Below are 72,089 nucleotides of genomic sequence, written 5' to 3' on the forward strand. Positions count from 1 at the left end.
TTTTCCACTGCCATGGTATAATGCAACCATTTATCTATTTCATTTGATAAACATACAACATCATATTTGTGTTCTAATTATTCTATGCATTTTGTAGTATCTGTGGCACATATATGATCTACTTCTACAGCCCCACAGTGAGGAGCCATTTCCTTGGCAAGAAGCAGTTGCTGAGCAATACCGCAGCAACAGAGTAGAGTATGAGGGGATCGTCCGGATATGGACTGAGGAGTATGCAAAGTGTGTATGAGGGTGTCCAAATCTCTTAAACTATCTTGGCTAAGAGAAAGGAGAATCGGAAGGCAATGTGAGCTCCAAATGTGGTTCTCATTCCAATTCCAAATTTCCTTTCTTTAGTCAAAATAGTTAAGGAGCTTTGGACCTTTAATTCCCCCCCTTTTGTAATATATAACGTAGAGCTTTGTGCTCCTAAACTGACCCTTTTATAATGCTCCTTCCACTTGGTAATGAGGGTTATGATGCTGTCACCACAAGGGACTCTGTTTGTGCTGAATATGAAGGGTGTTCAAATCTCCTAAGCTGTCTTGGCTAAGTGAAAGGAGAATTGAAAGGCAACACTCATCCCCCCTTTTGTAATATAACGTAGAGTTTTGCTATTCAGTTTGTATGTATGTGCAAGTAGACTAAACTGACCCTTTTACAATGCTCCTTCCACTTGGGTTGTACTCGTGGTACTCTAAACTTGGTAATGAGGTTTATGATGCTGTCAAAACAAGGGACTCTGTTTGTGCTGAATGCATCATAAACCTATCACCATGTTTAATGTTGTTGTTACGATATCAAACCGAGTGGAAAGGAACATAGTAAGAGTATGGCCAATTGACATATATAACCCTTTATGTAGAGCTTGTTATTTAGTTCGTATGTATATGTATATTCTACTTAATCAAAATATATCTTATCATTTGCAAGCCATATCAGTACATGCAATTAGCCTTAATTTACCCTTTAATACATGCTTCATACATGCTTCATAAACGAATTGCATTCAGAATCCTTACTTATCATTTCAAATAAAAATGAGCCAGTTGAGTTCATAAATTTTTTAGCTTTAAGAGTATGCCTAACATGCTATAACAAGTAGACAACTTATTCATGTAGACATGTATATTCAAGTGAACATGCTATAAAATATAGACAACTTATTCGTGCATGATTAATAAGCTACAATTCACAATCGTACACATACTCAATCACTTCTAGCAGTATAAACATGTTTCATACACATACACATACTCAATCACTTCTAGCAGTATAACTCATAGGTGTAAGAGTAGTGTCAATCTCAATGAACATTCAAAGCTTTAGAGTATGCCTAATCAGCCACATGCTTAATAATCATTCATACAATGTTCCTCTAATACTTGATACATGATTAATAAGCTACAATTCCAAATGAACAATCGTACACATACTCATTAGGCACCTCAAACATAAGCATCAACAGAACATCAAACATGAACATGTTTCATACACATACACATACTCAATCACTTTTAGTAGTATAACTCATAGGTGTAAGAGTAGTGTCAATCTCAATAAACATTCAAAGCTTTAGAGTATGCCTAATCAGCCACATGTTTAATGATCATTCATACAATGTTCCTCTAATACTTGATGCATGATTAATAAGCTACAATTCTAAATGAACAATCGTACACATACTCATTAGGCACCTCAAACATAAGCATCAACAGAACATCAAACATAAACATGTGTCATACACATACACATACTCAATCACTTCTAGCAGTATAACTCATAGGTGTAAGAGTAGTGCCAATCTCAATGAACATTCAAAGCCTAGAATATGCCTAATCAGCCACATGCTTAATGATCATTCATACAATGTTCCTCTAATACTTAATGCATGATTAATAAGCTACAATTCCAAATGAACAATCGTACACATACTCATTAGGCACCTCAAACATAAGCATCAACAGAACATCAAACATAAACATGTTTCATACACATACACAAACTCAATCACTTCTAGCAGTATAACTCATAGGTGTAAGAGTAGTGCCAATCTCAATGAACATTCAAAGCTTTAGAGTATGCCTAATCAGCTACATGCTTAATGATCATTCATACATAAAGTCTATGAGTCTTAGCTTCGTAAACAGTTATATCTAACCAATCAGTTCATACCAATCATTTCATCATCACCCAAAACATCATACATATATGTAATCGTTCAGTTCAAACCCACATAACAATATATATACTAAATCAGGCTAGTTTCCTAAATCAATGAGTTCTAGGTTACAAAATAGTACATCAAACATACACAATCACTTCTAAAAGCATGACCAATCAGTTCAAACCAACATAACATTAATATATATTCAGTAAGTTAAAGAAATCTTCCCATATGCTAAAGGCATGAACCGATTGACAATCTCTTCAGTCAGCTGTCCCATATACTGAAGCATTCTTACTATCCCTGCAAATAGTGTTCAAATAAAAAGGAAACAGATGAGTTCATACCATCTACTATATCAGGCACTGTCTTGCCCTAGATTAAAAAAGATAAAGACCCAAGCTTTGAATCAGTGAATCTAAATACAATAAAATCATTGTAGCTAAGCGAGAGATCTAAACCTTTCAATGATAGGTCTGAAAATCACAAGATCCTTATACCAGCTGCTGAAATCGACATACACAAAAGTAAATCAAATGAGGAAAAGATAAGAGTAAGGAACAATGATACATCTAGGAACGAAGAAAATATGACTTACCAGTACCGTGTTTCCAGCTCACCTAGTGATTGCATGTTCAAATTAACCATGGAGATAGAGAGGGATGAGAAGGATGAGAAGGATGAAGCTTGCGTAACCTAAAACTGGGGTTTGGGATTGAGAGAGGGTTTATGTATCATCTGAAATTTCAGTCAAATGATATAGAGCGCCTAAAATTTGGTATGGCCGCATAAGTGAAATTTCATTTGCCGCTTTTTTGTTTTCGGCATACAATGACATTCATTTATTAGAAGTGTCATCTGTTGAGCGCATCAAATTTAACGAAAACGCGCATTTTCTTTGGATGACAGGATTCTGTAATCGTAATGTCATCTGAGAATCGAGCGTATTTTTTATTTCGCCTTAAGATGACATACAGTTAAAATAGTGTCACGAAAAATATTCAGACGACACGAAAACAAATGTCTGTCATGTATCTTGTGTCATGTGAAAGGGAAAATGGCATAGTGGTTGTTTGTGATGTTGTGTGTGGATTAGATTCTCATTGTGTGTTATTTGATAATGATGTTGTGAATGAGAATGGGGATTTATGTGTGGATGAAGAGGAAGGAGTGTTGGTAGGTGAGGATATTGGGAAAAACAATGTAGCAAGTGATGCTCCTCAAGTGTTTGATGAAATGCCTCTTAAGCATAGCTACATATGTATGCTTAAAGACATTGAGGATATTTGCCTTGAAAAGGGGGAGAGTGACTTTGGGCTTATTAATCTCTTTAAGGAGCATGATGAAATTAATTTATATGTGAAGATTGATGGCTATGGAGATGGGAGAGATGTTGGTGGTTCAACTATAGTTGGGTATAACATGTCGTTTGGGTCGGGTAGCTATTCAAATGGTTTAGCCGGCTTGAACTATAGGGAGAAGTGGAAGGAAATAATAGGTCATGGGAAAAGATGGATCGTGGATAAAGATGGAAATGAAATTGAATACAACCATGAAGAAGAGATTGATGAAGAGGAGAACCAATCCGAGAATGAGCTAGTAAGACATGAGGAGTGTGATTATTATGAAGGCGAATTCGAGGATGAGGTTGAAGAGAGAGAGCACGTTTCTCAAGATGAAATATGTGAGGATGGTGAACTTTGTCATAGTGCATATGAGTTTGATTATGATGAAGATGGTAGAGTTTACCATGGGGAGGATGAACGTCGAAGCATTGAGTGGAACCAGTATGGTGCCGCTTATGAGGAAGACGAAGATGGGGTCTACTATGATGAGAGTGAGCATCGGTGTGTTGAGTGGAATCGACACGGGGCTCCTTATGAAGATAATGAAGGTAGATTCTATTGTGATGATGAATTGGGGAATGTTGGGTGGAACCGAAATGAAGATGCTTATGATGATGAAGAAAATCGGTTCCAAGATGATGATGAGTCGTGAAGTGTTGAGTGGAGCCAAGATGAAGACACTTATGAAGTTGATGATGATGGCAATGAGCATAATGTGTATTTGGTGATGAGGGTGCTAATGCCTAGTGAGGAGGAGCATAGCCAACATCGTCGATTATTTAGAACTTGATGCTTAGTTCTTCGGAAGAAGTGTGATATGGTGATCGACGAAGGAAGCCAGGTGAATATCATTAGTCGGTCTACCATGAGCAAGTTTGGGTTGGTTCCCGAGCCACATCCTAGGCCTTACCGCCTTGGTTGGGTCAATGAGGTGGAAAAGCTTCAAATTACTCATTGGTGTAAAGTTCCTTTCACTATTGGAGCTTATGGGGATGAAGATATGTGTGTTGTAGAGATGGGTGCTTGTGATGTGCTACTTGGTAGACCATGGCAATTTCATTGTGATGCTTCACATGCAGGAAGAAGAAACACCTACACCATACGCAAAGGCGGATCCGATATGTCCTTACACCTTTGAAGAGTTCTCCTAGTAAGAAAACAGAGACCACTTTGGAAGATTGTCCAACTCGGGAGTTGAGTGTGAATGGGTGCATTGGTGGAACGTGTGAGACATTGAATCATCTTAACTTGGATTCTATGGATGAGTTAGCTAGCCACTCTCCTAATGAAGTTAAATCCAAAGAGGATAATGAGGTTGAGAAGGGGGGTAGCGAAGTTGGAAGTGAGGGAGTTCAGCCGATATCCGAGGGTGACAAGTACGCGTTTTCCAACGAGCCACCTAAAGGGCTTTTTAAAGGGCTTCCACCTTTGAGGAAGCTACCACAAGACATAGCTTGGGATCTGGGAGATAGTCCACCTAGCTCTACATATGGTGAATTGAGCTCTAGAGAGGAGGATGAAGGTTACTCTTTGATGCCTCTTGATAGAACCGAGACGCCTAGCACATGCAATATGAAAAGGAATCAAGTCACTCACTTGGTAAAAGATGAACTTATTCTTTTGTGTTTTGTTGAAATATATGTGTTGGAATCTTAGTTGTGTATATTGAGAACCTTCCCTATGATGAGCCCATGAGAGGTGGTCTTGTTGTGAGAAGTGTGAGCTTTATATTGAGGGAGAACCTTCCCTATGATGGGACCATGAGGGGTGATCTTGTTGTGGGGTTTGGTGATTATTTATTGAAGGGGAATGGCTTCCCGTGGAATATAGAGAAGATGGAAGGAAGTCAAGACTTGGTAAATTCGGAATTCACTATTGTGTGCCTTATTGACATGTATGTGTGTGAGTATATGTTGTGCTTGTTGAGGAAGCATCAACCTTATGAGGAGTCAATGAGGAGCGATCTTGTGATGAAGAGAGTGGGGATAGCCGCCCGAGAGATGTTGAGAAGATAGACGAAATTCAAGACTTGGGGAATAATGGCCACATTAGTAAAGTGTCAAATCTTGAAGTTCCGGGTTTGTTAATCCAAGGTGAGGGAGGAGGTACTCTAAGTGTGCTTGAGTTCACTATGAAGTGGGTTGACAAATTTCACCGGGATATTCCGTTTGATGTGGGCCATGGGCATGGAGAGATTGAGCATGATAGCCGAGTTAGTGGAATGAGTAATAGCAAAGTCCGGGCTTATTCAATTCAAAGTCATGTTTGGGTTATGAAGAGTACTTGAGGAATCACTTCAATTTGGGTTGATATAGGGCGCCGGGACATCTCATTTGAGGTTGGCTATGAGCGAGTGGAGGTTGAGCCTAGCATCCGGGTTGATGGCGTGAGGTATCTAGAGGTCTGGGCATATTTGACTCAAGGCCATGTAAGAATTATGAAGAATGCTTATGGGATTGGGCCTAGTTGGGTTGATACGTGTCGTTGGGACATTCCATTCAAGGTAGGCCAAGAGTAGAAGAAGAGTGTGCTGATTCCTCAAGTTCGTGATTTGGAGATCAAGAGGATCCATGGGTGGTTCGTTCAATGAAATGAGGGGCGTTGGAAGACCATCCAAGCATTTATTGAGAAGTTGTTTGCCAAGCTTTGCCAAGACATACCATTCAATGTGGGTAGAGCATTCGATATTTGTGGAGATTGGGAGATGAGTACCACGGAAGATGAGGTCCGGGGTGAGGCACTTGTTGAGATACGGGGAGAAGCTCGCGAGGAGAAGGTGAGTCTCTGGTAATATGTGGAGTGGACTTCTTGAATTCATCTCGAACAACATCTTGGTTCGATTTGAGGGCTTGGTTCCGCTCAAAACGAACACGTCTCATCAATGTGTGGCAAGCAACTTGGGGTCAAGTTCTTTTTAAGAGAGAGTGTATGATGCGGGGCATCTCTCCCTAGGATCGGGTCCGGACGATAGACGATGGAAGTCGAAAGAAGAACCAAGCACGAGCAACAAGCGAGTAAGGAGGCCAAAACAGTGCCACACAACAGCTCAGGCACGCTCCGCGTAGTTTATAGCATGCTCCGCGTACTTCAAGGTTTGATCCGGAGAAAAGTCTAGGAGATCATCTATGTGGGGCTTGTATTAGGCACACTCCACGTAGAGGGAAAACACGCTCCGCGTGAAAGAAGAAATGATCCGGAGAAAGTTCAGAGACCAATCCATGCGGGGGCATATAATTAGGCACGCTCCACGTACCTTCATTTTAAGGAACTTGCTCCTTACTCCAGCTTCCTCCTTAATTACAATCCTGTCACTCCTTATTTACAACCCATGCCACTCGCTATTTACCATCCATGCCACCCCTTTATATTTAACCCATTTTACCCTTATCTTATTATTTTTAAGTAGTTATGTTCTTTACCCTTTATTGTAATTTGGCAATTAGGTTTTAGATGATATAAATTCATCTCTTTGTCATTGTAATAGTAACTTTTTATCAATCAAATATTAATCTTCTTCAAGAAGCTTGTTAAGGTTTTCACGTTCAACAATGGGGATTTCATATTCCTATGGATTTTAGTCCATAAAACTCGGGATTCACTCATTCTAGTTTAGCTAGAGAAGAAATATATTTGTAAGTTTATGATTAAAACTTTTAGACAAAACCGATCTGTATCAGGGGGCAAATGATATATTAAGCCTTAAACAAAACATGGGTAATTTGTCAATAAAATTATATTGATGTTGTGTTGAAAATGAATAAATGATATTTCCGTCTCCAGTTCTCAAAATTTTTATGATGGTATACTAAAATTATATTGATGTTGTGTTGAAAATATAAGGTTTAATTGAAATAATAAACTATTTATTTTATTTTTCTTCTTCACACCAATATGTCACACACATATGCATCCCATTTTTTATTTGTTGGCTCACACTCTTATTCTTCACTTGCACACAGTACAATCACAAGTACCCAATTTATAGGATGGAAAGTTAAAACAAATCAAGATATTATGATCAATTATTACAATGACATTTTTTTATGTGTGGTCTTGAATTATTTGTATCTAGAAGCTTCAATAAAAAAATTTCAGTAATGTTTATTATTGTTTAATACTCCTATTTATCACCGATTTTTAATATTTTATGCTTGCTAGCCCAAAGTTTTTTTTTTTGATGAAAATTGGGACAATGCTTCCAGGCAGAGACATCCCAATTATATTGGCACCCCCCTGACCAGGTCACAGAACCCGAGATATTATTAATAAAAGAAAATTACCAAGAGAGAAGAATTAATGGAAACGAACTGAGCTAAGTTACAAAAATCGTCAAAAATGAAAGAATTGCAAAAAGTTGGGGCCGAGGTCCACCACCGAATGCCAGTGGCCGTAACCGCGTGTCTTGCCAGAGCATCCGCTGAACGGTTTCCTTCCATATATACATGAGTGACAATTATATCCATCTGAGATCATTGCCGAATGCATTTTAGCCACGCCCGCTTGAGAACCCAAGGGACATCCTTCACAAGTTGCTGCAACAGCTGTACAACCGACAACGAGTCCCATTCTACCCAAATTTTCGTCCAGCCTCTCCCAAGCATTGTCAATAGCAAAAATAACTGCTGACATTTCTGCTAAAAATGCATGTTTTTCCCCAACCGGAAATGTGAAACAGCCTTTGACGAAACCCCGTGAGTTTCTGAAAATTCCTCCTGCACCTGCTCGACAGTGTTGTTTAATGATGACCCGTCAGTGTTAACTTTTAACCAGTTTGCCGGCGGCAGAATCCAGCGAACCATTGTTATGCGAGGTTCTGGTGACATTATGGGCGTGACACGGAACTTCTCCAGAATGGCGGCGTCTCTAGCGTTGCAACAGAAACCCTTGCGCAAGCTGTTCGATTCCCTAGTTAGCGAACCGAGCTTCGCGAATGTGATTTGGATTGAAGGTAGCTCAGCCTGAAATGTTGCCATATTCCTACAACGCCATATCAGCCAAATGCATTGTAAGACGTCGTCTTCCACATTGTCTGAAGCTGCTAGTCATCCCAAATTACTTTCTAAAATCTTCAAACTTTTTACACTATCAGTTTGATGGTTAATGATATCAAAATAGAACCACATTCCTCTTTTTGCAATAAAATAACACGCTCTTATTCAAAATTCAATTTTATAAATTTATGTTTTCAATATTCTAATTCAACTGAATATCTACTACACCAATCCAGTTTTTTATATCTCCCACTCAATTGATTTTGGTTAACTCTAACCTCTAACCCTATTAACTTGGACTAAAGTGAGAGACAACATTATTTTCTTTCATGCAAAGCTTTTAATTGAAACAATTCAAGATCTATATAATGAATAGTGGTCCCAAACATTAATGAGAAATTTTACTGTGGTCCGAAACAATAACTAAAAATTCTATGCAAAATAATTAATGTTGATGCTTCAATATCTGAAGAAAGTTTCCTATATAATTGCATAATATGGAGTGGTGGAGACAGCTCTGGGCTTGGAGGGGCTCTGGCCCCCTGAGCGTCGGCTCCACCCTTGAGTAAAATATGTTTGGTACTTGGTAGTTCCTCTAATTTTAGTCTATTAAGGCATGTTTTTGGCATCATTTCAATATTTTAGGACAGTTGGGTTGGTTAAAATGCATGTAGGGATGCAACTGGGGCGGGGAATACCCATACCCGTCGGGGCCCCACCTCGACGGGGCGGGGATTCCCCGCCCCGTTTTTTGGCAGGGACGGGGACGGGGACCAATATGGTCCCCGTAGGCGGGTACGGGGCGGGGCGGGCCCGGGAAATGGTATCCCCGCCCCGCGGGGATCCCCGTACCCGTAATGCCCCGACGGGGATTCCCCGTTTAATCCCCGTTTATATATAAATAAACTGAAAAATATACACGGTTTTTCTTCCAGCATCTTCCCGCCTGCAAAATTCGACTCACTTCAAGTTATAAATAAAATTAGAAGCTTTATGTATTATATAGAAGAGGAAAAGGGCTGTAGTTACCTTTCAAATTATTGAATTCATGTCTTAGGAAGTGTTTCTTCATGGCTCTCTGCATTATGCATGTTTTGTTGTAAGACGTTGTTCAAATCCTTTTCAACCTCATTTTCTGGTTTATTTATATATTTGATTTTATTTCGCAATATGACTATATTATTATCACTACACCATAGATGGTCTGTTGCAACACCGAACAAGTGTTGGCTAAAGTCGTTATAGTGTTGCTAACATGTTTAGGCAACATGATTTTCCAAAAAAAGGTGTTGCTTTTTCGCTTGTTGCCAAAGAGGTGTTTAGCAACAGGTTGTCACATTTTTAGCAACATCAGTACAAGTGTTGCTACTCGTATCTTTGGCAACACATTCCTACCTAATGGCAACTGAAATGAAAGTGTTGCCTAAACGATATAATAGGTAACACAATTATCGAATAAAATTATAAGCAACACTTTTCAAACTTTCTTGCAATAGATTTTTATGCAACATTATTTTTTAGATGCAACCCTTTTTATGTGGTATTGCAATACTTTTAAATTTAACATTTTTTGTTTTAAGCAACTCTTTCATTTACAATTTGCAACATTTTTTAATTTAACACTTTTTAATTTAACATTTTTTTTGTTTCAAGCAACTATTTCATATTATGTTCATAGCAACACTTTTTTTTTTATAAATTTAACAGTTTTTATGTAACACCTTAATATATGCAATATAATATTTAACACGTGCAACACTAAAAAAAAAATCTAGTTTAAATAATAGCAGAACAAATCCTTAATTGCAATTATAAATCCATAATAGGTCAATATGTTGACAATAGAATTTAAAATTCTCAAATGATCCAAAACAAATAATAAAAAGAGTATAATAAAGTCACAATGTAACCTATTCTTCAAACTAGACATTCTCATTTTCATTTGAAATGCCACCACATATTTCCTCAATATCAATGTTGAGATTGAGATTAACTTCTACCAATTTGTTTATGATCAATGTCAAGCCCTTCCTCACTTTTTGATGCACTTCTTGTTTCATTTTCTCCTCCATTGCTCCCTCAATTTGAATCACTTTCTCCTCCGTTGGTGCTTCAATTTGAATCACTTTCTCCTCCATTTCTCCTTGCATTTGTTTCCTAACAATTTACCACATTCTGATAAGTAGCATGCAACATTGCATCAAGATCATCTCCAAAACCCATACTTGTTTCACAATCCATCCCATCAATATTGTTTTTTAAATTTGGACATAAAACACCATAAATCCATTCGACATACATTGGAGAATGACCATTGCAAATGAGATGATCGTAGATAACATTTTGACAATGCCATTGACGATTATGACATTTTTTACAAGGGCACCGCACTTCGTTCCCTAGGGCAAAATTGGCAAATGAATTTCCTAGAAAAGCATTCACCCCATTGAGATATTCATCACTGTACTTTGGCAGTTTTAACCACATCTTATCTTGATCATTCATGACTGCATCATTGATCCAATAATACAAGCAAAAATCATAAATTAAAGAGGGGTGAAATTCTAACATAGAAATGAAAGATTCTTCTTCGTTAGTGTGACAAAATGAAAAACAGATCCACATGAATTCTAATAGAAAATAATCTCATTACTGTAAGCATGAAAAATGTGATAGTTAACTCTTGATGTATAATAGAAAGTACTTTCTCATTATAATAGAAAGTACTCTTAGAAACCAAAACCTTATGTTTCGGGTCAGGCTTCTCTAATCTAAAAAAAAATGGAAACTTGCTTACTTTTATAGATTATCTCCTTAAAGCATATTTCTTGATAAAACATGGAGTTGGAGTACATTATAAAGGATAGAATTAGAATAATGATAGTGGTAAGCTCAAAAATATCTGATTTTGCAACTTTAACAAACAAGTAAAGTACATTATAACAGTGCAGGATTTCAATGGAATATTGTGTGGTGTTCATACTTAAACTAATAAAGAATGGGATAAGGTACCAAAATAGGTTTAAGGTTTTTGGGGAAGTACCAATTTAGGCTCAACGTTCAAAATAGCACCAATATAGGCTTAACGTTTACAACATAATATCAATTTAGGCTTAACGTTTACAATATAGCATCAATTTAGGCCTCACGTGCAAAATAGCACCAATATATGCTTAACGTTTACAAAATAATACGAATTTAAGCTTAACGTTTTACAAAATATATACAATTTAAGCTAAACGTAATAATTAAATTAATCATATTATATTCTTTCCCTATTAACTTTATATGTTATCTTTTTATTTAGTTTTATATTCTTATTTATTATAATACAATTATTTAATTGTGACGTTTAGCTTAAATTGTATATATTTTGTAAAACGTTAAGCTTAAATTCGTATTATTTTGTAAACGTTAAGCCTATATTGGTGCTATTTTGTACGTGAGGTTAAGCCTAAATTGATATTATGTTGTAAACGTTAAGCCTATATTGGTGCTATTTTGAACGTTGAGCCTAAATTGGTACTTCCCCAAAAACCTTAGGCCTATTTTGGTACCTTATCCCATAAAGAATTAAACACCTTTTTCATCCTAATTGGGAGCCAAATGACATCGCAAATCGCGGTATACTCCATGATTGTGAATAAAGGTGGGGAACAAGTGGTTTCAGACTTGTAGAGTTGCTGCTCTTAATTCAACAGATTAAACTATTAATAAACTGGAATTCTGATATTTCATATGCATCAAAATTTAAAAGATGAAGGGGGCTTTTTTCATTAAGGCTAAAATTAGCTTACCTTAATGGTAAAATTATATAATTTAAGGCACATGAAAATAATATGCAGTTTATTAAAAATATGAAATTCCTAACAAACAAGAACAAAAACGACAAGGGAATAAAGTTAATGAAGCTATATAGACACGAATGGTTCAGACCTTGTAAGCTGCTACTCGAGCTTTCCGGGATCCTCATTTCGCTGTTCGGTTGCCTAAACCAAATAAACAATTGATTAGTAATGCTATAAAGACAGGAATGGTTAAGACATGTGGCTCAATTGATTAGTTCTAAATTTCAATTTTTTCATAGTTAGTCCCTGCACTTTTTCATTAGGCATTTCACTTCTTCCACCTGCTGCATACTGCAAAGTTTCCACGGATTTGTTTCATCCTCATCAGTCTTAATTGCTGCTTTATCTAGGAATCTGTAATGAATTAAACCGAAACCGTCAGAATCAGGTACTAACATATATAAATAGTAACATGAAATTTTTTACCTGAACTGATCTGTGTAAGGAAGTTTGGCATTGATAGAGTTAAGAGGAATGTGATTGAAAAGGGTGAGCAGGGGTTGATCCACGGGTTTCAACCGCCTTTTTTTGATAGCAACAGCTATAACCTGTGCTACACTAGTCATTGGACTGCCAGTGGCTTTCACTTTGACATATATTTTGGAACCCATGAAGAAAACTAAGCAAGCAATGAACATTAAGATTGCTGGAATTGCTAAACCAATAGCCCAGCTAACATTGGATTGAACATAGATAATAAGTGTCAAAGATATCATCTGAGCAAATGTGAAAGTGAAGAAGTACCAATTGAAAAAGTTGTTTATACCCCTCTTTCCAGATTCTGTTGTTGGGTTAAATTGGTCAGTACCAAATGCTAGATTACATGGGCGAACTCCACCAGCTCCTATTATCATTAGCCCAAATGCTGCCATTAGAAATGCAAGTTGACCTGGTGTTGGCCCTTGGCAAATTGGGCTGTCTTTTGCACAATGGGGAGGGTGCAGCTTAGAGATTGCTGCTGTTAAGTCAATTGCAAGCAATCCCTTCACAAAAATTACACCATCAAGTTAGATGACAGCAATATCTAGTATGATATGGATAAAGTCCGAATTTGTACCTAACCTTTTTAGAAAGCACAGATATGCCAATAAGGTAATGATAAATTTTTATCTTTAATGTTTTCAAGATAGAGCAATTTTGAGTCCATACACTAGCAGAATCAGCTTTTGATCGTTTGAACATAAACTCAATCCAGGTGAACTTTATTTTCTTTTTTCCTTACTCAGATCAAAACCAAGCTGTTTGGCCTGGGTTGGATAAAAAAGAAAAGAAAAAAAATGCACAACTCTTTATCTATTGGGATGAGTAGGGGCAGAACCATCCCTTGTAAGGGATGTTTCAGAAGGCTGGGGTACGTCGACGCACATGTCCCTGCCTCTTCCTTTGAGCCCAAGTAAGAATCTCATTTTACGAGTTCTGTTATCTGGATCTGAAATTCAACTAGGAGTCCAAATAGCTCCTGAAGTTGACGGATAGGATTGATTTAGGCCAAATCCAAGTTAATTAGATATTAAGTCAGGTCCAAAGTGGGTAATATTTGATAAATAGTCCAAATTTGACAAAACTTTAGGTATTAAAACTGATTATATTTGAGTTAATTTCTCAAATATTGACAATTTCAGGATTGCATTCATACCTAAACTTAGATGTGATCAAAACTGACCATGTCAGCCAATTTTAAGAACCATTTTAACAAAATTACTCAATGTTTGCTTGTATGAATCTAGAATGAAACTTTAGCATTTCTTAAGTAAAGTATATCGGTTCTTCTCTAAAAACATTAGCCACAAATTGAAACCTTATCCTTACAAGAGCATTGACGTTGTTCAATGAATATTTTGCATAAAAAATCACTTCAAGCAAGCAGTTGTCTCTACGAATTATTACTAACGATTGAGTAGATTATATCAAAAGTTAGACCAGTTACACAGCTCTTAAAATTGAAGTAACAACATAACTATTAACCAAAAATCAATTCAATGTGAATATTTCATAGTTGTCATGTTCTCTTACATTAGAAATCTACACACCAAATTTTTCTAAAAAGTCTTATCAAGCACAAAATCAAAATCAAACTCAAAGCTGATATAGGATTAGAAACAGAAAGAAAAAGAGTACCTTTCAACCTCAAAAAGTCACAAAAAGACTAAAACAAAGGTAGAAGAAAAATTACAAAGGAATCAAACAATAATTGTATAAAATGGAATAAACTAACCTTCAGATTAAATTAGGTACAGAAGTAGAACAAAAGGTCCACAACTATGGATAATCAGACAAGAAGATAGCTGAGACAGCCATAACAAGAAAAAAAGGAAAAACCAAAAGAATTAGTCGATATGATGTTAAAGGCTTCTTCTCAACATATGCCTTTCTCCTACATCATCCTTCCTCGTGTTCTTTCTTTCTACCATCATTGGAAGAAAATTTATGGTATTCTCTTCTCCTCTGTTTCAATTATTAATTTCACTTTTAAAAGGCTTGTTTTGTGAGTTCAGGTACTTCTTTTTACTACTTTTCACCCTTTTTTCTGTTGTTGTTGGATGCTTGATGTTCAACTTCTCACTTTGGACTCTTCCTCTTTCATTTCTACTCTACTCTTTCCTTAAACCCAGATTATCATTTTCTTTTTTAAATAAAAAAAAAACAGAATTACGTGTCATTGCACTTGATTGAATAAGAGCTCAAGTTGAGGGACTTAGTATTCTGATAATGAAATTGGCATGTAGGAGCTCCTACTCCATACATGCTATTTGAGGACCTTCCTAATCTTCCTATTCCTATTCGGTGCAACAGGTGCACCCTTTCTTGTTTGGTTCGACTGGCCGTCTCTGACCCAGATCTTATTAGAGAATTTTTTACTACTAACTCTCATTTCTATGAGAAGATTAAAGGTCCTAAATGGCTTCTCCATAGGAAAATCATCACTCCTACATTTCATATGGAAAATCTCAAAGTAACTACTTCTTAATCATTTTTCTTCATGGCGGTCAGTTTCTTCTTCTTGTTGGAATTCGTAGGTTAAGTTTCTTTGTGTGAAAATGCTTCAATACTACATTCACTGTATAATTTTCAAGGTGAAAAATTAAAAAAATCTCATGCTTAAGTGATTAAAACAGGCAGGTTTCAACCGATAAAAAATAGAAAAAGTTTCCAAAATCACAGGGAAAACAAAACAATACCCACACCAAGCTTTATATCACAGATAAATATATAAGAATCAAGCCTTCCCAAGTATTAACCATTACAAACACCAAGCGATTAAAACAGGCATGTTGAAAACTTCATGCTTTTTGACGAGCAGGGAAATAACCATCACAAAAGGAAGAGATCGATGCTTACCTCGACGGAAGAATTGAAGGGCATGAGTAACGGAAGATCTCTACAGAAGGACGGAGTGGCTGGCCGGAAAGAGCTCCGTACAAGAGAGAGAAGAGAGAACCTTTGAGAAAGCAAAAATTTAAGGATTGTATTTTTTAGGTTTTGATTTGGGGAAATCAAAATTTCAAGTCTAGGTTTTTAGGGGGGAATAAAATATTTGTTCCCTCCACAATTTCACAGGTACAAAGTGTTCCCCCTTAAAATATTCTTATTTGGATAAAATACACCCATGACTACTGAACTTACCAATTTTCACAATATCACCACTGAACTTCAAAATATAACATAAAAATTATCGAACTTTACACTTTGTTACATCTGTGGCCACTAAACTTGAATCAACGTCTCAAAATGACCTTTGACGACCTAAAAATCAAAGATTATAAGAATTAATGATATTCTAAACAACTTTAATTCTTGAAACTTTTCATTTTGAGGCCATTAGGTGTTTTTTTGGTTATGAGAGAAACTGGACTTTAGAGAGAGAAAGCTCCAAAAATGGTGATTTTGGAAATTAAAAAATGTGGTTTTACGGTAAATGTCGTTCTGAACAACTTTAATTTTTAAATATTTTCATTTTGAGGTTGTTAAGAGCCATGTTGAAAAATTAGTTAAAGTTTAGTGGCCACGGGTGTAATAATATGTAAAATTCAGTGGCTTTTATGTTACATTTTGAACTTTAGTGGTGCTACTGTGAAAATTGATAAAGTTCAGTAGCCAATGGTGTAATTTACCTATTTTTATTTTCTATAAATTAAAATAATCTAGAGATGCAAAAAAGTGTCATTTTACATCTATTAGAATGAAGAAAATGATTTACATAAAAAGTGTTTCAATTTTGACACATCTCTTGCAACACTTCGTAATTAATGTTCCAAAATATCATAGTTATGTGAATATGACATGCCATTTGCAACATTTTATAAATTGTGTTGCAAAAGATCCAAAAAATTCACAAAAAGTGCAACAGATTTCAGGCAACACATGTATGTTAAATTGCAACAGACCATCTATGGTGTAGTGTATTAATTACCTTCTTTTATCTTCTTAACCTTTTGAATTATTATTTTTCCAAAATTAATTTTTTAACTTTCAGAACCCGCTTTGAAGATATAAAAAATCAAATATGTCACTTTTAATTTTTTAGTCACCACACCAAAACGAAATTGTTTTATCATGTTGGAGGCTAAAAAAATTTACCCAGCCCTAACCGGCTAGACTTTGAAAAATGACCACATGTTGTAGAGCTAAAATTAGCCCTCCAGTATCAAATAGTGGTTCTCCCACTGTTAACATGTTCAACATCTTCTTCCATGTGGTCTTGATTACTATCAATTTCTTGTTTTGTATTCCAAAACAAAGAAAAAACAAATAGTTAGAACTCATGGATAAATTATATATATCTATGGCCTCTAAAATAAACCTTATTAACTTTATACTCATTAAACTTTGTTTCTTAACATAAAAATTCTAGAATTTTACGTTACTGTAAAACTGTAACATTAAAGTCAAAATCAATAAAAAAAAATTTAAAAAAATTAACAAATTGATAGTATGGACAAGTTTGATTACATTTTAAACTTTTTCCTTTTAACTTGACTACATCATTGACTCTGTTTTTTTCCTACCTAACTATAAATTGTAGTACCTAAATTAGCATAATATATGCAAATAGAGACAAGAAAAAAATATAAGTGTAGAAATAAAATTATAGGAGGGTAAAACTAGTATTCAACCTTTTTTCTAAATAAGAGCAGGGAGAAAGCATATTAATGGAAAGCGTACAACCCAACTAGGTTGGCACTTCCACCACACAGAACAAAAACTAGGCCCAAATATTATTAAAAACCGAAAAAGAGATACAAATGAGGAAAATTATTTGATTTATAATGATATGGATAAAAAAGAATCAATAACGTAGTCTAATTTGTTCATTTTGAATTGTTTTTTTTTGTCAATTTTGATATTTTCAATTAGTAACCCCATTTCTATTTCCCTCCACCAGGAAGAGAATAGCTTGAGAATTAATAAAATCTCAATTTCGATGTCAAGAAACAAAGTTAAAAGTGTTGGGATTTTTTGAGAAAAATATAGAAGAAATTAACAAAATCTCACAAATGGCCCTTTTGTAGGCTTATAATGCATTAAAAATGGAGATTTTAAAGGAAACAATAAAATCTCACTAACAAACTAAAGACATGGTAAACTAAACTTAGTCAAAAACAAACTTTGAATTAGATAATCAAAATCTCAATATTCTCTCTTGATTCAAAGTTTTTTTTTGGTACTTGCCATCACCATCTTGTAATCGGAGGACTTCTCTCCGTGACTTCTCATGCACTTCTCACCGCCTTCAATTATTGGAGCACTTCTCCCCACAAATGGCTTCTTGATACACTTCTCACCGACTTTCAATTATTCATTGGAAAACTTCTCTTCAACAATAAAAATACTAATTCTTCATCGACAATACTTGTCAAATTGACATGTTCTTCTTTAACTTTATTTTTTTGCATTTGAAACGTTGAAGCTTCTCCTTGTGCCAACATTCTTTTTCTTCTGATCATGCTTCTCACAATTACCATACTAAGTAATTTTCAATTTTCAATAAAATTCCCTCAACCACTTCATGGTTGAGTTTTGCTTCAAATACTCACAGATCCCTTAAAGATCACTGAGGGTCTGATACTAATTGTTTGGATTTTTTGAGAAAAATACAGAATTAATAAGAAAATAGTTCTAACAATTTTATTCAATTTATCTGTTGTGCGGAATTAATGAAAGATAAATAAATAAGCAATCGAAAAACACATATTTACGTGGTTCACCAACGTTGTGTTGGCTAGTCCACGGGCAGAAGGAGAATAATATTATTAGGAGGCGAAAATCAGATTACAATGAATAGGTTACATAATGGGGTATATATAATACCCAATCTAACCTAATCCCACTAGGAACCCATGATCCTAATCCCACTAGGAACCCAAAACCCAATTTCAAGGCATTACGACATTATCAATGTTCTGTTGAAAGATACAGATTTATGGCTCTTTTATAGGCTTATAATGGAACAAAAATTGAGATTTTAAAGGACACAATAAAATCTCACTATTTATCTCACTAACAAACTAAAGATCTGGTAAAACTAACCTTGGTCAAAAACAAACTTTGAATTAGAGAATCAAAATCTCAACAAAAAGGTCATAGTATTAAAAAAGCTATAATTCAAAAATAAACTTAAATTTGGAAATTTACCATAATAATTATCAAATGTGTTTTCCCATCTTCATGCACAAGTTCTAACATGAAAACATCTCCCTCTTTTATCTCATTTTCTTCGACAAATTCAATCCATCCATCTTTATTAAAAGCTTCACCATTTTTATCCATCTTTGTTTTCACTGTCCATGGATTTCCCATTTCATTCTTAATGGTTATTTTTGGACATTTGCTAGTATCAAGACCATTATCTTATGGAACATAGGCTCTTTGACATGAAGATTAATTGAAATTGTAGATGTTATGAAATGGAGGAGAATAAATATAATGTGCCTACCAGAAACTAACGGGGTTGGAGCCAATGCTAGAGATAGCTCCTTAGGGTTGTAAGCTTTGGTACTCAGGAAAGGATAAGGGTAGAAATTGTTAGAAATATGGGATCACAAACATAAAATAGGGACGTGATTAATCACTGTTCTTAAGGAAATATTAGCCCCCACTATCAATTGCTATTGGGTTTCTGACTAAGTTTCCTCTAGGATTTCCCTAACATAAAATTAATGATAGCAATTTCACTAATTTCCCTATGAACGTATTTGAATAATTAAAAACAGTCAGTCAAAAGGTATGAAGGATTGAGGTTATTTATAGCCAAAAAGCTGGTTGTCAAAACAGTTATAAAATTGTTTTATCTTTATCCAAAATACAGATGTCTCCAGACAATACAGATGTCTCTAGACATACTAGACAATACAGATGTCTCTTAGACAATATAAAATACAAATTTCCTTCTTATTCTTTGCATGTGGAATTTCCACAATACCAATATTAAAGACTAATATCTAACAATCCCCCACTTAGGCTTTATGTATTGGTGTTTAAACAAATCTCATTAGAGTTATGCATAAATGTCGGTATCTTGCGATTTGGACCTCCACTTAGTGTAACACTTCAAGGAAAAACAAAATTAATGGCGGCTTGCCGCTTTTGAGCCATAATCCCTTTTGTTATACCGGAAGTATCACACACATAACTTCTATATAAATGTACGTTCATAGAAATGGTAGCACTATTATGGCCATGCGCTCATCCTAGACTTAATGGACAATTATAAAAGTAGACCACACTTTCATTAGGAGCGGCACCACTCCTTATGTCCATATAGGTGAAGTTCAAATACAACACATAAAGCTTTATTAAGAGTCTAAGACTCACCCTAATAATCATATACTATCTAATTTATTATTATACTTAGTATATCAATCAGTTATCAACAACTTGTTTTTACCACATTGAACCTTTACATAGTGATAATACTATACATAGGTTGAGTTTCTGTTGTTGCTGATGTAATCATATAGGTCTTAAACCAATCTCTTTGGACATTTTATATACTATGTCCCTTGGAAGTCCTTTTGTGAAAGGATCTGCCAAATTATTACAAGACTTAACATATACGACAGTAATAATCCCATCTGATATTAATTGTCATACATACGAATGTCTTAAGCTAATATGTCTATACTTTCCATTATATATCTTATTATAAGCTTTAGACAAAGTAGCTTCACTATCGCAGTTCAAAGAAATGGCTGACATCGGTTGTGGCCACAACTTAATATCTAATAGCATATTCCTCAACCATTCAGCTTTTTTTCCTGCTGCTGCTAAGGCCAAAAATTCAACCTCCATTGTGGAATGAGTAATACAAGTTTGTTTCTTTGAAGCCCAAGAAACAGCTCCTCCACCAAGCATAAAAATCCAACCACTTGTGGACTTACTATCACTGATAGTATTTATCCAATTAGCATCTGAATAACCCTCAAGAACTGCTGGAAATTTATTATAATATAATCCAAGGTTTTTGGTTCTTTTTAAGTAACCTAAAACCCTACCAATTGCTTTCCAATGTTCACGACTCAGATTACTTGTAAATCTAGAAAGTTTACAAACAACAAATGCAATATCTGGTCTAGTACTATGTGATGCATACATCATACTTCCTATTGCACTAGCATACTCAAGTTGAGCAATACCTCTTCTCTCATTTTTACTAAGTTTACAAGATGAATCATAAGGGGAATTAGCCTCTTTAAACTTTAAGTGCTCAAATTTATTAAGCATTTTTTCAATATAATGAGATTGACTCAACGCAAAACCCCCACTATGTTTTATAGCCTTGATACCTAAGATAGTATCAACTTCATTTATATCTTTCATTTTAAAACATGAACTCAAATAGTTCTTAGTCTCATCAATTCCTTTCATATTGGTTCCAAAGATTAACATGTCATCAACATATAAACATATGATGACACCATAACCTTTTGTAAATTTAGAGTAAATGCACCTATCTGATGAGTTATAAGTAAAACCATGTGACAAAATAACAGAGTCAAATTTTTCATGCCATTGTTTAGGCGCTTGTTTTAATCCATACAAGGATTTAACCAATTTGCAAACTTTATTTTCATTTCCAGGGAGAACAAAACCCTTAGGTTGTTTTATGTACACTTCTTCTTCTAAATCCCCATTTAAAAAAAGCTGTCTTCACATCCATTTGATGTACGTATAGACCAAAAATAGAAGCTAAAGCCATAAGTACTCTAATGGATGTAATTCTAGCCACGGGTGCATAAGTGTCAAAATAATCTACCCCTTCTTTTTGAGTAAAGCCTTGTGCAACCAATCTAGTTTTGAAAGAATTTATAGATCCATCTGTATTATACTTAATCCTAAATACCCATTTGCATCCAATAGTTTTGGACCCCGGAGGCAAGTCCGTAATATACCAAGTATTGTTTGATATCAATGAATCCATTTCATCATTAATTGCCTCTTTCCAAAAAGCTGAATTTCTAGAAGCCATTGCTTCTTGAAAAGTTTTGGGATCATCTTCTACAGTAAGTATAATTGGTATTTTATTAGTAACCCCATTTCTATTTCCCTCCACCAGGAAGAGAATAGCTTGAGAATTAATAAAATCTGGACCTAAATTCTTCTCTTTTCTAGTTCTTTCACTTCTTCTAGGTTCATTAGAAGAATCATGCACAACTCTTTTCCCATTTGAGTTTGAAGCAATTTGTGGTGCTATTGAGGTTTCTATTCCTGTGGAATCGCCACGAAATTTATTTTCAAAGAATTCAGCATCTCGTGATTCCACTATAACATTAAAATCCAAATCCAAAAACCTATATGCTTTTGAATTTTCAGCATAGCCCACAAAAAAACTTTTCAAAGCCCTTGGTCCTAACTTAGTTTTCTTAGGATCTGGGACCTTGTAATATGCAAGACAACCCCACACCTTAAAGTAACTTATATTAGGTTTCCTTCCCTTCCAAATTTCATAAGGTGAAACTTTAAATTTCTTAGAAGGTACTCTGTTGTGTATATGACACGCGGTTAGTAGAGCTTCTCCCCACAAATTAAGTGGCAAATTTGCATTAACAAGCATTACATTTAGCATATCCCCTAAAACATCATTTTTCGGCCACTCCATTTTGTTGAGGCCTATAAGGAGCACTAACCTGATGTATAATTCCGCTAGATTCACAAAAAGAAGAAAATTCCGTAGGAAAATACTCCCCACCTCTATCACTGCGTAAAATTTTAATTTTCTTATTCTTTTGTGTCTCTACCATGGCCTTATAACATTTAAACATTTCAAATGCTTGGTTTTTTGTTTTCAACAAATAAACATAGGTAAAACGAGAACTATCATCAATGAAAGTTATGAAATACCTATTACCTCCTCTAGTTAAATTTCCATTAAATTCACAAATATCAGAATGAATAAGTTCTAATATTTCTGTACTTCTTTCAATTTTAGGAAATGGTTTCCTTTTCATTTTTTCTTGAACACATACCTCACATTTATCTTCATGATCATTACCATAAGATATCATTCCATTTTTAGACATATATTTCATGGTTCTATAATTGGTGTGTGCTAAACGATTATGCCACAAATGAAAAAAAGTACATTCAATTGTATGCACAAGAAAATAAGCAGAATTCTCAACTTTATTAATAGACAATTTGAACATTCCATCACAGACAAAACCTTTCCCAACAAATGCTCCAGCCTTAGATAAAATTATTTTATCAGATTCTATTACAGCCTTTAACCCCTTCTTACATAACATAAAACCAAAAACTAAATTCTTCCTAATTTGAGGAACATGAAGAACATTTGTGAGAATAACTTTCTTTCCAGAAGTAAACTGAATTTCAACAGTCCCGGTTCCTTGAACCTTGGAAGAGTGATGATCACCCAACAAAACTTCATGGTCTGGAGAAGAATCAATATAAGTCTTGGAGAGTCCTTTGTTGTTGCAAACATGAGTAGTTGCACCAGAATCATACCACCAATCATTGCTTATGGTAAGAGATGCCATATGCAATTCTTGGATCATACCAATTTGCAACTCAGAAACCATGGCAATAATTTCATTATTGTCAACATGTTCAACAACATTTGCTTTGTCCTCACTCTCCTTATTCTGATTTTTGTTATCCTTCTTCTTGGGGTTCTTACAAAATCTTTTGATGTGTCCTTTTTCACCACAATTATAACAAACAACATCAGACAAATTCTTCTTAAACTTTTTGTTGTTGTTGGGATTATTCTGATAATTTCCTTTCCTCTTTTTGCCCCCCTTCTGATTATTACTGACATAATTAACTTTAGAACTAGAAGCAACATCATGTTTCTTATCACGAATTCGAGTTTCCTCTTCAATTCGTAAATGCTTCTGAATTTGTTCCAAATAAAAATCCTCAGAAGTGTGCAACAGTTTCTTTCTATAGTTATTCCAACTTGGAGGTAATTTGGCTATGATTGCCCCCACAAGTAATTTCTCTGGAATGTCTATAGTAAGATCCTTAAATTTAGAGGCCAAGATAAGAAATTCATGGACTTGGTCAAGTACAGATGCAGAATCATTCATAGTAAATTCAAAAAATTTCATAGTGATAAACTTATATGCCCCTTGCTTTTCTGAATTATACTTTGTCTCCAGAGATATCCATATATCCTTTGCCTTTTGTACAGGAATGTACAAATCATAAAGACGATCAGAGAGATGGTTCAGAATATATCCTCTACGTAGCGCCTCGTCTTCTTATCGCTTCTTACGTTCAGCCACAATTCCATCAGTATCTTTGTCACTCGGTTCTAGAATAGATTGCAAATCAATGTCCAGAATGTAAAAAAATTTCAGAATGATCAGAAAAAATTTCATAGTCTTCTTCCAACGAGTGAAATTCGTCCCAACAAACCGATCAAGTTTACCAGCATCACCAACATTCTTCAGCGCGTTCTCCATAATATTTCCTTAAGATTGTTAGAAATATGAGATCACAAACATAAAATAGGGACGTGATTAATCACTGTCCTTAAGGAAATATTAGCCCCCACTATCAATTGCTATTGGGTTTCTGACTAAGTTTCCTCTAGGATTTCCCTAACATAAAATTAATGATAGAAATTTCACTAATTTCCCTATAAACGTATTTGAATAATTAAAAATAGTAAGTCAAAAGGTATGAAGGATTGAGGTTATTTATAGCCAAAAAGCTGGTTGTCAAAACAGTTATAAAACTGTTTTATCGTTATCCAAAATACAGATGTCTCTAGACAATACAGATGTCTCTAGACATATAGATGTCTCTAGACAATACAGATGTCTCTTAGACAATATAAAATACAGATTTTCTTCTTATTCTTTCCATGTGGAATTTCCACAATACCAATATTAAAGACTAATATCTAACAATCCCCCACTTAGGCTTTATGTATTGGTGTTTAAACAAATCTCATTAGAGTTATGCATAAATGTCGGTATCTTGCGATTTGGACCTCCATTTAGTGTAACAAAAATGGAGTAGGTATCCTCATTGCTCGAGAGTATATTGATGATGTAGTAGTGGTGTCTAGAAAGAGCGATTGAATTATGAGTATTAAGCTTGTGAAAGGGGATGAGGTTGTGAATACATTAAGTACATATGCACCATAAATAAGATTGGATGCCTCTATAAGACAACCTTTTTGGAAGGACTTGGAGGAATTGGTGCAACAGGTTCGTAAGGATGAGAAGATGGTACTAGGCGGTGACCTCAATGGACATATGTGGTGCAGGGGAGATGGGTTTGATAGTGTCCATAGAGGTTTTGGTTTTAGAGATAGGAATGAAGCATGAAATGATACTCTGGAATTTGCATTAGCTTGTGACTTAGTATCATGAACATTTGGTTTATGAAATGAACCTCCAACTTAATAACTTATCGGAGTGGCAGTAAGGATAAAACCACAGAATGAGTTTTTTATATTCAGTTTAATGAAATCTCGGTTCAATAAGGAGATCATATGGTCGTCAGCCCCCTGTTCAAAAGCTTCCAACATACGACAGAACAGGTCGGATGAAAATTATTACCCCATACGAACCTATGCCAATCCATTTCCACTTTGTTCGGACACATAACCGAGTAAATTTGCTTAACCGTGAATCTCCCGGATTCAGATCATCCCAGATGCAGGTGTCGATGTCAGTGCCTGATCTCGTGGTTGCCATTATCAAGTCTCGAACCTCCATCGGAAGTACTGGTAAATCCGTCCAGGTATCCACCTCCAGAAAGTTCTCCACACAGCAGAACTGTGTTTGTTGCCTCAAAACATCCATATCAACACGTTCTGCAACTGAGGGTTTAATCCATAGGTTCGTCCAGAAATTTAGATTTGAATTCTGCCCAATCCACCATAACCGTTCTGCGTGTAACCTCGCAATGATGCCCTTAGAAGAGGATCAAATGGACGACCTGCTGATATACTGTTTTGGTATGCCGGATAACGTCATGAAGCGTGACCTTAACAAACTGATTGTTTCGGAGTTACCCTCCAATAGCTCCCAACTGAATTCTTCAAAATAATAAAATAACATATGAGATTAATTAAGAAATATATTAGAATACAATGAAAAACCAAAAATTCAATTAAACTACAACCAAAATTCAACATTATATCTACAATGCAAAAGAATTATAATCTATGTTGAAATGGAATTATGCTATAAACTATTACAATAAATATTTTTCTAATGTTCCACATGAAAAGACTTTATCAATTCAACATGTTACATATATACATTTAGCCTTTACATTAAAAAAATTCAATTATATAAAAAAATCATAACAATTAGTTTCAAATTCATCTCGATGATAATCGTTTTTTTTTTATGGAATTTCATGATCACCAAAGTATTCGAATTCAATTATTCATTAGGTTACAATAAACTAATATATCCAATTGAATCAATTTAAGATGATGAGTTCCCATATTTTCATCTCGTAATATCCCATCAAGATATTCAATCAATTTGTTCTTCATTTTTCCATTGTATCCAATATCAGTTACTCTCGTAGATATCACTTCTATGACTTCATTAAAATTTTATAATAATTATATATTCTTGAATTTTGAAAGCAAAAACATGAAACAAACAAAAGAATATAAAACAAAAATGAAGGGACAAAAAAAAATATGAGAGAATTATCTTTGTCTCATTTTTTTTCTAAAATAAGAGAAAGTGTCGAGATATAGGCATATATAAAGAGGATAGTGGAAATTTTTTTTTTGCCTATTAATTACAGTTTTAGTTTTTCTTAATAAAATATTAAATCCATAAATTAATTTTAGTTTAATAGAATTAAATCACAATTATAACGGTTCGGTATAAAAAAAATTTATAATTAATATGTGAAATTAATTCTATTAATTAGAGTTATTATGTTGTAGCCATTTTAGAAATCGATATGATATAGCATACAACAAGAGCCTTTGAAAGCACTTGATCCCTGCATATGTAAATAGCTAGCTGTGTGTTCTGGATGAGAGTTTAGGTCACAGTTAATGGTGGAAGGTTCGAGCTTGGACTAACTTTTCGCGTCTGTTTCGTGTTTTGCTCTAATTGAAATCGTGATTTTGGGTCAAAATTAGGGTTTTCGAGCCCAGCTGAAGAAGATTGAAAACAATACAGTTCAAGTTCCAGAATCGCAAAACCCAAGTTTAGAAGACACAAATTCAACTCTGCAGCCAATTGTAGGCCGGGATGCCAATTCTGATGATTTTTCGAGCCTCAACTGGCAGCAAGATACAGCAGCTGTAGCTAATATTGTGCGTGAACCACCTGCTGAGAATGGGACGCTGAAGCAAGGGTTGGAGAAAAAAGTAAAGATAAATTTGGCTTCGAAGTCCAAGCAGGAGAAGAAAGAGCTCACGAGGAAGCTGGAGAGTGAACTTGATATTGTAAGGAGTCTGGTGAAAAAGATTGAAGCCAAAGATTGTAAGGGTTGACAATGGATTTAGGATGTGGGATCAGTAGGTATTCCTCGTGAGAGTACCACTCCAATTGTTACTCCTACTCCTAGGCAGACGAGGCCTTTGAATCAGCTTAGCATCTCAGTACTGGAGAATAATCAGGGTGCAGGTGAGTTTGTGGAGAAAGAAAAACGAACACCAAAGGCAAATCAATTTTACAGGAGTTCTGAGTTTTTGCTGGCAAAAGATAAGTTTCCACCAGCAAAGAGTAATAAGAAGTCAAAATTGAATGGGAAGAGGCATGTAGGAGGGGATTTGGGGTTCGGGTTTTCAACAGGATCCAAGGTATTTAAGAATTGTAGCACTTTGCTTGACAAATTGATGAAGCATAAGCATGGTTGGGTGTTCAATGCTCCTGTTGATGTAAAAACTCTTGGTTTGCATGATTACTTCACTATTATTAAGCATCCCATGGACTTGGGTACTGTAAAGACGAAACTGAACAAGAATTGGTACAAGTCGCCTGAAGAGTTCGCGGAGGATGTGAGACTTACATTTCATAATGCTATGACTTATAATCCGATGGGGCCAGATGCCTATTTATATGCATCTGATATAGGATTTCATCTAATATCACTATGAGAAATGGGTTGCCCAGGACTTGAACCCGGAACTAGTCGGATAGAGTAGAAATTTTCCTTTTCAAAAAAGAGGTAAAACGGTGTTCATATAATGGCAGAGATGCTATTGCAGATATTTGAGGAGAGGTGGGCTGTTATAAAGTCAGAGTATGATCGTGAGATGAGGTTACCTTCCAGTTATGACCTGGGTATTCCTACACCCGCATCAAGAAAGACTCCTCTGTTGCCTCCCCCTCTTGATATGAGGAGGATTTTCGATAGATCAGAATTTATGGCGTATCCTTTTACTGATCAGCACAACTCCTTCAGGTAGAACCCCTGCTACAAAAAAGCCTAAGGCAAAGGATCCCCACAAGAGGAACATGACGCACGAGGAGAAGCAGAAGCTTAGCACGAACCTCCAGAGTTTACCATCAGAGAAACTTTATAATATTGTCCAGATAATAAAGAAGAGGAATTCGTCACTCTCCCAACATGGCGATGAAATTGAAGTGGATATTGATAGTGTTGACGCAGAGACTCTTTGGGAACTGGATAGATTTGTAACCAACTACAAGAAGAGTTTAAGTAAGAACAAGAGAAAAGCTGAACTTGCAATAGCCAAAGCAGAATGTCCAACAGAAGGCACCAGCCGAAGCCTTTGCTGGGGCACCCCAAGAAACTAGAGCAGCAGATGAAAGGAACACTACCAATTCATCACCTGTTCAAGTAGGGAACCCGGGAGACAATGGAACCAGATCAAGTAGTTCAAGCAGCTCTAGCAGCGACTCTGGATCTTCGTCAAGCGATTCAGGTAGTGACAGCTCCTCAGCCTCTGGATCCTGATGTAGGGACATTAATCAAGTAGTTTATTAGTTCATGTTGGCAGAAAATTTAGAGTAGATGGTGATGGATTTTGGCAAGGAATCTGCTAATGGTGTACAATGGAGAAGTTTGGGGGCAAACGTTATGGAGCCGTCTTAGCGGAGTGGTTTATTTTGTGGGTTCTTGAATCACAGTTAGTTGGTTTATTTAGTCTTAAACATAAAATTTGTATTTAAAGTACAATTGTTTCTTATCATCCATCAGAACATTAACTTAGAGTGTTTAGTAATGACTTAGGCAGATATGTTGATCTTGAACTAGATAGTCTCTAAATATGAATAAGAGACAATCTATTTACTATTTGTTGTGCTTGTTAATCAGTTGAATGTCTAATATTGATAGGGATATGGTTTGGACATAATGTGGATTTCTTCGACAGTAGACATGTGGGAAGAATGCTTTTCGGATGCCTTGTTATTGTGCTTTAAATATACCCTTTTGAGATGTAATACTAGATTTTTTTTCCAATTGTGTGAGATTTATCGTGTACATTTTTCCTATATAGTATCTTGTTTATCCTGTGATGTGTTGGTGATTTTAGCATATTTGTTTGATTTTACTACAAACTTTTAAAACATTACTGGTTAGTATTGTCTCTTAAACATAAGCTGAATAGAATGCAAATACACCTATAAAATTCCATGTGGATCGATATACTAATATTATAATGTGATTGATGATACGTAACTATACTACAAAATAAACGCATCAGCATGCATGCACCACATGCGACATTGGCGCGTTTGTGACAACATCCAGCCATAAGTCACGCAGAGATTAGTCATGGTGTGGCACACATATCCTATTTGGACCAAAAGGAGTGATTTGAAGCAATTAAAAGACTCGCTTTGCAAATTACTCAAAGTAGAAGATTTGACGTTGCAAATTAACTAAACAACAAGTATTGTTTCACTAAAAAATTGATTTACAGATCATTTAATTGTAAATTTCACAAAACGCAGATTTACGTTTGCAAACGTTCAAACCACTAAAACTTTCTAAAATTTATGTTTTTATTATTTCAATTTAATTATAATTGTGAAAAAAATATAGATTATAACAAGGTAATAAGGATAATTCTAGAGATAAGTAAGAGTTTTTACAGAATAGAAATTATATTACCACACTATAGCCAGCAAAAATTTTATTGTCTCAATCTCAATTCTATATCATCTACTCAATTTATGATATATAAATGGATAGAGAATCGAAAACAACATATTTTCTTGTGCTTAAATCTGTGAATTGAAACAATTCAAAATCTATACAATGAGAAATTCTATTGTGGCCTAAAACAATAATAAAAAAATTATACTATGGTGCAAAACAATAATGAGAAGTTCTAATGTGGTTGGGAACAATTGATGTTGATGCTTCAACATCAGAAGAAAGTTTCCTATACAATTGGATTAACATGTTCAACATCTTCTTCCACGCCATCTTCATTACTATCAATTTCATGTTTTGTAGCTTCCAAAATAAAGAAAATCAAACAGTTAGGTTGGTTACAAAAAAAAAATCTCAAAAATCATGGATAAATTTCATTTAGGGTCAAATACATGAATATCATAATTAAGTACAAAATTACAACTAACTCATATCACCAAACTTCTTAATATGTCATTATTTTCTATGTATTATGATTTTACACCATGATTTAAAAATTCCAGTCCCCAATTCATAAATCATAAAGGCTAGAAAATATATTATAGACTCCTAATTTGTAAATTCTAATTCTTAAAATATATATTAAAAGTACTGATTTTACTAGTTTAACATCATTCAAATCATTACTTGACACAATTGTAGATAGTTTTTTAAAAGTTAATTTATATGTAAATTTTCGTTTCATGTATACACATTATTAACATAAAAATCCATTAATAACATTATTAACATTATAGTCCTTAAACTTCATCTCTACACAAAAGTTCTAAAACTTTACATTACTATAATACTGTAGTATTAAAGTTAAAATCAATAAAGTTCCATTAAAAATAAATGAAATTATGTCATGACATGTTTGAGTGCATCATTAACTCTCTTTTTTTTTTGGCAAGAGTTAACTCTCTTTTTTTAACTACTCTTTATTTTTATCCATGTAACTATAAATAATAGTACGTAAATTATCCAATATATATAAATAGATAAAGTAAAGAAAAAAAAGGTTGATAAAATAGGTACATATTAAGACATAATAAAAAATGATAAATAAATTATTAGTTCCTACATTTTAATCACATATGTTGTTTAGTCCTCGTACTTTAATAATACATTATAAAGTCTTTAACTTTTGTTATGTTTAATATTTTAATTCCTTAAATATTTGAATTAAAATGTAGACCCTAATAAATTATTTACCCTAGTAAAAAATACAAAAAATAAATTATAGTCAGCCTAAAACAAGTATTCAACCATAATTTAAAATGATATGGATACATAGTCATTAACGGATTTTTGTTCAGATTATCATTTTGTTCATTTTTAATGAATTTTTTTTCTTTGTGATTTTAATATTATAATAGAAGTTCGATTTTTCGGTCAAGAAATGAAGTTAGGTTACAATATTAATAGCACTATAATTCAGAAAAAATTCGGATTTAGAAATTTACCATAATAATTTATCAAAGTTGTTTTTCCTTCTTCCTTCACAAGCCCCAACATGAAAACATCTCCCTCTTTTATTCCATTTTCTTCAGCAAATTCAATCCATCCATCTTTAATAAAAAAACTTCACCAAATTTATTCATCTTTGTTTTCAATTGCCATGAATTTTCGAATTCATTTTTAATGGTTATTTCTGAACATGTGCTAGTAGCAAGACCATTATCCCATGCAAAATTTCTTGAAATTCTCTGCAAATTTTTTACTTAAGGTGTGAAAAATAAATAAATTATTTTTGGGGAAAATTGCAGCAATAACTAGTGAAGTTTTGAACAATGATGTTTGTGAAATGAACCCTAAACTTCAATTACCTATCATTATTCATGAAATTATTGTTAAAATATTAAACTTAATTTTAAAAAAATAAAAACAAAATAAAAAATTTGTGGAATATCACATGAAGATAAGGAAGAAAGTCTTCCTTCAAAATGCATAAGTCAAAATGCATTTAATTCCTTGAAAAAATAAGGATTAATGTATGGTATGTATAGGCTTATATATGTGGTGTTTAAATTAACAAGTATGTGGTTTTAAATGAATTTCATGTGGTCATATATATATATATATATATGAGAAGGATCAAGTGAGAACCTGCTCTTAGATGAGGACACTTCCTTATAGTGAAAACACTCAAAACTACGTCGTTTTGAGTATAAAAATCAATAAAAAAATCAATAAAAAACATTATATACTGATAATGGGAGTCAAACCTGGGCACTTCCATTTACACTACACCCTACTTATCACTGAGACAATTGCTTCTCTTGTACATTATATCACGCGCGCTGCTTAATATATCATTGAGTTAGTAGCTTCTATTGTTTAATATTTGACGCATGCACTTATTAATATCGATTAAATATGGATAATAATGAATTATTAATATCAAAAAAGAAATGTGCATAATAATGAATTATTAATAGAAAAAAATTCAAGAACATGCTCTAATTTCTTATTTATTTAATTCCTTTATATTTTTGTAATTTATGTTATATAAGAAAATATATTTTTTAGAACCTACGTTAGAAAATATATTTTAACTTTTAAAACACGAACTATGAAGTTTAGAACGTACGACATATTTTTTAGAACAAACGTTATGTTTTTTAGAACATGTGTTATGTTTTTTCGAACATGAGTTATAAATTATATTATAGAACAAATGAAAAAACGATCCAGATATCTACTTATTTTTTTAGAACATTATACTTAATTTTTGGAATACAAACTATATATTTTTTAAACATACGTTAGAACATATATTTTAACTTTTAAAACACGAACTATGAAGTTTAGAACGTACGACATATTTTTTAGAACATACGTTATGTTTTTTAGAACATATGTTATGTTTTTTCGAATATGAGTTATAAATTATATTATAGAACAAATGAAAAAACGATCCAGATATGTACTGATATTTTTAGAACATTATACTTAATTTTTTGAACACAAAATATAAACTTTAGAACATACGTTATGTTTGTTAGAACATACGTTATGTTTTTTAGAACATACATTATGTTATTTAGAATATGAGTTATAAATTATATTATAGAACAAATGCAAATATGGTCCATATATTTACTATTTTTCTAAACATTATACTTAATTTTTAGAACACAAATTATAAAGTTTAGAACTTATGTAACAATGTTAGAACATCGTCCTTAACATTTTAAAACATAAATTACAAAAATATAGAGGAATTAAATAAATAAGAAATTAGAGCATGTTCTTGGATTATTTTTTTCTATTAATAATTCATTATTATGCACATTTCTTTTTTTTTCTATTAATAATTCATTATTATGCACATTTAATCGATATTAATAAGTGCATGGATCAAATATTAAATAATATAAGCTAAAAGGACAGTGGTATATTAAGCAGCGCGCGACATAATATATAAGAAAAACAATTAGCTCAGTGGTAAACAGTGTTGAGTGTAGATAAAGAGTCTAAGGTTTGAACCCCATCTCTAGTAGTGTTTTTTTTTAATATTCCTACTCAAAACGACGTCGTTTTGAGTATAAAAATCAATAAAAAAACACTAAATGGTGATTGTGGGAGTCAAACCTAGACATTTCCATCTACATTCCACCCTACTTACAACTAGGACATTACTTCCCTTGTGTATTGTATGGCGCGCGCTGCTTAATATATCATTGTGCTAGTAGCTTCTATTGCTTAATATTTGACGCATGCACTTATTAGTATCGATTAAATATGCATAATAATGAATTATTAATAGAAAAAAAGATATGTGCATAATAATGAATTATTAATAGAAAAATAATCCAACAACATGCTCCAATTATTTATTTATTTAGTTCCTTTATATTTTTCTAATTTATGTTATATAAGAAAATATATTTTTTTAAACATACGTTAGAACATATATTTTAACTTTTTTTTTCAAACAACATATATTTTAACTTTTTTTTCAAACAACATATATTTTAACTTTTTTTTCAAACAACTTATATTTTAACTTTTAAAACACGAACTATGAAGTTTAGAACGTACGACATATTTTTTAGAACATACGTTATGTTTTTTAGAACATGTGTTATGTTTTTTCGAACATGAGTTTTAAATTATATTTTTGGAACAAATGAAAAAACGATCCAGATATCTACTGATTTTTTTAGAACATTATACTTAATTTTTGGAACACAAACTATAAACTTTAGAACATACGTTATGTTTTTTAGAACATATGTTATGTGTTTTAGAACATGTGTTATGTTTTTTCGAACATGAGTTATAAATTATATTTTTGGAAAAAATGAAAAACCGATCCAGATATCTACTGATTTTTTTAGAACATTATACGTAATTTTTGGAACACAAACTATAAACTTTAGAACAAACGTTATGTTTTTTAGAACATACGTTATGTTTTTTAGAACATGTGTTATATTTTTTCGAACATGAGTAATAAATTATATTTTTGGAACAAATGAAAAAACGATCCAGATATCTACTGATTTTTTTAAAACATTATACTTAATTTTTGGAACACAAACTATAAACTTTAGAACATATTTTATGTTTGTTAGGACATACGTTATGTTTTTTCGAACATGAGTAATAAATTATATTTTTGGAACAAATGAAAAAACGATCCAGATATCTACTGATTTTTTTAGAACATTATACTTAATTTTTGGAACACAAACTATAAACTTTAGAACATACGTTATGTTTTTTAGAACATACGTTATGTTATTTAGAATATGAGTTATAAATTATATTATAGAACAAATGCAAAAATGGTCCATATATTTACTGGTTTTTTTAAAACATTATACTTAATTTTTAGAACACAAATTATAAAGTTTAGAACATATGTAACAATATTTAGAACATCGTCCTTAACATTTTAAAACATAAATTACAAAAATATAGAGGAATTAAATAAATAAGAAATTAGAGCATGTTCTTGGATTTTTTTCTATTAATAATTCATTATTATGCAAATTTATTTTTTTTCTATTAATAATTCATTACTATGCACATTTAATCGATATTAATAAGTGCATACGTCAAATATTAAACAATAGAAACTACAAGGGCAGTGGTATATTAACACTACACCATATATGGCCTACTGCAACAACCACAATAGGTTGCATTAGGAGCCTAAAAGTGTTACAATATGCCAAAAAATGGGTTAAAGCAACACTTTTGGTCATTTTTATAGATAATTTCATAAAAAAAATTATGTTTTGACAATTAATTATTATAAATCAAGTTATAAATAGAAAAAAATTATTACTTCAATTTTTTATCTTATTATTATTTTTATTACTTTTTACTTTGATGGGAAATTGTAGAGCCAAAGTCATTTTTTTATTCTTTTATTTTTTGGAGGGAAATGGTAGAGACAAAAAGTATGTGATATTTTAGGAAATTAATTAGTGTGAAATAACGCAACGTTATTTCCTTGATTAAATGTTGCTTTATTTAATTATCAAGTTAAAAATGCAACGTTATTTATAAATATTGTGCAAACATTACCTTAGCTCAAATAAAACAACAAAAAAAATATCAAAAACAACACTTTATCTAGAATCATTGCATTATACATTCATGAATAGTAGTAGTCAAATAAATTTAGCTAATGCAATGTTTTAAGGCATCACTTTCTAAAAAATGGTTGCAATATACAATATATGGTGTAGTGTAAGCAGCGCGCGGCATAATACACAAAAAAATCAATTGTCTCAGTGTTAAGCAGTGTGGATTGTAAATCAAGGGTCCAAGGTTTGAACCTCATCAGAAGTAGCGTTTTTTTTTATTTTTTATACTCAAAACGGCGTAGTTTTGAGTGTTCTCACCATAAGGAAGTGTCCTCACCTAAAAAAGGGTTCTCACAAGATCCCTCTCATACATATATATGTATATATATATATATATATATATATAAGTGTCTTCCATTGTTTTTATGTTGAATAAAAAAGAAAATAGTTGAGTGAAAATGTGCTTCAATCTTTAAAGTATAGGTTCTTCAATATAATTTTAGTTCCTCAAGTTGCAACAAAGTGGTATCAGAGCCACGTTACTAGAGTCAGGCTTCCGCAAAAATAATTATATTGTCTCAAAACCGAGTGTTTCAAAGACCCTATAAAAATGCCAGACGGTCTCAAACTTCCTTATCAATACCCTCAGCTCACCAAAACCAATTATTCAAGTTGGTGTATTCGAATGAAGGAATTACTCGGATGTCAAGATGTCTGGGATATTGTCGAAAAAGGCTATGTAGTTCCAGCCAACGAGACAGCATTGTCACAGGCAGAAAAAGATACTCTACAGAAAAATTACAAAAGCGATCAAAAGGTGCTTACTCTCATCCATCAAGGTTTGGATGAATTAATGTTCGAGAAAGTAGCCGAAGCTACCACCGCCAAACAAGCGTGGGAAATCCTACGAGTTTCTCTTCAAGGGGAGGAGAAAGTTAAAAAAGTTCGTTTGAAGATGTTGAGAGGAGAATTTGAGACGATGAGGATGAAAGAGACGAAGGTCATTAATGATTACTCATCCCGAGTAAAATATGTTGTAAATCAGATGCGGCAGTATGGAGAAAAAATTGAAGAGTCCAGAATTGTTGAAAAAATTATGTGATCACTACTACCAAAATTTGATTACGTAGTGGTGGCTATGGAGGAGTCCAGAGACATCAGCGTAATGTCCGTTGATGAAGTTGTAGGGTCACTACAAGCACGAGAGGAGCAGTTTGAGAAACGAAGAGAAGATTCCGCAGAACAAGTCTTAGCAATAAAGGTTGTGTTTAAAAATCACGAAACTAGTCAGTCCGACAGAGGACGCGGAAGAGGTCGAGGAGGAAATGGTAGAGGACGAGGACGTGGCAGAAGTCAAGGCAGAAATGAAAACGGCAACAACAACAATAACAGAAGCACTCAATTCACCAGAGGCAGAGGAAGAGGCCGAGGGCGCGGTCAAGGAAGAGGAAACTGGAGGCCGAATGAAGGACGCGACAAGTCCAACATTCAATGTTATAATTGCTCTAAGTACGGTCACTACACGGTGGAATGTTGGAGTCCGCTTAAGGAGGTAGAGGAGACTACCAATAATATTCAAGATGAGGAAGTAACTGGCACAGTGTTACTTACCTACGAAGGTGAAGAAAATCGCGAAAATAATATATGGTATCTTGACAATGCGGCAAGTAACCATATGTGTGGTGACAAGAAGATGTTCGTGGAGCTCTATGAATCCATTCGCGGTAATGTTGTATTTGGAGATTCCTCTAAGGTTCTTATTACAGGCAAAGGAACCATTCTTATTCGGCTCAAAAATGGCGCTCACCAGTTTATTGATAATGTTTATTATGTTCCCAACATGAAAAGCAATATTTTGAGTTTAGGACAGTTACTGGAGAAAAATTATGAAGTTCACATGGTGGACCAGAAACTACTCCTATTGAATGAGAAAAAGGAGTTGATTGCACGAGTAGCCATGGCGAGAAACATAATGTTCACAATTAACATTCAGACGGACGTGGCCAAATGTTTGAAAGCTTGTGTACAAAGTCCCCCTGGCTTTGGCATCTACGGTACGGACATCTCAATTTTGGAGGACTAAAGTTGTTGGGACAGAAGCAGATGGTAAACGGATTGCCTCACATTGACCAGCCTTATCAACTGTGTGAAGGATGTCTTGTTGGAAAACAATTCAGAACCAGTTTTCCAAAGGAGTCCATGTCAAGAGCAAAGGCACCACTTGAGCCCGTCATTTCCTTTCAGTCCCCAGATCACCTCAGCAAAATGGCATAGTAGAAAGAAAGAACAGAACAGTGCTCAACATGGTGAGGAGCATGTTAAAAAGCAAAAATTTACCGAAAGAGTTATGGGCCGAAGCAGTAGATTATGCTGTCTACCTGTTCAATAGATCGCCAACTGTCAATGTTTGGGATCAAACTCCATAAGAAGCATGGAGCGGAATAAAGCCCAATATTTCTCATTTGCGTGTTTTTGGCAGTGTTGCTCATGTCCATGTACCGGATGAAGAACGCAAGAAGCTAGATGATAAAAGCAAGAAATATTTGTTTGTGGGCTATTCAGAACATTCCAAAGGGTACAAAATGTTCGATCCTCGGACTCAGAAAATCGTCATCAGTAGAGATGTCACCATTGATGAATAAGCAATTTGGGACTAGACCGGTGAAAAAGAAAACAGCTACAGAAGACAATGATCAGGAAGAACCAGCCATAGTCGCAGCCACAACACCAGCAACCAGTTCGACATCAGCAAGCTCGAGTAATAAAGATAGTTCAGATGAACATCCGCCCGGAAAGCCAAAAAAATTCATACCTATTAAAGATCTTTATGATGTAACAAGAAATCTCAATGACGAATTAACTCTTTATTGTCATTTTGTTAATGATGAACCAACAGATCCAGAAGAAGCAATGAAAGATGAAAAATGGAGAAAAGCCATGGAAGAGGAGATTCATTCGATTGAGAAAAATAAAACATGGGAGCTGACATCACTTACGGCCGGTCAAAAACCCATTGGAGTTAAATGGGTGTTCAAAGAAAAGAAAGATGCAAACGGTGAAATTGTCCAACATAAAGCAAGATTGGTGGCGAAAGGGTTCAGTCAATGACCCGGAATTGACTATAATAAAGTTTTTGCTCCTGTTGCTAGAATGGAGAGTATCAGACTGGTAATTTCTGTAGCTGCTCAACACGGGTGGAGAATCCATCAAATGGATGTGAAATCCGCATTTCTCAACGGATATTTGGAAGAGAAAATTTATATCCAGCAACCACATGGGTATGTTGTGAAAGGTTAAGAAAATAAAGTGCTAAAATTGAAAAAGGCACTTTATGGTTTTAAGCAAGCACCACGAGCCTGGAACAGTCGCATTGACAAATATTTTCAAGAAAATAGTTTTGTCAAATGTCCACATGAATATGCTCTGTATGCAAAAGTGAAAAATGTAGATATGTTACTTGTTTGTTTGTATGTGGATGATCTCGTTTTTACAGGGAACAATCCTAAGATGTTTGAAGAGTTCAATAAGACAATGGCTCGTGAGTTCGAGATGACTGACATTGGTCTAAGGTCATATTATCTTGGCATTGAAGTGAAGCAGAATGACGCCGAAATTTTTATTTCTCAAAGTGGTTTTACAAAGGAGATCTTAAAGAAGTTCAAGATGGAAAACTGTAATTCCATCAGCACGCTAGTCGAATGTGGAATCAAGTTGACAAAAGATGAAGGTGGAGACAGAGTCAACCCGACATTATTTTGAAGTTTGGTCGGAAGTCTCAGATACTTGACATGTACGAGACCGGATATTCTCTATGCAGTCGGCATAGTAAGTCGATACATGGAAGCCCCAACGGTATCACATTGGAATGCAGCAAAAAGAATTCTCCGTTACGTGAAAGGTACAACTAATTTGGGTTTATTTTATTCAAAATCTGATGATTTCAAATTAGTTGGGTATAGTGATAGCGATTGGGCCGGTGACAAAGATGATCGAAAAAGTACAACGGGTTTTGTATTTTTCTCGGTGACACGACATTTACATGGAGTTCAAAAAAACAACTGATCGTGACGTTATCTACATGTGAAGCTGAATATGTTGCTGCAACATCATGTGTCTGTCATGCAATATGGCTCTGGAGATTGTTAAAAGAATTTCAGATGGAAGAACGAGATCCAACGGAGATTTTTATCGATAACAAGTCTGTAATGGCATTAGCTAAAAATCCAGTGTTCCATGACCGGAGTAAACACATTAGCACGAGGTATCATTTTATTCAGGAGTGTATTGAGCAAAAGGAGGTGACATTAAAGTACGTGAAGATGCAAGATCAGATTGCAGATATTTTCATAAAGCCGCTGAAGTACGATGTGTTTAGTCATTTGAGAGCTCAACTGGGAGTCACGAAAAATTAAGTTTATGGGGGCATGTTAAAATATTAAACTGAATTTTAAAAAAAAAAAAAAAAAATTGTGCAAGATCACGTGAAGATAAGGAAGAAAGTCTTCCTTCAAAATGCATAAGTCAAAATGCATTTAATTCCTTGAAAAAATAAGGATTAATATATGGTAGGTGTAGACTTATATATGTGGTGTTTAAATTAACAAGTATGTGGTTTTATATATATATATATATATATATATATATATGTATATATATAGGAGAGATCAGGTGTGACACATTGCTTATGGTGCGACAAGCCTTATTGTGTGACAATGACCAATTTTGTAATTAACCAAAAGGAGTGGCAAATTTGTAAATAAAAGGAAAGAGAAAATTGTTTTATTTTTTTTCTTTAAAATGCATTTTCCCAACTTTTCCAACCTCGTTTTTCAAAAAATTTTATACTGTTGGACTCGTCTTAATTAAACAGTCATTTTAAGATCCATGAAGTTCAAGTAAAAAAAATTCCGGTGAACGGAATCCGGGTGGGCGTTTTCCGGCAAGCAAAAAAGTATCCAAAAAATTCTCAAAAAATTTCAAAAAATGTAAAACATTATTCTAAGAAACTTTAATTCTTGGGTCGAAGCGAGATTTCTTACGGTTTAGTCCCAATATAACTTTTTCCTTAATTTTATCCATTTTACATGCTTCAACAATTTGTTGGGTAAAAACTGTAAGGAATCTCGCTTTGAGGCAAGAATTAAAGTTTCTTAAAATAATGTTTTACATGTTTTCGAATTTTTTGATAATTTTCTGGACACGTTTTTTGTCCTACTTACATTGTTCCAAATCAGTGTACCAGTTGTTCCAAATCAGTGTACCATTTGTTCCAACATAATACTTGTATTGTTCCAACAGAAAAATGTTTTATTTCTTTTTTTTTAAAATACATTTTCCCGACATTTCTAACCTTGTTTTTCAAAAAATTTTATACTATTAGACTCGTCTAAATTAGACGGTCATTTTAAGATCCTTGAAGCTCAAGTAAAAAAAATTCCGGTGAACGGAATCCAGGTGGGCGTTTTCTGGCGAGAAATAAAGTGCCTAGAAAATTCTCAAAACATTTCAGAAAATGTAAAACATTATTCTAAGAAACTTTAATTCTTGGGTCGAAGCGGGATTTCTTACGCTATAGTCCCAACAAATTGTTGAAGCATGTAAAATGGATAAAATTAAGGAAAAAGTTTTATTGGGACTAAACCGTAAGAAATCCTGTTTCGACCCAAGAATTAAAGTTTCTTAGAATTATGTTTTACATTTTCTGAAATTTTTTGAGAATTTTCTGGGCACTTTGTTTCTCGCCGGAAAACGCCCACCCGGATTCCGTTCACCGGAATTTTTTTTACTTGAGCTTCAGGGATCTTAAAATGACCGTCTAATTTAGACGAGTCTAATAGTATAAAAATTTTCGAAAAACAATGTTAGAGATGTCGAGAAAATGTATTTTAAAGAAAAGAAATAAAACAATTTTCTCTATCCTCTCTTTCATTTTATTTACCAATTTGCCACCTTGCCCTTTTTAATTATCATCAAAACTACGTAGTTTTGTTATGTCACACAATAAGCTCCTTGTCACAACTTAAGTCATTGTCACGCTGGATCTCACCCATATATATATATATATATATATAAGTGTCTTCCATGGTTATTATGTTGAATAAAAAAGAAAATAGTTGAGTGAAAATGTGCTTCAATCTTTAAAGTATAGGTTCTTCAATATAATTTTAGTTCCTCAAGTTGCAACAATTATTATGATTTGGGTTAGTATGTACTCACAATTTGACGGTTTCTAAAGCCAGAAGCAAAAACCATGATATAAAAATAAGGTTTCTCCATGGATGAAGCAGTTTCCTGATTCGTTCCGATGTTATGGTTTGTTTTGAACTCTGCAATATAGCATTATTAGTTATATAGTTGAGATAAAAATAAAAACTATCATTTGAGCTAAATAGTTTCTTGACATAAAAATTATCATTCCTTAGGGTGCTCCTTGCTTAGACCATCTATCTCACCCACACACACTCCACAGAGGGTTGTTACATAGAAGACAATGTAAATAAAAAGAAAATACAAGTAATCTAAGATATTACATGAATATATTGAACATGACACAAATATATATGTATACATAAAATTAATAATAGGTATGAGTATTGTTCGCCTTATTGATAAACTTAACTTACCATACATTTTGAGTGCAGGTGTTTTCGCCTTTGCAATGAACTCGAAAACAAAAGAATCCCCCTCCTCAATATTATTAGCAATTTGGAACTCATTCCAACCATCTCATATATAAGCTTCATCATCTGAATCTTTTTGTCAGAAATTTGCTGACCAAGATCTTCCCTCTTTGTCTATCAGAATCACCTTGCAACACTTTATGTTTCCAAACTGCAGCCTCGCAAATCTTTCACGTATGTACTGTTTGGAAACAATAATTAGAGAGGATTTGATGAAACAATTAGGCAAAAAGTATTCTGGTATCTTTTCAATTTTCATTCATTAAGCCCTTCAAGAAGCTTTTATATATCTAATATGGTTATATAGAGAAACTTTATTGAAAAGATCAAGCGCTCAAATCAACAAAAAAATAAAGAGATTAAGGACTTAAAAATGTTATTTTTCCAAATAATAGAGTAGGAAGTAACAACCAGTCTAGACTTCAAGCAACAGTAAGATGTTATTTCCGCCAAAAAGAAGGGTTGCTGAACTATAGAGGAAGTAGCTTTAGCTTCTGATGGAGGGGGTTGCTTAGATTTTAGCGATTTCCCTAAATCACCAAACACAATAAAGATATAAAAGATCAGGATCTAAAGTAGTAAAAATTGAATTGATCAATAGCTTAATATACGTTGTTGCCCTATTGCAATCTCTGGCTGAACAACGCGCTAAATCCGCTAAGGTGGAGGAGCATCTGGTGGATAATGAGTGGATCAATATTGACAGCCTACCGTCTACTGTTCAAACGAACATCCAAGCAATTACTAGGGGATGGAATGAAAATGACATTTGCATTTGGGAGCCTGACCCAAAAGGGCAATTCTCGGTCAGCCGTCTCTATAACAAGCTCAGTAATGACTGTCCTGAAGTCCAATGGCACCGCTTCATTTGGGGCCGCCATATCCCCCCATCCCGGTCAGTCACTAGTTGGAAATTACTGCACAATCGGATCGCCAACCATGAGGCTCTTCAGAGTCGTGGCTTCAATTTTGTGTCCCGCTGCACCCTCTGTAATGGTTCGATGGAACTGACGGAACACTTGTTCATTCCTTGCTCTTTCGCTTCAGCGCTCTGGCAGTTCCTTGGTCTTTTATTCGGAGTTGTGATCAATCTATCAAGTACATTTTCTTACTTTTTTACCCAACTAGTGAATTTCCGCTTTGGAAAGCAAGTTTAGTCTATTTGGCAGGCTGCAACCGTCACTTGCATTTGGCTTATATGGAGGCAGAGAAACAAATGCACGTTTGACAATGAGCTCCCCTCAATCCAATTCTCAATTAATCAACTGCGGTCTTATACGAAGGAGGCGAGCGGTCTCTCTAGGGGTTACTGCAGCAGCTTTATGACAGGAGGATTCTTCAGCTGCTGTTCATTGATCCTAAACCACAACCGGCGCTGAATATTACCAGAATCAGATAGACTAGACCCCCTCGGGACTGGTTAAAAGTAAACACCGACGGATTGTCTCTCGGCTCTTCGGGTCCGGCAAAGGCTGGGGCTATATTATAAAACGCAAGATGTTTCGCTAGGGATTGCTTCGCGTTCCCAATTGTGTCTGGTCACACGCACACGACAGAGTTATTAGCGGTGAGTTTTACTGTAGACATCACGTAGGAGAGAGGTTGGCGTAAATTATGGATCGAGTCGGATTCTTCGTTCGTAGTAAATTTGCTAAAAACCCAATATTCATTGGTGCCTTGGAAAGTCAGGCAAACTTGACTGAAATGCTTATATCAATGCTCTACAATGGAAATCATAGCCACTCATATCTTCCGGGATGGAAACAAGGCTGCGGATTTGCTAGCTAAGCACGGGGTCACAACTTCAGGAATTAAATGGTGGAATCGTGCACCTTCGTTCTGCCATACTTTCATTTTACAGGACATTTGTAATGTTGTTAATTTTCGCATTTCTTAGGTCCGATTAGTTTCATTTTTTATTTTTTATTTTTTATTCTTTAATTGTTACTCCTCTCCTTGTAAACTTTTCATTTATTTATATAGTTCGGGTGTGCGTGGTTTGTCTTCAGGGGTACCAGCCTAGTGTTGAGCGATTTCCGCAAGTGCACGGTTTCGCTTGTAGTAATAAAAAGATATCGAACCCACAGGGAACGTTTTTTAACGAAAAACTTATATTAATACAGTTTAAATACGACTTAAGGTTTATTTAATAGATAAATGTTATTTGAAATTGGTTTTGAGACTGAATTAATAAGAATCAGATTAGAATATGTAGAATGTTAGAAATCAATTCTGTTTTGAATATGAATTACAAAACAGAAACGTTTAGTGTTTAAAATAAGAGATTAATTGTATTCGTTTGCATTAAGCAAAGAAAACAACTTTAAACTTTGTATAAATTAAAAATGTGTAATAACGTAAACTCCCTTCAATTAAAAGGCTTTGAACCACAGACAATCCTCCTACGGTCGGGCAAGATTGCTACCTTAACCAAATTAATATTTATTTCCGGTAAGCCGACTTAACGATCGTATCGTCCTTAAGAATGAATTTGCCTATGTGTTCAACAAAGTTTCCTTATAAAGATTTTGAATTTAACTATGTTTTAATGAAAACACCAGAACTCACTTCGGATCATTTACCAAAGTGCTATATAAAAATATATAGAATTGCATGAACCTTTATTAGATGAAGTGTGAATTGATACAAGTTTATAGAGAACAAAAAGCATGGAAGCATTCAAGAGGACTTAGTGAGTTCCAGGTCGATTTTCCTTTCGTCAAACCTCGTTATAGTTTATCAGGCTCCGGGGTCGAATCCGCTATTTAATCTTCTCGCTGAATCTTCGAAATAGAGATGGTTCTTCTACTACCAAAATGTAAACTAGTCTTAAACTGATCTTAATCTAAATCTAATTGCTACTGTGTTTGTAATTAATTTAAGAACAACTTGTGTACGGCAAGATTGCTTTTACAGAAATGAAATCCAATCTCTGACCCATTTCTGAGTCAGAGTTTCTACATAAATTCTACTCTCTAAACTCTTAATTAATCAACCAACATTGAACTCTGAAATGAACTCTTTATTTATAGATGTTGAAGAGTCGTGTTCAAGGGTCGTGTCCGCTGCGAAGAGACGTTTCTATCCACCCGGACGGACGCGTTTCTTTGAATTAAAACATGTGAAAGATGTGCTGCAGGAATTTCTGATGTTATCGAGATCATGGAATCCCTGCCGAGATTAGGGGAGCAGTTTTTGATCTTCGGAATGAAAGGGAGAATTGCCTGAAAAAGGCATCTCGCGACCTAGAATCTCTGCCGAGATTCCAGAATCTCTGTCGAGATTCCGGATGTTCCTCTCGGTTCTGACTTCTTCATCTTTTGGCTCGTAACTTAGGGTTTTTCCTTCGTTTTTGATCAGTTTTCGTTCCTATTTGGATTCTACCAAATATTTAGGTACCTTGCATGAAAGAAACATATTCGGCCGTAAAAGTACTCTAAATAGATATAAACAGCACGATTTCATAGCAAAACTGATGTAAATATTAATGATATTTTAGGTATATTTTGGGCTTAACAAATCTCCACACTTAATCTTTTGTTAGTCCCGAGCAAAATTTCACTGAATTTATCCTTTAACTAATCTCTTTATGAAACTAAAACATATATCATTGTATTCCTTTTTAAATAAGTTAAGCCGAAAAGATTAACTTCACATGGCAAATTTATAAGCAAAATATCAAACTAACTAGTATAAAGGTGATATATCATTCGTCTTGTATTTCAATTTTTAAAATTGAAGTATTCGGGAAGATATAAGCACACATGTTTTTGAGTCTTTCGTCTCAAGGCATTTCAAAGCACAAAATTTCCTTTCCCAAGCTAAACTATTATATGAATTGTATTGAATTTAAATAAGTACTTAGGTTAGTTTATTTGCTTAGTTACGCCCGAGATAAGGGTGGTCTTGATCGTAACTTTATATGCATTTTATTTGTGTTCGCTTAAGAGGTACCGACCATACCATGGGTGGACGCAATCGTTACTTTAAACTTTAAACACATTTAATTTTTGCTTTATAACGTTCCTTCCATATCTCGATTGTGATAATGGTGGTCGCAATCGTGGCCAAAAGTACCGTTTACTTAATTTTTCTTCCCTTTCAGACCTCGATTGTGATAAGGTTGGTCTCCATCGTGGCCAAAAGTTAAGAATACAACTAATTGATTAATTAACATGAGTTTATAAAATTAAAATTTGTAAATTGGGAAAAAAAGAAAAATACAGCATTCATCCTATATTGACTTAAAATTCAACATGTATTATGGCTAAAGTTTCTTTAAAAACTTCAATTGGTGTTAATGTAAGACGAAAATCATATCGAGCTAAAAAAATTTTAGTTCAATTTAATGCCTATAAACCTAATTGAAAATTTAAAATAAGATTTATTTGATCATGAATTTACATGATATAAAATAGAGATTGAAAATAAAGAATTTTTTACTTAAATACATTCACTCGAGACGTTTTTTTTTACTTAAAATCGTTTTGGAGATTTATGAATAATTTGAAAAATATTGCCTGTATAGAAATGTTATTTCTAATAATGATAATCTAAAAATAATCATAAGTTATATATTTTTAAACATATGAAAAATGTAAAGTTTATGAAAAATAATGTTTATAAAATAATATCATTTTTGAAAAATGTTGCAATATGTGTTGCATTAGCATAAAACAATTGTTGCATTTTGAAAATGTTGCTTAAAAATTTATTAACATGTATTTATGTTAATATGGATGTCATTAATATGGATGTCATTTATTCTTATTCGTTGCATTCATTCGTACTAAAAATAAAACGATATATGTAATATCTCCTCCCACGCTTAATTTGGACCATGTCCTCATTGGTGCAAAAATTGATAAAACACGAAAAAGTGTACGAAATTAAATCATACGAATTAAGAAAGAAAAGTTATGAAATTAAAGCATCCAACATAAGATAGTAAAATTGTACCAAACATAATATGAAATAGAAGCATTGTACCAAATTTAAAGAAAAACAACATATCAAGAAAAATGAGTTTGAGAAAAGATAAGATAAAACCTATTCTTGGAAAGGTGAACCCGGTGGAGATGGAGTAGTCACAATGTTTTGACGACGGAAAAATGATATCAACCGGCATCGGGTTGACGTGTTCTCGCGCCTCAAAGTATGTATATTTGTATCCACCGCGGTGATTCTGGAACTCATCTCGTTGTTGCTCTCAACGATATCATCCAACCGCAAATTCATTTGCCGGTTGTGTGCATTAATTTGGTTCAAATTTGGTGTAAATTAACTTGATCATCAACATTGTGTTCTTCTTCAACATACTCTTGTGTTTGAGCTTCAACATGCTCCTCCTCGTCATCTTCATGCATATTATCATCCCCAAAAATTCGCCTACTCCTTACCATCCTCTTTCATACCATTACCATGTGAACGTGAAGTACCAACATCGAACATGCAAAACTAGCCAACATTGGCTAAGCACTAAATGAATGTGTAAAATTTGCGGCATAATCCAACATCGGAAAATAATTAGGAGTAAGTGATTGAAAACTACTTCATAATACTCGTAACATCCAAAACAAAACCCGTAATCAAAGTACGCATAGTAACTTGCTTATTGGTTGAAACGGAAGCATGGTTAAAATTGTCAAAAAGTAGTCCAATGCTATCTACCACTAAAACCAACGATCTTTAATGAGCTTGCTAGTAGCATTCGTAGGATTAAATCCATCCAAACTAGGCAAAATATGTCCAAACCGGATTGGTTTGAAAATTGATAGGTTGAACAATAAATTGTTTTTTAGTATATCCAAACCAAATAATCATCTCTTCATCCCCAACTTCATAAATTGGAACCTAATTCCTAAATGTAAATCTTTGTAGCAAAATCCAAAAGCGAATATCGTGAAACACGAATTTGGCCCAAAAGAGTGAATATACCGCTTCCCTTCCTCATATGAAATAAAGTCGAATGTGGCCACAAAGAGACAACTTAACCGATTGGAGGTGGAAGTGGAAAGCGTGTGAGTAACCTTATGACTAGGCATGGTGTATAAAATTTTGAATTTTAAGAGAGAAATAAAATAGAAAATTTGTGTAAAAGATAGAAAAATGGAGGAGTAGATTATGGAGTTTGTGTAAGGGATAGAAATATGTTAGATAGGTAAAAATTTGGTAAAAAATAAAGGTGATATGGTGTGAAATTGATTGTGGAAGAAGAAAATAGGTTTTAAATAGAGTTGATGTAATGTTTGTGTAAGTGATAGGTATATATAGGTATGAATTTAGGTGTTAGGAATTAGTGTAGGAATAGGAAAATGTTGAAAAATGGATCAAATTCGTGCCTATACTCGTCCTACAGGTCGCGTGTCGCGACCGAGATTCACGAGGTCGTGACACGGTGTTTTCAGAGAGAAAAATCTCTCCTGAAAACTCATGTTTTCGCTGAACTTGTAGAGATTAGGCTGTCTCTACCGAGATTCGGCACCTGGTTGCTGAAAAACGCACGTATTAACTCCGTTTTGCGCAATTTTCTGTGTAAATATGTCCTATAATTAAATAAATGTACACCTGAAACTTAAAAACACAAATTAAAACATTAAATACAAGGTAAACCAAAGGTTTATCCTTATTGAATTGTGAGTAATGACACATTAAATGTCTTATTTAGAATATAGTCAATGTGCATTAATCCATATAAGTTAAATGAATAAGCATTTAATGTAAATGAATCTTGTAATTATGGAATGAATAAGTATTGAATTGATAGAAATGTTAAGTATTATTAATCACTTATTCATAGTAAAAACATAATCATTGAAACTTATGAAAATTAATTAAATTGTATACAGATTCATTTTAATATTAGAGACAGATTTATGGGGAAAGTTATACCTTCCTAAATTAATCATTATATATATATTCATTCGAATAACTTTGCATGGTAACATATATTAAAAATAACCAAAGAATCAAACTTGATTTTTTTTTATTAAAAATGATAAACATATAATCATAACAAAACATAGAATCGTCATATAAAATGAATGTTTATTAACTTGTGCAAGAGTTAATAATGATGATAATTTATTAGTAGTTAATATATAAGTATAGATTCATTGATAATGGTGTATAAAATCAAACATACATAAACCATAACAAAAGATGAACTTATGAAATGAAAGTAAAGTTTTATTGCATGAACACATATTTACAAAAAATGACTAGAACATATATACAAGGAAAATAAAAAACAAACCTATATACAAAAATATACACAAACTAAAAATAAACAAAACTAAACAAATTAAACTAAATTCTCATCCTGTTGAATTGGGATTGGCATGGCCCGGTAACGATCAATCTTCGCTTGCGCGAAGATTTGTTTTTCTTCAGCAGAAAGAAATCGTGGGCCAACTCTGAAAATTCCCTTGACAAGTCCCTGACTGTCCATGAATTCATAGTCAAGGATAGGGAATGGTTCTTTATTAGTCCATGGAACCGAAACAAAGCCTTTGGTTCCTAAAATAATTCCACATATTATATTCCCATATCCAATTTTCCTGTCCTTGGAACGTAATGCGGCAACTAATCCCTTCATTTAAGATTTTTGAGGAATTAACTGTGTTGCCTTGGAAAATGGCTCCCAACACATACAATTAAGAGAGGAAATCATGTTTGGAAACGACCGTGTCGCGATCGAGATTCTAGAATCTCGGTCGCCACACGCTTTTCCCCACCTGAGAAAAGGCTTGTCGAAACCTTCTTCGCTCGTCTCGGTAGAGATTTGATAATCTCGGTAAGTTCAGAAATTTCCTAGCTATTCCTGAATAAAACCTAAACTTGAAATCTCTACTAAGATTTCTGGAATCTAAACTGAGATTCCTGAAATTTCACTAAACACATTAAAATTTTCGGAAAATCAATTAAAAACATGACTTTAATGAATTTTTATTGAATAAAACTGACTCGGAAATTCTACAAGGCATTGAAAAGAAAAATCTCAGTTGAGATTATCAAGATCTCAGTATGAGCAGAAATTTATAAAACTTCAAATAAAAATCACTGTAGAGATTTTAAAAATCTATATACAATCAGAAACTTAAATTATGTGTGATTTTAATTCAATTGAGATTTTTTTAAAATCTTAAGACACTTTCCTCATCAAGTACAAATATTTAAGATACATAGCATATTTTGAATCTCTTTCAATGAATTTTTTTTTATTTCTAATCTGGCTATTATTTTCTAAACTAAAGATTAATACTAAAATGAAATGTAAAGATTAAAATACGAAAAACTAAAAACAAAAAATGTGATAATCCTTAAGAATTCTCAAGGACAATCTAAATGTTGGACAAATCAATTATGTGGACTAGATTTAAATATGGTCCTGTCCAGTTTTACTTACCTGGAAAAAAGAATATATATTTTTTTACGTTTTCTCAATTTAAGGATCTACTGATTCCGGTTGAATGCCCGAACTTCTGGTTCTGCGCATGAACAAGAACTACGTGCATGAATTGAAACTGTTGAAACTATGGTAAAAGTCGACAATTCCTTCATGTCGGATAAGATAATTTCAAGGACTGTATTCCCTATTCCTACTTTCTAATATATCTGTCTGAGAAGAGTTGATCTGCTGTTTCTTAGAGAGATAAATGTAGGTGTTTAAGGAAATGATATGATAAAAGAAGAAATTATTCTGGAAAAATCATCTGTCACATTGACATCCTGTTTCAAAAAATTTCTTTCCTCTCTGATGTATTTGCATGCTGAATTTCTTTCATGTAGACTTCTTCTTCTGTGCATCAAATCTCCAGTTTAGTCCTAGCGACCATCCTCAAAATAAAAAAAAAAACTATAAAAATAAATAAATACATATATTATAAACCAAGGTTCGAAATAAAATACGAAAAATATAAATTTTTGTTAAAAATTTGGCGTTTCCCGGCAACGGCGCCAAAAACTTGTTGAGCGATTTCCGCAAGTGCACGGTTTCGATTGTAGTGATAAAAAGATATCGAACCCACAGGGAACGCTTTTTAACGAAAAACTTATATTAATACAGTTTAAATACGACTTAAGGTTTATTTAATAGATAATCGATATTTGAAATTGGTTTTGAGATTGAATTAATAAGAATCAGATTAGAATATGTAGAATGTTAGAAATCGATTCTGTTTTGAATATGCATTACAAAACATAAACTTTTAGTGTTTAAAATAAGAGATTAATTATATTCGTTTGCATTAAGCAAATAAAAAACAACTTTAAAGTTTGTATAAATTATAAATGTGTAATAACATAAACTCCCTTCAATTAAAAGGTTTTGAACCGCAGACAATCCTCCTACGGTCGGGCAAGATTGCTACATTAACCAAATTAATACTTATTTCCGATAAGCCGACTTAACGATCGTATCGTCCTTAAGAATGAATTTGCCTAAGTGTTCAACAAAGTTTCCTTGTAAAAATTTTGAATTTAACTACGTTTTAATGAAAACACCAGAACTCACTTCAGATCATTTACCAAAGTGCTACATAAAAATATATTGAATTGCATGAACCTTTATTAGATGAAGTGTGAATTGATACAAGTTCATAGAGAACAAAAAGCATGGAAGAATTCAAGAGGACTTAGTGAGTTCCACGTCGATTTTCATTTCGTCAAACATCGTTAGAGTTTGGCAGGCTCCGGGGTCGAATCCGCTACTTAATCTTCTCGCTGAATCTTCGGAATATAGATGGTTCTTCTACTACCAAAATGTAAACTAATCTTAAACAGATCTTAATTTAAATCTAATTGCTACTCTGTTTGTAATTAATTTAAGAACAACTTGTGCACGGCAAGATTGCTTTTACAGAAATGAAATCTAATCTCTGACCCATTTCTGAGTCAAAGTTTCTACATAAATTCTACTTTCTAAACTCTTAATTAATCAACCAACATTGAACTCTGAAATCAACTCTTTATTTATAGATGTTGAAGAGTCGTGTTCAAGGGTCGTGTCCGCTGTGAAGAGACGTTTCTATCCACCCGAACGGACGCATTTCTTTGAATTAAAACATGTGAAAGATGTGCTACATGAATTTATGATGTTACCGAGATCATGGAATCCCTACCGAGATTAGGGGAGCAGTTTTTGATCTTCGGAAAAAAATGGCGAATTGCCTGAAAAAGGCGTGTCGCGACCGAGATTAGGGAATCTCGGTCGCGACCCAGAATCCCTACCGAGATTTGGGATGTTCCTCTCGGTTCTAACTTTTTCGTCTTTTGGCTCGTAACTTAGGTGTTTTCCTTTGTTTTTGATCAGTTTTCGTTCCTATTTGGATTTTACCAAATATTTAGGTACCTTGCATGAAAGAAACATATTCGGACGTAAAAGTACTCTAAATAGATATAAACAGCACGATTTCATATCAAAACTGGTGTAAATATTAATGATATTTTAGGGGCTTAGCACCTAGCTAGGATGTCTTTGGCTTGCTTTGCTTTTCCCTAATCTTTACTAGAAAAAAGTAAAAAATTTTCTAAAGACTTCCCACTCATTTCTTCTTCCTTTCTCTTTTCTTTTCTCTATGTCAATCTTTCTATTTTGTTGATCTACTTTGAGGAGGACGAAGGATCTTCCTTCTTCCTCCTCACACCGGGTTAGATTTCTGTAATTTTTTTATTTCTTTTTTATTCTGTGTTCATATATTTCATCGAAACTCTTTATCCATCTGATTGTATCTCTTCTCTATTATTCTGTCGTTTATGGTTTTTTCGGATTTAGAAAGAGCAGAAATGATATATCTTATCCGCAGATCAATAAATCTATGTGGTTGCAACAAAAAAAGGACTCAGATCCGAATATTCGGAATGGTCTAAAGGATGAAGTTTGGATTGCAGACGTCTTTCTACAGATTTGGATTAACGAGAAATATATTGTTGTTTTGTGTTTTTTTGTGTTCCTTTTATGGGTTCTTTTTATTCTTTGTAGTCATCCATTCGTGGATTTGCTTTAGTTTGTAATCATGTGAGATTTTATTCCTTACATTTTGTTTGTTGTACTTCTTCATTTTTTATCTAATGAAATTACAAGCATTATTCTAAAAAAAAGTTTTTCTACAAAATGTAAGTTGATTAGAAAATCGAAATTATAGCGAGAAAAAAATTTATTGTCTGAATTCTCAATTCTATATCGTCTACTCAATTTATGAGAGATAAATGGATAGAGAATTTCAGCGTATTTTCTTCTCTTCAAATCTGTGAATTGAAACAATTCAAAATCGATACAATGAGAAATTCTATTGTGGCCTAGAACAATAAAAAAAAATTCTATTGTGGTCCAAAACAATGATGAGAAGTTCTAATGTGGTTCGGAACAATTGATGTTGATGCTTCAATGTCAAAAGAAATTTTCCTATACAATTTGATTAACATCTTCAACATCTTCTTCCACACCCTCTTGATTACTATCAATTTCTTGTTTTGTAGCTTCCAAAATAAAGAAAAACAAATAGTTAGGTTGGTTACAACAAAACTAAAAAATCATGGATAATTTCATTTATACACCTTATCAACATTGTTAACATAAAAATCCATTAACAAAATTATTAATATTATATAGTCTTTAAACTTCATATCTACACATAAAAATTCTAAAACTTTACATTAGTGTCAGGACAAGTATGATTACATCGTTAACTCTCTTATTTTAGCTTGGCTACATCATTGACTCTTTTATTTTTATCCATCTAATTATAAATAATAGTACCTAAATAAGTGAGAAATGAGCTTAAATTAACAGAAAGAACGGAACTTTACCACTAATAGAACCTTTTGGAAGATTCTGTTCTTGAATTTGAATTTCCTCCTCTAGGATAGAAGTAAAAGGAGGATATTCATTTTCACAAGAAGCATGTTCAGGAATAGAGGAGCTAGCTTTCACTTGTTTCCCTGCATTACAGAAATATAATTATCAGATAACATTAACATTGACATGAAAATCATTTTTCTTGCATTTATATCATATATAACTATATGGAGCATATATATGTAAAATAACATGACTTTGATATGAATCACGAAATTGCCATAACAATATGGAATTGAGGAATGAACTTAAATTAACATGAAAACCATGGAAACCAGATGAAAAGAGAACAGAAACAACCGAACTTTACCACGAGTAGAATCATTTGGACGATTCTGTTCTTGAATTTCAATTTCCTCCTCTTTTACACCAGATGGATGTTGAAGAATGGAGGAGCTAGCTTTTGCTTCTAATCTAGTTTTCACTTGCTTCCCTGTATTACGAAAAAAACAGTGGAAAATATTATTTCTAAAACATAACTTTCATAAAATAGTCTTCAAATGAGAACAGGGACACAAAACACAAAAATGCTATAAGGAAGATTGTCCAAAAGTGATTAAAGTATAGAGCTTGTGTATTGATGCTAGCTTATTTTATGTCAATAAACTCAGGGATCATAAATAGTAAATACCACTGCAAAGTTGATGTGACAAGTTAAATAAAAGTGACACTCATCACATTATCACACATCAGAAAGCAAATCAAATTTGTTCCTTGAGACGGAGACGGGTCTCTAGAGGTGTATCTTTAGCCTGAAATTACTTGAAGTCAAAGCATCAAGCGAGAAGGAAAGCAAGCATGTGGAAGAAAAAGCAAAGGACAACACAAGTGCAGAAGGTATTAAGAAAGCCTTTGATAAAATCAAGCAAGTCCTTAAGAACAAAAGTGAGGCTAAGCTAATCAAGGAACTTAATGAGATATTTTCCAAAGAAGGATCATTATCAAACACATCTGAAAAGGAAATCAATGAAGTTGAAAAGAGAAAGGAAAGAGGGAAAGAACTCAGAGGACATTGACATGAGTAATATTGTGACAAGTTCATGAAGAAGGTGCACTACAAGTTATGTGTCTCATCCAAAACCCAAAGTACAAGTTCATAGTGATAATAGTGATGCTGATGGTATTAACTATGATAATGATGATGGAAGACTCAGTGGAGATGTCAATAATAATGAATTTCGAAGAAAACTTTGGAGATAATAATGGCGCTCCTTCCAACCACATTTCTTCAAGCCGCTCCTTCCAGCTTTTGAGGATGATTTTGTAAGCAAAAAGCCACTATCTTTCTCTCTCTATTTTTTTGTTACTGTAATTATTTGCTTGAAGAAAGATTATCATTTTAATTTTGCTTTTTTGCAGTTCCCAGTTGCTTTCTCCAAGCACTTGAAGGGACAAGCATGGAGGACGATTTCAAGATGGTTGGAAAGAGTTTTCTAAAGATCACGACTTGCAAATTGGGGATTTCGTGTTTTTTAGATATGATGGAGATCTGGTATTTTATGTAATGGTTTTCTACAGTACTACTTGTGAGAAGTAATATGGTCCTCCTAATGCTACAGAAGAGAAGCAAATTCATATTCAAGAACAAAATCTTAGTAGAGGTAAAGTTATGTTTGTTCTCTGTTCAATAGATGATATGGACTAGAATTTATTACGACGAAATTACAAAGAAAATCATATTTGGATTTTTGTCTTACAATTAACCATCCTATATTTATAGCTTTTATCCTATCATTCTTTCTTAGAGGGATGTGTCTGTTCATATAAAAAATTGTTTGTTTGAATTTTTTTTACCAGCATAAGTGACTTGTAAAAATTGAATCTATTTGTAATTATCATGTCCCATTTATGATTTTTGATAGTAACTTTGGGATCCGTCATAAATACTACTAAAAGAATGACGTGTGAAGTCATCCACATAGGATAGATAACAAGTCTCATTTGTGCTATATGGTAGAAAAGGAGATTGCTTTGTTGGGAGGCAATTTTACAACTACCTACATAAGAAAATATTTTGTTGTTAAATCGAACTCGTTCAATTTTTTTTCTTTCTTATATTATATGTTATTTACATATCTATTGTCAAAAATTAGGATTAAAATTTGCTTAACTTGAAAACTTTTATTTTGATATGTTAAAAATTTGGATGAAATAAAAGGACACGAAATTTGAAATTTGGTAAAAAGCATTCTCATCTTTTTTTTTTACATTAAAGGTAATGAATTTATTAGTCCCTATATTTTGATAAAACATACTGTTTAGTCCCTGTATTTTTAAAAACACACAGTAAGGTCCTTAACCTTTTTCTCGATGAACTGTTTAGGCCGTAATGTTTTTCTTGGTGAACTGTTTAGTCTCTGTCGTTAGACTGTCATGAAGATTCTGTTTAAAATAAAAATGCAATGCCTTAAATACCTTTTACCATAAAATCAAATATATAAGACCATTAAATTCCTTGTTTCTCATCTCTGCGTTCTTCTTTTTCTTTATTTTCCTTTCCTTTAGACTCTACTGCATCTAAAATCAACTTTGAGTGTTCTTATTATTGATTTTCTTCTTAATCGTTCAAATTCGTAAGCATTAGGTCTAGTAAGCGAGAGAGGTTTGAGTCGATTTCTACCTTCAATTCAAACAGAAAGAGTGAGCATAAGTGATTCGATTATGGATTAGAGATTCAATCATTTGTGAGAGAAAGATATAGAGGTGTGAATTGCTTTTGACTGATAAATAGTAAAGGGTAATTTAGTCATTTCCGAATTCATAAACGGTAAAAAAAACCTAACAAACAGACGGAATGACTAAACAGTTCACCGAGAAAAAGTTTAGGGACCTTACTGTGTGTTTTTAAAAATACAGGGACTAAACAGTGTGTTTTGTCAAAATATAGGGACTAATAAATTAATTACCCTTACATTAATCCATTGAGTTTTTAATTAAACATGTTATTTTTTATTTTTTTTCACATTAAACTCCTGATTACCAAAAAGCCTTGGAAAATAAAACTCTTAAGAGAATGTTATTCATTTCACCTATATTTTAAACTTGTTTCTTTAAGGGTTAGAAAACAGTTTTTGATATGTATAGAGGAAAACTTTAAAACCTTTTTTGGCTTTCCTCATTTTGCAAAATAAAACCAGCAGTTCTCTTCTCTTCATGATGTAAACTTTAATGAGCTTTGATGCATTTGACCCTGTATTTTAAGGACTGATTGGAAGGCCCAACTAGTTGGGACTTGGGATTAAAGCTTAAATGATGTATATAATGTTGTCTGATAATTATGTTTCTGTAATGCAGGGAAGAAAGCCAAAACTATTTTTCAACATGCTGGTTGTGAGAAGGAAACTCCAATGCAAGAACATAATCTTGGAGAAGATTCTGCTTCTGTGAAGTTTGGTTCTTTCTGTTAATTTAACTTCATTTCTCAATTCCATAGTGTTATTTATCTTCCGAATCTATTAAATACTACTGAAAGAATGACGTCACGTCAAATTGAATGACGTCACGTCAAATTGAATGACGTGAAATACTAGTGAAAGAATGACGTGTCATGTCAAATAGAAGTCAGATTTACAATGCAACGACACGTCACATAACTAGTAGGGCTTAATACTTAGCTACACATACACTCTTCTTTAATAGCGTTTTTGTATTCCGTGTCCGTGTCCGTTCTTATTTGAAGGCTATTTTATGAAAGTTGAGTTCAGTTCTTTGTGTTCATTTTAGTTTCATGTTAATTGAATTTCAGTTCTCAATTGCATATTTGTTATGGTAATTTCATGTTTCGTGTCAAAATCGTGTTATGTTACATATATAGTCCATATGGTTATATATGATATAAATACAAGAAAAAGGATTTTCGTGTCAATAATATCATATCAATCGGGTTGTCTATGGAAATTGTACTTTTGTGTCAGAAATTGTTACCTCTATTATTGATCATCTGAGTCTATTTCTTGTACTGCCTTATTATTAGTCACATGAGCTTGTTTAATGCACTGGTCACTTTAACTTCGGTTACAAAATCATCTCTAAGATTCTGGCGGCAAGGCTTGCTCTGATTGTGCCTCGTATTATTTCTGATAATCAGTTTGGGTTTATTCCTGGTAGAAGCATTCATCAATGCATTGGTTTTGGCTTTCTTCCCTGCATTACAGAAACATAATTATCAGACAACATTATATACATCATTTAAGCTTTAATCCCAAGTCCCAACTAGTTGGGTCTTCCAATCAGTCCTTAAAATACAGGGTCATGCTGGTTGTGAGAAGGAAACTCCAATGCAAGAACATAATCTTGGAGAAGATTCTGCTTCTGGTGAAGTTTGGTTCTTTCTGTTAATTTAACTTCATTTCTCAATTCCATAGTGTTATTGATCTTCTGAATCTATTAAATACTACTGAAAGAATGACTGTCACGTCAAATCGAATGACGTGAAATACTAGTGAAAGAATGACGTGTCATGTCAAATAGAAGTCAGACTTACCATGCAATGACACGTCACATAACTAGTAGGGCTTAATACTTAGCTACACGGACACTCTTCTTTAATAGCTTTTTTGTATTTCGTGTCCGTGTCCGTTCTTATTTGAAGGCTATTTTATGAAAGTTAAGTTCAGTTCTTTGTGTTCATTTTAGTTTCATGTTAATTTAATTTCAGTTCTGAATTGCATATTTGTTATGGTAATTTCATGTTAAAATCGTGTTATGTTATATATATAGTCCATATGGTTATATATGATATAAATACAAGAAAAAGGATTTTCGTGTCAATAATATCATATCAATCGGGTTGTCTATGGAAATTGTACTTTTGTGTCAGAAATTGTTACCTCTATTATTGATCATCTGAGTCTATTTCTTGTATTCCCTTATTATTAGTCACATGAGCTTGTTTAATGCACCGGTCACTTTAACTTGGGTTACAAAATCATCTCTAAGATTCTGGCGGCAAGGCTTGCTCTGATTGTGCCTCGTATTATTTCTGGTAATCAGTTTGGGTTTATTCCTGGTAGAAGCATTCATCAATGCATTGCTATTGCATCAGAGGGCACAAATATTCTGAATAAGAGGTGTTTTGGGAGAAACTTGGCCCTAAAGATAGATATTCGGAAAACTTTCGACACCTTAAACTGGGATTTCCTTTTAAATGTGTTGGAAGCCTTTGGTTTCTTTCCCTGTTTTCGCACTTGGATCCACAACATTCTGGCTACTGCGAGAATCTCATTTTTAGTGACTCTGTCAAATGCTCAAGAGGGGTCGGTCAAGCAAATCCTCTGTGGCCGTTGCTTTTTGGAATTGCAGAGGATTTCCTATGTAGATGGCTGCTTCAGGTGGAAGCCTCGGGTGGTCTGACTGCAATGGGTTATTCGCGCTCTCGAAATTTCCATCTCTTATATGCGGATGATGTGCTTGACTTTTGCAAGGCCTCTTCTAGGAACATTCGAGCGGTCAGGGATGTTTTCAAGCTGTGTGGGGCTATCTCAGGGCATCATATAAACTGGGCTAAATCTGAGATGTTCACGGGTAGTAGCCTGAATCCGCGGCGGAGTTGTGTGTTAGCTAGCATAATTGGTATCGGAATGGGTCGACTCCCCTTTCGCTACCTTGGGGTCCCCTGTTTATTGGTATTCCGCGCAGCAGGCACTTGAGAGGGTTACTGGATAAAACCCTAATCCAATTTGCACATTGGAGTGGGCGGTGTCTCTCTTTGGCCGGTCGTGTCACCTTGGTTAATTCGGTAATTACAAGTAGCTTTATTCACTCTTTTATTATTTATAAATGGCTTGCGGCCCTGCTTAAGCTTTTGTCAAAATCGATTAGGAATTTCGTCTGGACTGGTTCAAATGACAGTAGAAAATCGACCACTGTTGCAAGGAGTGTTTGTTGTCGGCCTATCAAAGAGGGTGGGATGGGGGTTAAGGAGTTGTGCCGGATGAACTCGGCTCTTCTAGGTAAAGTAGCTTGGGGTGTGCTTCAGGGTGACTCATTTGGTTTTGATCTGCTTCGTTCTCGCTTCATCTCCCTGACTGGTCAGCCTTGTGTTATGATTAACTCTTCGATTTGGGGGTCTATTAAGTGGGTTTTTGAGACACTTAGTAAACACTATTTTTGGTGGATTGGGGAGCCCTCTAGGCTGAATTTCTGGAATGGCGGTTGGATCAGGCCTTCTATTGCTGAGCGAATGTCTTTGACGGTGAAGGAGCGTAAAAAGTGCGTCAGTAGCGTTGAGGAGTTTTTATATCCGGCGGGCTGGACAAATCTGCCGTCTCTTCCAACGGATTTTTTGGAGGATATCCGTGTGGTGGTTAGAGGAGGAGATTCAGTGGATGCCTGTATCTGGGAGCCGGCGACAAATGGTTGTTTTACGCCCAAGCTCTTCTATAATTGGCAGCGAACGACTGTTGAAAAGCCTCAATGGTGCCGTTTTATTTGGAAACCTTACATCCCCCGTCTCGTTCTGATGTCTGTTGGCGGGAAATGCATTGCGCTCTTTCTACACAGGATCGCCTGCGACGTCGTGGGATGGGGATTGTGTCCAGGTGCTTTTTCTGGCAAAGCAAACGTGGAGACAGGTGAGCACTTGTTCATCTCGTGTCCTTTCTCTAAAGAAATTTGGCGTGGAATTAGCTCGATGTTTGGTAGGAGAATTTGCACGGAATCTTCGGTTGCTGATCTGCTACAGGGGGCAGCACAACAGCGCTTCAGTTCCCAAATTATGGCCCTATGGTCGTCGGCTATTATAAATGGTATTTGGATTTGGTTTACCAGAAACAAGGCTATCTTCGACAATGAGGAGTCGTGTATCTTTCTTGCCCTGCTGCGGCTTTGGCATTCGATTAAAGAAACTGGTCGTCTGGCAATTGGGAGTATGTGGAACTCGACCACTCAGTGCAACTGTCACGTCCATGACTAAAATTATTCGATATAGATTTTTGGAGTATTAATTATACTATTGAATTTAATTTAATGTGTTCAAATTAAAAGTTTTGGGTAAATTTTATAAAAATTATAAATTAAAAGGATTAAGATTTATAATTACAAATCACCTAAAGAATATAATAAGTGTATGTTGCAATTAAAACTAAATTTTATATTTGTTTATTTAAAAAAAAGTAAAAAAAAAATTAAATAGAATGGCATACCATTATAAAATGGTAATCCACTTGTTGAATTTTTAAAAGAATAAAATAACACTTGTCAAAATTTATTTATAAGGTGCATATACAAATGACACATTTGTTATTTAAAAGAAAATATTAATTACCTTTATAATAGATAAGATTAAAGAGAGGAAATTGGTGATTAATAATAAAAACAATAGAGTCTTTGTTAAAAGTTTGGGAAAAGCGGTTTTGGCCGACAACCGATCACGTCGGTGATCGACGGTGACGTTTTGGATCAGCTATCAACGGATTACACCTATTAATTTTGGTGACCGACGACGATATTTCGGTAACTGTATTTTAAATCTAAATTATTTTTTAAAATATTCTAAGTATGATTTTGAGTAATTCTGGTTTTAGTACTCGTCAAATTTTAATAGATTTATTTAGCGTCTACGAATACTAAATTGGTCAGAATTAACTGCGTTGATCTAAAATTTCTATCTTAGAGACTCAAATAGACTAATAAGAATATTTTGATGATTTTAAATCTTACGAATAAAATAGTTTAAGCAAAAGCTAAAGTTATGAATTAGAAGGTCTAATGGTGATATTTACCAATTAAATTAGTACTAGTAAGATTTATGACATTGAAACGAGTCCAATAGTATCAATAGTTCGAATTAACTATGTCGGTTTAGAATCTTTATTTCGGTGATTTATGACTTTAAACGATATTAAATTTTATCGATATAATATTTTGAGCTATTAAATTCTTGGAATTCGATTATATTACGAATCGATGATTTTATACGATATTTTAACGATTTTAGTTATATTATTAAATGATTATTTGATTTTAAATATTGTGATCCATCTAGAGTAATCCAGATCGGTGGTTTTGATAGTTGAAGACCATGTTCAGTGAGGGACATGGCATGTCTACACAGTGTAAAGGCCTAGTCGGGTATTGGCAGCGAAGTGTGGGGTAATACCAATACGGGATTAGGCAAGGTTAAAGAGACGTCTCGATTATGTGATATATGTGGTTATGGATTGATACACATAGGGGAGACACTCTAGAATGGATATAAGGTATTATGTTTTCGTATATGAGCTGATTTGGATATAAGGTTTTATATTTTCGGTTTTGAGCTGATTTTGATATAAGGTTTTATATCTTCGGTTATGAGTTGATTTTGATATAAGGTTTTACGTTTGATTAACTACGAGTTTGATTGATCACGAATTTGGTTTGATAAAGCGTTTGATTGATTACGGATTTGGTTTGATAAAACGTTTGATTGATTACGAATTGGTTTGATAAAACATTTGATGGGTTACGAGTTGTTTTGATTAAATGTCGATAATTATCTGTGATTTGGGTTGATTTGATAACGTGATTTTAAGGTTTTTAAGTTTAAGTTTTATATTGTCGAACAGATAGCGATAAAATGAAGTCTATTAATTTCATCAACGTGTAAATAATAAGTTAAGAGAACTACCTAAAATAGGTAGAACTAGGTGGCTTTGATTCCCGATTTAAATATTAAAAGACGTTCGGGATACGTAGGAAGCTTGATAGAATTATCAAGTCCAAGCCAAATAAATAAATAAAACTTTAGGTATTCGAATGAATTTTTATCTATCAGAAAATAAGTTGGATTTTTAGACTGTTAGAAGTTGGTTATTCTATTTTCCATTCATACCCGATGCCGTTTTGGGTCGGGTGTGACAGCAACCTTCTCAAAGAGCATGGAATTGATAGGAGCCCCAATCGTGCCCCTCGTATCATCCCTGTCACTTGGCAGTGCCCCCGATCTCTTGGATCAAAATCAATACTGACGCCTCCATTTTTGGAAGTCCCGAGGCAGCCGGTGTGCAGGTATTTTCCATGCGAGTGATGGGACTTGCCTTTGTGCGTTTGCTTATCCTATTTCGTCTTCATTTGCTTTTGTGGCCGAACTGTCTGCTGTGGTTACAGCGATCGAAATTGCAATTGACAAGGGTTGGTCTCGTGTCTGGCTCGAAATCGACTCTTTATAGGTTGTGCAGGTGCTGAAAAGTCGCTCGACAGCGGTTCCTTGGGCTGTTCAGTACGCCTGGCAGCGCTGCTTAGCTAAATCGGATAATCTCTGTTTGGCTATCTCTTATATCTATCGGGAAGGAAACTAGGTTGCAGATCTTTTAGCAAACTATTGGAGGAATGCTACGAACTTCACCTGGTGGGACTCAGTTCCTTCTTTTTGCAATTCTGTTTATTTCTGTAATCTTAGTGGTCCATATGTTTACCGATTTGTTTAAACTTTGTTGTTCTCCTTTTTATTCTTCTTAATAATATTTTGGGATTGAGTTTCGGTGCCTTGCCAAGGTGCCAACCTAGTTGGGACGTCTGGCGGTCACTTTCTCTCTGGCCCATCCTTTTAATTAAAAAAAATAAATTAGTAGGTCAATAGATCACGTTAAATAAATTTAGTCGCCTAATAGGCTAATTAAATGATTTTAAATAAGTTCAAAGGCCAATAAATTACTTTAAATAAGTTTCTGGTATTAATATGTTCGAGCCCGCTAACGGGCGCCCCGGGGCGCTAGATAAGAAAAATAATTGGCATTAATTGCTACATTGAAAGAATAAATAAAAAGATGTCATTATTGATCATTAATTTTTTTTTTTTGACTAATTGATCATTAATCATTTTTTTTACTAATTAATCATTAATCATTTTTTTTACTAATTGATCATTAATTACTCCATTTTATTCCCACCATAACATCTCATTCCCTCTATTTTCTATTCTCACCATTTCATCATCGCTTTGAAATTTTATAATTTTAATTGAAAGAATAAATAAAGTGTTTATTAATTCATTAGAAAAAAGATAAGAAATTATAAAAGAATAAATAAACTTGAGTTTCTCATCATCCCATTTCATCTTCCGTCAAGAAAAAAATCTCATTCCCTCCATAATATTTTCCACAATTTCACATTCCTTTTGAGATTTTTTTTTCTTTCAATTTCTGTAGATTTTTTTCTTTCAATTCCTGAAGATGAAATGGTGGGAATAGAAAATAGAGGGAATGAAATGTTATGGTGGGAATAAAATGAAGTAATTAATGATCAATTAGTAAAAAAAATGATTAATGATTAATTAGTCAAAAAAAATGATTAATGATTAATTAGTCAAAAAAGTGATTAATGATCAATAATGACATCCTTTTATTTATTCTTTCAATATAGTAATTAATGACAATTATTTTTCTTATCTAGTGCCCGGGGGCGCTCGTTAGCTTTATGTTTGAGTTGAATTTTATATGTAAAAGTTACTGTTCTTTAATGATTAATTCAATTTTTACTGATTAAACTATTGTTCTTTTATACCTTAAATCTGTTTTGGTGATTTAGGGAGACCGCAAAAATATAAGAAACCCGAGACTGCATCAGAAGCTAAAGCTACTTCGTATGTAGTTCAGCAAAGCTTCTTTTTAGCGAAAGTAACATCTTACAAACTGGTTGTTACTTCCTACTCTATTATTTGGAAAAAAAAACAACATTCAAGTCCCTAATCTTTTCAGTTTTTGTTGATTTGAGCCCTTGAACTTATAATTTTACACACTTCTTCAAGGGCTTAATCAATGAAAATCGAAAAGATAAGAGCTTTGGAATGCTTTTTGCCTAATTCTTTCATCAAATCTTCTCTAATTATTGTTTCCAAACAGGACATAACTGAAAGGTTTGAGAGGCTGCAGTTCCAAAACATAAAGTGTTGCCAGGTGATTCTTATAGACCGAGAGGGAAGATCTTGGCCAGCAAATTTCCAGCAAAAAGGTTTAGATGATGAAGCTTATATAGGAGAGGGTTGGAATGAGTTCCGAATGGCTAATAATCTTGAGCAAGGGGATTCTTTTGTTTTCTAGTTCATCGAAAAAGCCAAAACACCTAGACTAATAATGCATGGTAAGTTAACCTTATTGACAAGTCCTTCTGATGCTAAAGTTGATGTGTTTAAATGTGGAATCTCTAATATAATTAACTAATAATGTTATTATATTGCAGAGTTCAAAACAAACAATAAGACGGGAAACAGTCCTGCTTCATCCATCGACAAACCTTATTTCTGCGTCATGGTTGTTGCATCTGCGGTTAGAAACCGTCGAATTGTGAGTACTAACTAACCCAAATCAATAAAATCTCAATGATGATGTATTTATTTTTCACACCTTGAGATAAAAAAAAAAATTTGGAGACAATTCCAAGAGATTTTGCATGGGATAATGGTCTTGCTACTAGCAAATGTCCAGATATAACCATTAAGAATGAAATAGGAAATTCATTGGACAGTGAAAACCAAGATGGAAAAAAATGGTGAAGTTTTTATTAGTTATGGATGGACTGAATTTGTTGAAGAAAATGGGATAATAGAGGGAGATGTTTTCATGTTGCAACTTGTCAAGGAAGAAGGGAAAAATTATTTTCAAACAACAAAAAATTTCAATTAACCACCTTTTACAAACACAATGTCTACAACTATGATTTTGTAAGCAAAAGCTACTATCTTTCTCTCTCTTTTGTTTTGTTACTATAATTATTTTCTTGAAGAAAGATTATCATTTTAATTTTGTTTTTGTTTTGCAGTTAATCCCTGTTGCTTTCTCCAAGCACTTGAAGGGACAAGCATGTGAGAAAGCTATAGTGGGAAGCCGAAAAGGGAAAAGCTTTGGCCTGTGAAGGTCAATGGAAGACGATTTCAAGATGGTTGGAAACAGTTTGCTAAAGATCACGATTTGCAAATTGGGGATTTCTGGTTTTCAGATATGATGGAGATCTGGTGTTTTATGTAATGGTTTTTGACCGTACTACTTGTGAGAAGGAATACGATCCTCCTATGTTCATAATTGCATTTTTGTTTTACAATTAACTTTTATCCTATATGATATTTTTAATTTAAAATATCAGAAATTCATGTTTTTAATTATTGTTTTCTCAAACAATTATTTTATTCTTTCTTACAGGGATGTGTCTATTCATATAAAAATTGTTTGTTTGAATTTTTTTAGCAGCATAAAAGACTTGTAAATATTGAATCTATTTGTAATTATCTTGTCCCATTTATGATTTTTGATAGTAACTTTTGGATTCATCATAAATACTATTGAAAGAATGACGTGTGAGGTCATCTGGACAGTATAGATAACAAGTCTCATAAGAAAATATTTTGTTCTTAAGTCTGAAAAACTTGTCTGCTTGTTTCATACCTTTAGTTTGTAGAACAGTTTGAGTTTGTCTATTTCATATACGAATTATGTTCACTTATATTGCTTGCTATAATCGTCTACTTGGTGCCTGATTGTTACTCTATTGTTAAATTTTTTCGCCTTTTTATAGCCTGCTATTAATTTTTTTCCGCCTTTTTATAGCCTGTCATAAATGCATAGATTCATATAAATGAATTGATGCATTGCAGGTAACAAAGCTTAAAAATGAGTTCGCGGAAGTTAAATACAAGTATCAACGGCTTTTGGCAGAAGCAACGACGTTGGATCGTATGAAGGAGGAAAAAAAGGTAAATATGTAATATCACATATGTAGCTTTCCAATCAATTCTTTTGTTTGTTTGTTATTGTGATTGGATTATATAGTTTGGACTAAATTTCATTCAATAAGCTAACTTTTCTCTGTTCTATTGTTTTTGCTAAATTTTTCATTCAGTACTTTCTCTTTTCTATACTTGTCTCCTCAAACAACTAATCTATATAGTTTTACCATGTTGCATAATTGATCTTCACTGCTTGATTTGCCTTTTTTTCTCTGTTTCAAACCTATGTTGCTTATTAATCAAATGATATTGTGCCTGCCCGTTTTTGTTGAAGGTAAATTTGTTGGGTGTTCGAAAGATTAAAATACGCTCGAACTTTAAATTATGCTACTGATTTCTATCAAATATTGTTCACTATAAAAAGGAGATGAATTAAAATGGTTTGCTAAGGAAATAGTTGTTATGCTGCTACCCAGTTGAATTTATTCATTAAGCAATATATACATACTTGTTTGCAATTAAGTTTTCAAATTATGCTACATCATACTTTTTGCTTAACACATAATGATCTATGTGCTTTTCTCACATTTTATAGTGTTCTGATTGTGTGTTTTTAACCTCTTGTTCAGGAACTATGCATATTGCTGGATGACTACTTGGATACTCACTGGTGAATACTCACTGTTGCAAGATATAAGATTTGTAAATTTGAAAGATGTGATATAAATTTCAATAGTTTTGTTATGCATTAGACATATATGTTTTAGTTATTCTCTATATTGGGAAGAACTCTCTTCAATCCAAAATTAATTCTGTTTTTGTGTAATTTAATTAATTGTAAATAAATAAGAATAGTGAGTTTAACGACGGAATATTTGGTCGCAAATCCGTTAATTCTGTCGCTAAAGTAACGATTGGAACTATATCCGAAGCAAGGTTAAAGACTACATTTTCCTGGTTAGCGACCGCATATTTAGTCGGTAAGTTAGCCACAAATCTTTACGACTATGCGACATAGTCGCAAAGTTCGCGACTACATCAAATAAATCGTCAGTAACTTGTTACCGACCAGGTAGTTACCGACCGAAACGATTCCGTCGGTAACTCATGAAATTCGGTCAGTAACCTTATTTAGGGACTTAATTGCGACTGAATTTTCAGTCCCTAACTTCATTTTTTCTTGTAGTGAAAAACCGAGCAAAACGGAGCTAAAACGAAGACGGTAGAATTTTTCAAAGAGAAGGAGTGCTGAAAAACGGGTTTGAACATGTCTACCTATTTGAGGAACGTATTTCACGACATTACCTCCATTTTTTCAACTCCTAACTCAGTCATTTTCTTTCTTCAACTTATGGGAAGGTAATGGGATCATGGGTTGAGAAGTTTAAGGGCTATTAACATGAGATTTGTTACTCAAAATCCTATAAATATAGTTCAACTCTTTCATTCCAATACACACTCAAAATCAATCAAAAACACAGAACAACTCAATTTCTCTCTCAAATTCCTTGCCAAAATCGGCCTTTTTTATCAATCCTTAGATTCGTAGAAATCGTTTAGCATCTAATTAGTCTAAACAAAGTCTCAATTCCCAGAATTAGTTCTTCAATCTCCGGTTCCTCAGAAAAGCTTCCAATTTTCAGAAACTTCAAATCCAAAATTCTCTTAGTTTAATCAATCAATTCTCAAATCGTTTTTTTGCAATCTCTTAGTTAAGTCAGTAAAATCATTACCCAATCCTCGGTTCAAGTTTTCTTAGTCTAAATCAAATTTCACCATTGTTATATTCTTCAAAGCCTCAAGCACTTCCCGTGAAACCAAGATCACCGAAACCCCATTTTCGAGTCATTCTTAGTTTGCACACCTATTCCAAATCATGTTTAGAAACTTTTTATTGATCTCAATCAATTAAAAAGACCCAGAACCAAGCTTTTGAGTTTTTTGTGGTGAGCCGTTTTCCAAATTTTATTTAGAGTTCGTTAGCTGATCATTTTAGCTCAAATTAATTTTAATCTCTTTATTGACATCAATTCTTCAATTCTCAATTTTTATTTCGTAAAAACCGACCCCTTATAGCCTTCTTAATCGCCCTTAAAGTACCCCTTATAGCGGTCTCTCTAGGGGTTACTGTAGCAACTTTATGATAGGAGGATTCTTCAGCTGTTGTTCATTGATCCTAAACCACCACCGGCGCTGAATATTACCAGAATCAGATAGACTAGACCCCCTCGGGACTGGTTAAAAGTAAACACCGACGGATTGTCTCTCGGCTCTCCGGGTCCGGCAAAGGCTGGGGCTATTTTATAAAACGCAAGAGGTTTCGATAGGGATTGCTTCGCGTTCCCAATTGTGTCTGGTCACACGCACACGACAGAGTTATTAGCGGTGAGTTTTACTGTCGACATCACGTAGGAGAGAGGTTGGCGTAAATTATGGATCGAGTCGGATTCTTCGTTCGTAGTAAATTTGCTAAAAACCCAATATTCATTAGTGCCTTGGAAAGTCAGGCAAACTTGACTGAAATGCTTATATCAATGCTCTACAATGGAAATCATAGCCACTCATATCTTCCGGGAAGGAAACAAGGCTGCGGATTTGCTACCTAAGCACGGGGTCACAACTTCAGGAATTAAATGGTGGAATCGTGCACCTTCGTTCTGCCATACTTTAATTTTACAGGACATCTGTAATGTTGTTAATTTTCGCATTTCTTAGGTCCGATTAGTTTCATTTTTTATTTTTTATTTTTTATTCTTTAATTGTTACTCCTCTCCTTGTAAACTTTTCATTTATTTATATAGTTCGGGTGTGCGTGGTTTGTCTTCAGGGGTGCCAGCCTAGTGTTGAGCGATTTCCGCAAGTGCACGGTTTCGCTTGTAGTAATAAAAAGATATCGAACCCACAGGGAACGCTTTTTAACGAAAAACTTATATTAATACAGTTTAAATACGACTTAAGGTTTATTTAATAGATAAATGTTATTTGAAATTGGTTTTGAGACTGAATTAATAAAAATCAGATTAGAATATGTAGAATGTTAGAAATCAATTCTGTTTTGAATATGAATTACAAAACAGAAACGTTTAGTGTTTAAAATAAGAGATTTATTGTATTCGTTTGCATTAAGCAAAGAAAACAACTTTAAACTTTGTATAAATTAAAAATGTGTAATAACGTAAACTCCCTTCAATTAAAAGGCTTTGAACCACAGACAATCCTCCTACGGTCGGGCAAGATTGCTACCTTAACCAAATTAATACTTATTTTCGGTAAGCCGACTTAACGATCGTATCGTCCTTAAGAATGAATTTGCCTATGTGTTCAACAAAGTTTACTTATAAAGATTTTGAATTTAACTATGTTTTAATGAATACACCAGAACTCACTTCGGATCATTTACCAAAGTGCTATATAAAAATATATTGAATTGCATGAACCTTTATTAGATGAAGTGTGAATTGATACAAGTTTATAGAGAACAAAAAGCATGGAAGCATTCAAGAGGACTTAGTGAGTTCCAGGTCGATTTTCCTTTCGTCAAACCTCGTTATAGTTTATCAGGCTCCGGGGTCGAATCCGCTATTTAATCTTCTCGCTGAATCTTCGAAATAGAGATGGTTCTTCTACTACCAAAATGTAAACTAGTCTTAAACTGATCTTAATCTAAATCTAATTGCTACTGTGTTTGTAATTAATTTAAGAACAACTTGTGTACGGCAAGATTGCTTTTACAGAAATGAAATCCAGTCTCTGACCCATTTCTGAGTCAGAGTTTCTACATAAATTCTACTCTCTAAACTCTTAATTAATCAACCAACATTGGACTCTGAAATGAACTCTTTATTTATAGATGTTGAAGAGTCGTGTTCAAGGGTCGTGTCCGCTGCGAAGAGACGTTTCTATCCACCTGAACGGACGCGTTTCTTTGAATTAAAACATGTGAAAGATGTGCTGCAGGAATTTCTGATGTTATCGAGATCATGGAATCCCTGCCGAGATTAGGGGAGCAGTTTTTGATCTTCGGAATGAAAGGGAGAATTGCCTGAAAAAGGTATCTCGCGACCTAGAATCTCTGCCGAGATTCCGGATGTTCCTCTCGGTTCTGACTTCTTCATCTTTTGGCTCGTAACTTAGGGTTTTTCCTTCGTTTTTGATCAGTTTTCGTTCCTATTTGGATTCTACTAAATATTTAGGTACCTTGCATGAAAGAAACATATTCGGCCGTAAAAGTACTCTAAATAGATATAAACAGCACGATTTCATAGCAAAACTGATGTAAATATTAATGATATTTTAGGTATATTTTGGGCTTAACAAATCTCCACACTTAATCTTTTGCTAGTCCCGAGCAAAATTTCACTGAATTTATCCTTTAACTAATCTCTTTATGAAACTAAAACATATATCATTGTATTCCTTTTTAAATAAGTTAAGCCGAAAAGATTAACTTCACATGGCAAATTTATAAGCAAAATATCAAACTAACTAGTATAAAGGTGATATATCATTCGTCTTGTATTTCAATTTTTAAAATTGAAGTATTCGGGAAGATATAAGCACACATGTTTTTGAGTCTTTCGTCTCAAGGCATTTCAAAGCACAAAATTTTCTTTCCCAAGCTAAACTATTATATGAATTGTATTGAATTTAAATAAGTACTTAGGTTAGTTTATTTGTTTAGTTACGCCCGAGATAAGGGTGGTCTTGATCGTAACTTTATATGAATTTTATTTGTGTTCGCTTAAGAGGTACCGACCATACCATGGGTGGACGCAATCGTTACTTTAAACTTTAAACACATTTAATTTTTGCTTTATAACGTTCCTTCCATATCTCGATTGTGATAATGGTGGTCGCAATCGTGGCCAAAAGTACCGTTTACTTAATTTTTCTTCCCTTTCAGACCTCGATTGTGATAAGGTTGGTCTCCATCGTGGCCAAAAGTTAAGAATACAACTAATTGATTAATTAACATGAGTTTATAAAATTAAAATTTGTAAATTGGGAAAAAAAGAAAAATACAGCATTCATCCTATATTGACTTAAAATTCAACATGTATTATGGCTAAAGTTTCTTTAAAAACTTCAATTGGTGTTAATGTAAGACGAAAATCATATCGAGCTAAAAAAATTTTAGTACAATTTAATGCCTATAAACCTAATTGAAAATTTAAAATAAGATTTATTTGATCATGAATTTACATGATATAAAATAGAGATTGAAAATAAAGAATTTTTTACTTAAATACATTCACTCGAGACGTTTTTTTTTACTTAAAATCGTTTTGGAGATTTATGAATAATTTGAAAAATATTGCCTGTATAGAAATGTTATTTCTAATAATGATAATCTAAAAATAATCATAAGTTATATATTTTTAAACATATGAAAAATGTAAAGTTTATGAAAAATAATGTTTATAAAATAATATCATTTTTGAAAAATGTTGCAATA

General features: G+C 33.7%; 1 long non-coding RNA gene and 1 pseudogene across 1 annotated transcript; one reads left to right on the top strand and one right to left on the bottom strand.

Annotated features, from left to right (window-relative positions):
- Positions 1 to 10,554: 10,554 nt before the first annotated feature.
- Positions 10,555 to 13,144, bottom strand: LOC136202314 (uncharacterized). Its single transcript, XR_010674404.1, has 3 exons — positions 12,779 to 13,144; positions 12,441 to 12,706; positions 10,555 to 10,661 (listed from the first exon to the last, which is right to left on the bottom strand). It is a non-coding gene; the product is annotated as an uncharacterized lncRNA (long non-coding RNA).
- A 12,252-nt stretch (positions 13,145 to 25,396) lies between these two features.
- LOC136203827 (transcription factor GTE4-like) lies at positions 25,397 to 28,784 on the top strand (annotated as a pseudogene).
- The last annotated feature ends 43,305 nt before the right edge of the window (positions 28,785 to 72,089 follow it).

Source organism: Euphorbia lathyris, chromosome 8 (genome assembly GCF_963576675.1).
Source record: "Euphorbia lathyris chromosome 8, ddEupLath1.1, whole genome shotgun sequence".
Classification (NCBI taxonomy): domain Eukaryota; kingdom Viridiplantae; phylum Streptophyta; class Magnoliopsida; order Malpighiales; family Euphorbiaceae; genus Euphorbia; species Euphorbia lathyris.